Genomic DNA, 72,089 nt, shown 5'->3' with positions numbered 1-72,089 from the left:
GTGTGCAGGCCTGTCCAGTTGTCTAAGGTGTGCCGGCCTGTCCAATTGTCTAAGGTGTGCAGGCCTGTCCAGTTGTCTATCGTGTGCAGGCCTGTCCAGTTGTCTATGGTGTGCCGGGCTGTCCAGTTGTCTACGGTGTGCAGGCCTGTCCAATTGTCTAAGGTGTGCAGGCCTGTCCAATTGTCTAAGGTGTGCAGGCCTGTCCAATTGTCTAAGGTGTGCAGGCCTGTCCAATTGTCTAAGGTGTGCCGGCCTGTCCAGTTGTCTATGGTGTGCCGGCCTGTCCAGTTGTCGATGGTGTGCAGGCCTGTCCAGTTGTCTATGGTGTGCATGTCTATCCAGTTGTCTATGTTGTGCAGGCCTGTCCAGTTGTCTATGGTGTGCCGGGCTGTCCAGTTGTCTATGGTGTGCCGGCCTGTCCAGTTGTCTATGGTGTGCAGGCCTGTCCAGTTGTCTATGGTGTGCATGTCTATCCAGTTGTCTATGTTGTGCAGGTTAATTAATGTTTGCGAGTTCACGGCTGTTTTTTTTAGCAACGTATCAAGAGGCGATTGTTACGTTGGAGAAAATCCGGTCGTTTTCCAAATAAAACACCTTTTAGACGCTAATAATCGATACAACGGAAATTGTATAAATTGTTTGTTCTTTCTGTGCAGCCCGGTAACCAATGCTTCACAGCCCGGTGGTTGGGGACCACTGGTCTAAGGTGTGCAGGTCTGTCCAGTTGTCTATGTTGTGCAGGTCTGTCCAGGCTCTCAAACTAAACAGAGCTGCAAGCAAACCGCTCATTCTGAACAGCGCTCCGGTGGTATTCTGATTGATGCACTGATGTCTTTCATAGATGCCGAGGGAAGTACAAGGATAGGACGAGCACGTTGTTGCAACACTGGTGACTGTCAACAGGATGTCCAACCACCTGGCAATTTCTTTGTGAATGGATTAGAGGTTAGTATCGTCCTGTCCTTGATTCGCAGCAACGCACGTTGAAGTTCAGTGTCCTCAAGTAGGGATTAAGTTACAAGATTGTTTATTTCATGAAATAAATGTATGGTATATATGCATTTAAATGACATTCATGCATACTGCAATTTCTTCTGTGTGCGGATATGTGCCTTACTTCATTACTTGGATATAGAAAACCTAAACATCTGCCTAAACTTAAATGAGTAAAATTAGCCCAGTCTTGCTTGTATGAGGACATGATTGGGCATAAATGTAATTCTAAGCTCAGGTCCTTCGTCTTGTCCACTGAGTTATCTGTGATAGTTTAAGTAAAGCGCTTTACGATAACTGGGTTCATGAGGTTGATTAACACATTAAAATAAATATGATTATGTGTCGGCATAAAGAGAAACGGCAGTGCCGACGTAAACTCATCCAGCTCTGAGAGTATCTCTAACAGCACGCCACTTCAGATCACAAGTTGTATAGTGGTAACGTCACATGGCCAATATGATCTACACATGTAATTGAGAAACATGAACTGGTCATTTAAGATATAATGACGTGTTTGTCATGACGACTTTTAAAGGTCATTTTTCTGTTTTACTTCTGGGATTTTGTTACGACCCGGCCCAGGGGAACCGAGGCGTACACAAAGGAGAGTAGGTTGGGTGGTATACAAGCAGTCTTATTTCGGAGCACAACAGAAAAACCGCTGACGAAAACACGAACGCAAAACACACACTCCAAAAGGGAGGTGGAAAACACAAAACAATGGGGAAGCGTGGCTTCAGGGCGGGCCCAGGCCAAAACAACAAACAAAAAGCCATTCACTCTACCAATTTCACGAAACCCTGGGAGGAAACAAAAGGAAACAAAAAAATACAATATTTAATCCTACCTAACACTAACAAAAACAGGAGAAAATGGTTCAACTGAAATGGCGGCCACACCCCTACTGCTTTGACCCATGCACCGTAACATACACAGACAAAAACGAGGCACACCCCAGGCGTCACACATTCACTAATTACACACAGTCCCACTCACCAACAACATCGCTCACAGTCACAGATCAGGATACTCTCAGCACAACGACACTCACAGCACTTTCAGAGGCACAAGGCCAAGATTGACTGGGGAGTGCAGGTTTTGAGGCTGGCTGCCCGTCAGCGGCTCATCAGCTGATCCACTGCAGCTGGAGGAGGGACCAGATGAGCATCAGGAGGCGGAGTCGATCACCTGGTCGAAGCTGAGATGTTCTACAGAGCTCTCACACCTAGTGAGAAAACACAGCACCTTCCCCACACAGCACAGCCCCCCCCCTCCACGGGAAAGGCGGGGGCCGTAACATATGTTTATAAATCGGATGCAAAATCTACAAAACCCGAAATCATTCATTGACATCACTGTTAAACTGTTGGTTTACATGGGTCAGATCCTCAATTGGCACTAGTAGCCCATGTGCTCTCATTCCTGCAGTGCCCTTTTTGTTTCCATGGTGTTGTTTGCATATTTGTCACTCTGGTGTATTTGAGTTTATTAAATCCCTCTGCTCTCAGTCACATGGGAATGCTTGCTTCATGCATTTTACTACTCCGCTTCCTTTCAGCCAAGTTTCATCTGTTGGCAGTGAAGCTCGTTTACGTGTTGCTGCAGGTTTTCCTGCCCTATAGCCATACCTTACTTCCAGGCCTGTTGTAACATCAATGATTTAGTCTTAAGTCTGTCTTTTACAGTTTCACGTTGAAATGGTGGATCATATAAAAAAAAAACATTGCAGTATTTCACTTTTTTAACAAATAGCCAAGTAGTCTAATGACCGAGAAAATCACTGAACCAAATCATGTAAAATATGTTCTGGTGAGTTATTTGCTGTTACTGCAGCTCGGGTGCAGCAGATTTTGTGGCTTACAGCTACTTAATTTTATTTTAAGTTTGAGCCTACTAACAATCTTTTGGGTAGACACAGGGATCATTTCTAGTGCTGCGCCATGAATCTTCAGGCCTCTTTGCTCACTGTGTCTGCAGCTCTGGGTTTTCAGAGAGAGAGAGAGAGAGATGGGTTTGTTACCTGAAATGGATAAGGGCAGGCTCTGCACCTCTGGTTATTCAGCGTACTCAACAATCAAGATTTTCTGACAATCTGTAATAGTTTTTTTTGCATTTTTGTGATCCATATTAGATCATTTAGGTTTTTAATTTAATTTTACCCATTTTCATTTACAAATAAATAATTACATCAAATAAGCAATCAAGTAATTCAAAGGAACTGTACATGCAACCCTGAATCCTACCCCACTCACCCGTGAAGGAGAGCGAGTTTGGTTGGGAATTGAACAACACCTGCACCCGCACACTTACCGCTCTATTGCTTTAATAGATCCCCGAAGGCATCTCATGAGCACTCAACTTTTATTGCTGTAATGACTGTAATTCTTGCACTAGAAGGCAAAACTAACTCGCATCCATCCCTAAGCTCACTGATGCAACAGTAAACAACAACTATGTAAAAGTTCTTCCTGCGCTGAGCAGAAGGACAGAGATTAGCTGCTACTTTGACAGGAAGTGCATATAACAAGCTCACAGTGTTGGTTTTCATTGTTAAGGATACATTTTCAAACCCGTTCTTAGAACACTGTCAGTTTACATTTGACATTTTCCTGAAAATGCTAATGGTTATTTAAAACGTTCAATTAATTGCATATGTTAAAATTGCATAACCCTTCTGAACCGTACTGAAAAATGATATTCTTGTAGCCATCCCTCTTATATTAATAGTACAAAGCATTAGATATTTTACAAACATCTTCAGGAGACTGAATGCTTTCACTATTCCTGTGGATTTCAGTACTGTGTTTATTGCCAGATGATTCGTACAGCCTCCCAGCGGTACTGATTTTAGGTTTTAGATGGACTCCTTTTGGACCTGTTGCCAGCTTGCATTGAAAATGGTGTCCAGTTGTAGGAGTTACTATGTTGGTGTCATGAGTGATTTATTCCAGAATGAAACTGAATATTTCTAAGAAGCCCTGCAAAATATAGCATCCATACAAAAGTGCCTTTTCAGAAGTGTTCATTCGTAATCTTTCCATGTGCAATGTTGAGGATGAAGGTTGCTCTGATTACAGGTGGTCTCTGATGACAGAGCTGGTCGAATGTAATGCCAGATATTTGTCACTGACTTAAGGTGATGTGAGCATTTAATTCACGTATCTTCTATGATGGTCATTGCAGCAGTTCACATACATTAAACGTGTTCTGCCGACTCCTTTATCAATACAGTGAAGAAACTTCTATCAGGTTGCGATTGAGAAATCTCTTAGAGGTGCATGGGTTAAATACAAAGTTTATTGCATTAAATGACACCTTAGAATCAATAGAAGAGAGCCATTCAGATTGGTCCTTCACAGCTCTCTCGTAGTCTGCTTGAATGTACCTTAGTAAGCCCAGAGAAACACGGAGCTCGTCCTTTTTCTACCTCCGTTCAGCCTTTCTGCAGAATCAACTGGAAGCATGGCTGGTGTCATTTTACCAGCAATCTGTTTTAGATTTGGTACTTGAATGCTGAGAAGGGTCAACAGGGCCCAGGATCACTGTGCAAGTGCAGTGGATGGATGATGAGAGAATGCTGCCTGGGCAAAAGGGAGAAACCACATCATTGTCAGCAGAAAACTGAGTCCCTGCAGACCGCAGCAAACAGGAGGAGGTGAAGATGCAGCATCGACAAGCTGAAGTAATGGGTCTACTAACAGGTTGAGGAGTAGTGAAGTCAAAAAAAAAGAATGTGGAGGAGTTCTGAGGTAAGGGTGTCTGATAGTTTTCTGAAGGAGCCAGAGAGTGCCTGAGATTAAGACATGTTGGCCTGTTAACTGACTGAATCAGCATAAGAGCCCAAAAGGTCTTGAGAAGCAATAGCAAACTGTTTGCATGGACAACAAACATGACTATTAATGTCCTTACACACCAAAGGTTTGTCAAACTTTGGAATACAATTAATTAAAAAAAAATTGCATTGCTAACCTGACCTTTTACTGACCTTTAGTTGTCTAGGTTTGCTAGATATGTATAAGATATGGCGGCAAGGCGGATAAACCAGACCTCAATTGTCTCATCTACAAGAAGATGATGGATGGATGGCTGGCTAAGAAATTGAAAAGAACTTTGAGTAATGATTGTGCTCTTTTCTATCTTCTGTTGTTTGTAAACCCAACACTGTTGTACGGTAATCGTACATCCTATGAGCAGTGAGCTGTAATTAGTGTGGGGGGGAGGAGAGACTTCATGCATGTGTATTGATTTCATGTTGTCTCAGTGAGAATGCCTGGTTGGCTCAACTGTTTGTTTGCCTCTGTGAATATGATTAGAAACATCAATCAACAAAGCTCAACATAAGACGGTGTAATTTCAGTTGAGTACGCGGCATAGAGTTAAGCGAATCAACAAACTAAAACATTGATTCAAGTGCTAACAGAGAAGTTCAAGGACATTCAGATAATTACCATGAAAATTGATGCATTTATGAAGTGGGAATTGAAGCCTAAACAGAAATCGGCATGTGTTAACAGTAACCTTGATGTGAACTTCACCGCTGTGCATTTGCAAACACTAAATTTGGTTTTGGGGTGGAGCGTATCGTCGAAATAGCGTCAAACTCCATTTTCTTTTCTTATGTGGGTCTGAGTCGGAAGCGAATAATAAATGGTGTGTTTAATACAAATTACGCTTTCATTTCTTGATATTCTTTTGGGTGTATTTACCGGTAGGTTATTTTTTGTTAATGCTGCTCACCTCATTTTATTAATCTGGTACACAAATAACCAATATGGGTTTAAATCAACAGACATCCCACAGATCTAGAAAAGGGTTTTTTGCTCCTTTAAATGCACATTAAAATAAATTACCGTAATTGCTGAACTATTATGCGCACCTGTGAAAAAGCCGCACCCACTGAATTAAAAAAAATATATATTTTGTACTAAAATAAGCCGCACATATTCGTAAGCCACAAGTGCAATCAGATCCGTAACTTCGGGATAAGGATTGGCTCTAAGGGCTGGGTCGGTCGGGCTGGGGTGCGAAGCGGGGCTGGGCTCGAGCCGCGGCTGGGGGAGCAGTCGCCCCGTCGCCCTCCCCTCTCCGCCCGTCGGAGGCTGCGCGGCGCGCGCGCCTGGCGGGGTGTCCCCGTCCCCCTTGCCCCCGTGCCCCTCATCCTCCGTCCGCGGGAGCGTGGTGCGGCAGGGGTGGGGACGCCCGGGAGGTCGAGGGGGTGGGTTCCTTCCCCGCTACGCGGCGCGTCCGACGCCGCGTAGCGGATGGCGGACAGGCGGCGGGGACCGGGTACGGCGGTCCGGCGGCGGCGACTCTGGACGCGTGCCGGGCGCTTCTCGCGGATCTCCCCAGCTCCGCGCAAGCGGGGCTTTCCCTCCGGGCGGGCGGGCGTTAATTTTGTAACGAAAATAAATAGGCTTTAACGAAACACGGCTCGTAACGAAAGTGGGAAAATATACGTAAATTTGCCGCGTCGTTGCATAAACCGCAAGGTTCAAAATATTGGAAAAAAGTAGCGGCTTGTACACCGGGAATTACGGTACATAAATTCACCAGTCTATTTTTATTTTTACATCTTGTAAATCAGAAAACAAGGGTAAGCAACTAAAGATTTCCCCAGACCTTGTTTATCTTGGAAGAAGTTGTGATCGTTCTTATTTATTAGGCCTTATTTAGGTTTCCCTTCAGCTTTTTAAACATACTACACATATACATGGAAAAGACTGTCAACATTGCTGGGGGATAAGAGAAACAATAACTACACTTTATTGTGGGTCCTTGTTTTCATTGCAGTTTTAAGTCTAGCTGAGATTCACACAAATTAGCCTTCCTATTTAGCCTCTGCTAGTGTTCTCACTTTACTCTTCATCCAAGTGCTCGGACGAAAAAATAGGTGTCTTGTAAAGCCATGACTCTCAATTCAGAGATCAAGTTAATTAAAATCATTTTACTGAGCTACTTTATACAAAAGCACATTTTTACATTAATCCGATTAGTACAATTCTAATCTGATTCAGTAATATTCAACAAGTACACATTGCTGAAGCTAGTTGGGTGTGAAGATATCTTGCGAATGAAAGACAAATTGCTATTTGCTAGACAGTTATTTATTTATTTATTGTTCATCATGCTTCTAATGCAACTCTTGTTTTTGTGTCTTGCAGTCAAGTTGCAATCATGCGGTGCCTGGCTACTCGGGTCAACTATAAGACTCTCATCGTCATTTGCGCCCTTTTCACTCTCATCATTGTGCTGTTGTGGAACCGTTGCTTGAGTGACACCTCCCGACACCTGGGCTATACTGCCCTGGAGGCTCCAAGCCCCAAGGTGGGGGATGCTAGCATCAGCAGCCAACAACACCCTCCAGAACCCCCACCTGTTGTTGGAGTACTCGGTGGGATCAAGTATGAAGAAATTGACTGCCTGATTAATGATGAAGCTACCATCAAAGGCCGACAAGAGGGAGGAGAGATCTACCTGCCCTTCAGCTGGATGGAGAAATATTTTGACGTGTATGGCAAAGTTGTGCAGTACGATGGGTATGATCGCTTTGAGTTTCAGCACAGCTATTCAAAGGTTTATGCACAGCGTGAGCCCTACCACCCCGATGGAGTCTTCATGTCCTTTGAGGGATACAACGTAGAGGTCCGTGACCGAGTTAAGTGTATAAGTGGAGTAGAAGGTAAGAGTTTTAATGTTTTTGTTTTTTATGTCAATTATAATATATCGAATGTAAGCATTGCTCTTAACTAATGAAGTGAAATAAGATGCATGCATGCAAAAAAACAACAAGAGTCATTTAATAAGAATTTAACTCATTTAGCCAAAACACTGTATTATGTGCAAAAGTCAAAAAATGCAAATAAGCGACAATCTTTCAGTCACAGAGCTTCATTTAAATATTCAAGGTTGTGATATTTTTTTGGCCTTGTTGAGTCTCTACTACAAATGAAGCACTATGTTGGATAAGAGGAATTGGACAGTTATCAAGGCTTTTCTTCTTACATGCATCAACAAATATGCTTCAAATAAAAGTGTGAGACATGAAACAACACCAGCGGAACAACCCACTTTTTTTACAGTGGTAATTACAAATCATGTGTGCTCTCTCACACAGAAATAGACAACACTAAATTATTTAAAACGACTGTCAGAAAGCCTGACAGTCAGGTACATTTTGACCAATTTATTTAGCAGCTACCATTACAAACAAAAATATCCTAGCTCTTTTATATGTTGTTGTTTTTTTGTGTGTGGCAAGTTGATGTACCTGCACACCATTACAGCAAATGGACTGGAGGGAACATGCTTTATATATTTGAATATATTCGGTCAGGCAGAAATTGAGCCAAATCTGTTTAGTGTCTTTGGACGATGCAGCAGGGAGTAAAGTTATTCTCACTCAACATTTCCAGCAGACTGTTTCTTTTAGACCAAAATAGGGGAAACACATCTACACTCCAATAACCACACATTCCTCACACACACACACACACACACGCCTTTTAGGTACATTAATTAAGCCCAAGGCTCCTCAGTATTTGGAACTCCATGTGTGCTAGAATACACACCTCTCTTTATTAATTAGTCTGCCATGACATAAGGTACTGCAGGATCACAGGAGCATTTCAGTCCTCAGGCATCATGCTACTAAGTACAAGGTTAGTACACGTGCATTTTCAGAAGATTTGAATATTAGTAAAAGTTACATATATTTTCAACCCAGAATATGGAAGAGCTGGGGGGCTCTGTCAGAGCAACCAGGTCTTAATTGACCAATTTTAGCAACCAACCAAAACAAAACTGAACCATGTTAAAAAGGTTGCACTTTTGCTGGTGTATTACGCTTGGAAGATTTGCACATTATTCAGACTCAAGAATGTCCACAAAATGTGTGGAGGCTCAAAAGTTGATTCCGCTTGGATTATTCAGTCTCATTCAGTGCGCATCAGAGTTGCAGCTTTAGGATGTTGACATTTTTTTCATTTGACTTAAATTGTCAAAGGAGGTGCCAGTAACGAGACATGCGTGAAGAGAAGCCTAGCAAGGGACTGTAAAGTATTTGGGATTTGAGTGTGCATGCATTTATTTATTTTGCTACTTTATGAAATCACTCATCAGCTGTGTCAGTTCACATCCAGGGATTAGCTGTGATTATTTTATCCTCTGAATATGGAGTGGGCAAGTGGTCCCTGTTTTATTCTACCTCTGCATGGCCCGTCTAGAAGACCACAGATACGTACAATAATATACTTTTATTGCCTTCATATACCAATTATTAATTTTAGCTTTGTGTGGGTCAGACAAATTGACCCACACATTAGCCTTTGATACAATATTACCTGCTATTCTGCAAAATCACACAAATGGCAACTATATTTGTACAGCCAATTACGCAGTGCTGATGAGCTTGAAAGGAGGATGAACAGTACTTTGCATTACATTATTTCCCAGCTCTAATGTGAGGACATCATGTTCTTCTTGGAATGGGGACAGTCCATTTCTGGATCTGCAGGGAAATGGAGTAGCTTAGTATAAATGTCAATATACTGTGGATCATTTTGTTCTTTTAATCACTTTTTGCTGTGTTCCAAAGATTTAAAATGTTTTATCCTCATAAGTTTTTTTTGTGTGTGTGTTCTTATCCAGCTACTTGAAAGTTTTGCAAGTATTTTTCCTAACCATACTTAATTCTAGCTATGAAGTCCAGGAGCCACTGTACAAATGAAATTGATTGTCAAGCCATAAAATAACATTTATTACATCTGCCATCTAGAAGGAGCATTTACTTGTCATAGATTGAAGAGATTAAAGGAAATAGATTTGCATAAACACGGTGGTTATTTAAGCAGAAGACTTAAAAGCATTTCACTATCAAACAAAGAATGACAACCTAATAAAGAAGCATGAATATCAAGATTTGCATAACATTTTCATATTTAGTTAACAACATTGTCCTTACTTGCTGTTCTACCACTTTCTTTTCCACCTAGGTGTGCCGCTCTCCACTCAATGGGGCCCGCAAGGTTACTTTTATGCAATCCAGATTGCTCAATATGGTTTAAGCCATTACAGCAAAAACCTGACTGAGCGCCCCCCCAACATAGAGGTCTACGATACCGCAGAGGACAGAGACAGCCTGGCCAGCATAATGCTCTGGTCTGTACCAAAAGGATGCAGTCTCCTTCATGTCTATGACAAGTCCCGCTCGACGTATGTGCGTCAGTTCAATGCTCCAGGTACGTACGACTGCCATGATGGCGGCAGACTCGGGAGCTTACGTCCGGTACAGTTCTCCTTTCCAGGTCGTTGCAGCCCAAATGGGTTTTAATAAAAGGTAGTTAACAATTGTCTTCTGTTAAAGACCAACAGAGTGAGTCATTGACACAATATTGTTTGATGGGGAGGCTGTCCTTGGTGCATCAAATATACAGGCTCAACTCCAAGGACCAGGCCAGTATGGTGGCGCAGAGTTTAGCGCTGTTGTACTTGAGCTGACTTCACTATTTTGTATCCAAGGCTGAAAAGCTTTAGACTAACAGTTATTATTCCGCACAGTAAGTGTGTGTTGGGAATGTGCAAGCTAAAATCTTTTTTTCCCAACTGGTTAAGATCGCTCTCTCTATGCTGGCATCTGATGAATTGAGATTGAATAATTATGTTGCTGTATAAGAAAGATCACTCTGTCTTTTGACATTTAAAAATAAGTAGGGAGAGAGCCTGGCGTCTTTACTGTTCATTAAAGACCAAGGCTGTTTTCTGTCTCGCCTCAGACGAGCTAACGTGTGTAGCTCAGCATCTGTCCAGACTCCAGAGGAACTATAGATTACATCTGATCAGCAAAGAATCTCCTGGTCAAAGGTTAAAGCGTTTGACTTTGAGGATCTTTAAATATCCTTATCAACGGTCTGTGTTGAAGGAGCTGGTTTTTCTGCAGAACTGAGCCTTGTTTGTTGAACTAAGCTGTACGCATTTTTTTAATATACCGGTATATGAATTGGAAATTTGCCTCGTGATTGTCGATTTTGTTTTCGTGTTGGTAGAGACGTTTGCCTGTTCTACCCAGTGTTGTTTTCCCTTTCATCTCCAGCACATATTTCCAGAACTCTCTGTGCCTTTCATAGAGCAGCTGCCGCTCCACCCATTTTCACTCTCTCATCATCAACCATTTATTTTCATTTCACCACCCCACATTCTCTCTCCCCCTTTGCTCCTCGCTCACCTTGCTAGCGGCTTCAGCACAGAATCGTAGCGCTTTCCTTGACCTCATCATGCTTCCATCTCCAGTCCTCTGCCCTCCTTTGGCAGTTTTCATTCCCCATTAATCTTCCTCCACTATCCCCAGATTTCTGTCGGCCCACTTTACTCATTTTCAGCCACTTATCACTCCTCTTCCCTTGCTTGCTTCCTAACCACTGCAATCGTATGACTGCCACATTTTTAATACCTTATTCTCCTCAAATGTCCAAAGTTCTCTTCCTTCACTGTCACTTTCTCTTTCTGCATTTGCCTCACTCTTCTTGTCTGTCTCTTCTCTTCCTCCTTACGTATTTAGGTCACCCTCATTGAACAACTTTCAAATGCTGCTGATCAGGTCCATCAATTGTGTGGCCCAGATAAAAAACGAAATCTACCATCTGCACTTTCATCCATTAGCGCTGTCCAACACCTGAGCACCTTTATTTTCTCAATCTCCTTGTGGTCGGTTGATAGTTCAGGAATGTCAGAATTAGCCAGTGACTAACTGTGGAGTTGCAGCTGTCTCTAGCTACTCTGCTCTTATGAGATATTTGACAACCTCACAAGATTTCATATTTGATGGTGTTAAAACAATGAGCCAGATGAGACCAGATGTGTCTTTTTTTGATGCTGATAAACATCATCAAAGGATTATTAAAGTGTACATCCATTCATCCATCCATCTATCCCTCTATCTCTCCAAATCTACACTGTTTAACCCATCAATCTCACATTATTTTAATTAAGATTAATCAATTACGATTGCATCCATGACCTCATTCTGCATAAAGTGTTAGTAGTTTTCTTCATTACAGCAGGACACACTGAAAATACTACCGAGCAGGGCTACTTTTAAAATAATTAAATAGAGTACATACTACTACTACTACTACTGTACTTTCAGCTTGTCTCGTGAGGGGTCGCCACAGCAAATCAACCTTCTCCACTTCACCCTGTCCTTTGCATCGTCCTCCTCAACACCAGCCACTCTCATGTCCTCCCTCACGACGTCCATCCATACGTACTCGCGTACAATATTTAAATTCAGCACAGAGGAGATACTAGCAAGCAGAGAAACAACCAAGCATTACCGGTGACAACCATAATGTGTTTCACCTTGAGTCAGCGGTTATGCATGCCAGTGCAGCTCTTTTCTTCAGGCCTTCAGACCTTTAAAGGGCTTCAGAGAAGGCAGCACTTATCAGGAACTGATATTTTGTACACCAACAGCGCATTTTCCCCAATTCTTGAGTGTGCCCAGAGGACAATAAAATATTCTGATACACAGATGCTATAGTTGCTGCCTGGTAGTAATTTATAAAAAGTTTACAAATATGAAGATACAGTAGTCCCTCGATATAATGCGGTTCATTTTCCGCGACTTCGCTGCTTCGCGGAGTTTTTTAGTGCAATTTCAGATTTGTTTTTTGCACTTGAACGCGCCTTGAAACGGCGCAAGACGAAGGGGTGCGGTCGGAGGAACTGTGAAATACGCGCGAGTTGCTATTAATAACTTCTTATGTGTTCAACCTCGTAGGTTGATCATTAAAATTAAATTTGTTATTTCTAAAAGCTATCATGTTTATTTGTTAAGCGTTTGTTTAGTAGCGCTCTTATTCTCTGTGTAAAAATAGGCGTTTATTTTGTAGGAGCATAAACGTCCGTCTTGATGTGTCACCACATCAACGTAGTCACAGTAGGATCTGACAGAATAATCACTCATGCATTGGCGGTCAACATTTAGCCTTTATCTTGTGCATTAATTCGCCCACAGCATTTTTTTTAGTGTTCATTTAACATTCCCACTCATGCAAGCAGGTTTCTATGCCGACGTATTTTCGGCTGCATGTCATCTCTTTCTCCTTCCTCACTCCTAAATAGCAGAGCAGACGAGGTTAAATCTTGTCTATATTCCCGGCCCATCCTTTATTGATGCCAGAGTAATCACAGGGCCAGAGTACAAATCCACTTACTCTTTGCTTTGCCTTAAGTAATGGATTTATGAGTGCATTAAAGCGCTGCAGTCATCCAGAGGCCCCTGCCAGGCTGGCTCTCTCCTTCATTCTCCTCCCGATCGGCTGCCTCGGTGTCTCAGACGGACTTTTCTGCTCTGCTGTCTCAGATCATGTCATATGAGATCTCTCCGTCTCTCACTATCAACCATCTTCTCATTGTTGCCTCATTTTCGCTCTCTCTGATATTAAGGGCTCTTCATGTCTTTTCGCTTCCTATTCTTGACTAAGACACTCTTTCGCTCTCTTTGTTCTTTGCTTTAGTGAGGAAAGGCTTTTTCTTCTCAACAAGGCCATGGGAGCGATGATTCCAGAATCTGTTTGGAGTTAAGGGGGTTGACATATATTCAGAGAGCAGTGGCAGTGTGGAATATGAACAAGAATATGATACGAGTGACATAAAAAAGTCATTGCAGTGCACCCTTCTGTCCTCCTCCTCGTTAAGCTCTCTGTGCACCGATGTGTCTGCATTGATAATCCCATGAGCATACGTTTAGCATATCACACAAGTAGCAATCAAATAAGATTCTTGGAATTTCAGTTAATATAAGCAGTCAAATAAAGCTTGTCATGCTTTTTTTACAAAATGCAATTGAGAAAAAAAAATGTCTCCTGCAATTTTCTTTAATTACACCTATTTATCTGTTGTATCCGCCCTTTGCTTCCTTATACCACAGAGTCATCAGAAGGTGTGTCCCTCCCGCTGGGTAACTCCAAAGACTTCATTTTCAGCTTGGACATCAAATTTGTGTCGAACGGCAGTGTATCTGTGGTCTTGGAATCCACAGACAAGGGCCCGCCCTTCACTATCCACTACGTGACCAGCACACAGCTTATTGCTTTTAAAGGCCGGAGCATCACATATGGTGTTGGTCCACGAACCTCCTGGAGCACTTTGACCCGAGACCTGGTCACTGACCTCAGGAAAGGTGTTGGGCTGTCCAACACCAAGGCTGTGAAGGCCACCAAGGTTGGTTAACCGGTATGTCAAACATGTAGCGCTGAATGTCTTTCATGATGACTGTGTTTGGGAAGATATTTTGCTTCTGATCAAAGAGGCTGCTTCACTTCTTCTCTCGCCTCTTGGATGTGAGGAAAAATGTCTTCAAGCTTTTCTTACAAATCCAGTTAACTTTATTAAACATAAATCTACCAGGGCAATCTCCATACACATTGACTTGTCATGTTCTTAAATGTGAGGGTTTAATGTCTTTATCAGCATGTATTAGGTTCAATTCACGAGTAAAGTTTTGTAAAAAACAAACAAAAAAAAGAGCTCTAAATATGCTGTATTTAATCCAAGACAAATTGGAAACAGTAACATGCAGAGGTGGTTAACAATGTTAGATGAGATTAATGCCTGATTCAGAATCCATTAATTATTTTTCGTGTCTGCTGTCCTCAGATCATGCCCAGGCGGGTGGTGCGACTAGTCCTACTTGGGCATGGCTTTGTTGACAACATCACGATCTCTACTACTGCCCACATAGCCGCCTTCTTTGCAGCCAGTGACTGGCTCCTCCGCAACCAGGATGAAAGGGGCGGCTGGCCCATCATGGTCACTCGTAAACTGGGGGAAGGCTTCCGGCCTCTGGAGCCCGGCTGGTACTCGGCCATGGCTCAGGGCCAGGCCATGTCCACCCTGGTGAGAGCCTACCTCCTCACCAAGGACCAGGCTTATCTCCGTGCTGCCCTTAAGGCAGTTGGACCCTACAAGGTGCTTTCATCACAGCACGGGGTCAAAGCTGTTTTCATGAACAAATACGATTGGTATGAGGAATACCCCACCACCCCCAGCTCCTTTGTTCTCAACGGTTTCATCTACTCCCTTCTGGGACTCTTTGACTTGACTGAGACAGCCGGGGAGAAGCTTGGCAGGGAGGCTGGCCAGCTGTTCAGCAAAGGCATGGAGTCGCTAAAGGCTATGCTGCCACTCTTTGACAGTGGGTCTGGGAGTATTTATGACCTGCGCCACTTCATGCTGGGCACAGCTCCCAACCTGGCCCGCTGGGACTATCACACCACGCACATTAACCAGCTGCAGCTGATGGCATCCATGGACAACTCACCTGTATTCAGGGACGTGGTAAAGCGCTGGAAGAACTATTTAAAAGGGGTTCGTGCGAAGCACAACTAGAGGAAAAGTAACTTACAGTACATGTAGTATACAGCTCTGATGACAACTGGAAGGCTGAACATACTTTGTGTGAGAACTTATTGGATGATTGATTAGAACTTTAAGTTCACACTCTGAAGGATGAGTTTAATCAGCTGCAGCTCTCAACACATGAAACTTATCATGTTCTCTGTTGCAGGTTAGATTTGTTATTTTTTTTCCACCCTGCAACATTGACTGTAGCTTGAGCAAGAGTGTTTGCGTTGAGAAAAGGTGTGTATGCGTAAGTATGTTTTAAAAGTAAAGAAATATACCATCTAACATATAGAATCTAATTGTTTAAATGTGCAGTTAGTGAGATACGGCTGGAATCTTAGGTTAAAATGTTCCAAAAGTCAACGAACATCAGTGGAATGTGTAGAAAGAAACGTGCTATGCACAAGGTGTGTATGCGTTTTATTGCAGACACACACACACATACTGTATATGGAAGTTAACTCCAGGCGGTCATCGTTTTATGCCTCCTGTGAATGGCATCTGATAGTACGTTCAAATTATGGGTGTGTATCAATGGCTGGTTTGATTGATTTGTTCTAGAAGCTCCCGGAGCTTTGGGTAGGTAACAATCGTAACGTTAAAAAAATCCCAAAGTGTTGAGAAAGTACCTATTTTTAGATCAGTTGTCCTTGATATCAAAAATACAATCGTACACCTTCTGAATTCAGGTTCTTCTGTTTTAACAAATAAAAGCAAATTCAATCGCCTTTTTAATAATCATAAATCACACTTGAATCAAAAGAATATAAACATAAGTAAACCTAACCATCTCGGGTTTTCCTTTTCACTTCAAATTCTCGACATATTTTCCAAGTTACTCCTTTAAACAGAATCACAGTCATATATTCTGTAATGCACCATGACAGACAGACATAATTTTTTTATTCACATTTCCATCATATATTGAAACAAATTAACTGTAAAAGAAAAACAATATATTCCAACCTTATTTTGAAAGACGAATTTTGCCAAAAAAAAAACCGATATATCAATAGAGATATCATCATCAATAATCTAAGTGTGCTGTGTTAACACTAGACTGAAATTATTTAGGCTGTTATCCTTTAAAAGAAATGCAAATACTTCCAGTTCCTACCTGAAGAACCTTTTTCTGAAGCAGTTAAATTACCACAAATAAATGTAAGGGGGGGGAATAATTTATGATAAGTTGCTTTAATTCCTTTAAATATATTTAACATTGATATCGACATGGAATAGGTGCCACTCTAGCTGGTTTAAAGAAGCTCTATGGAACGGTCTTTGTTGTGATTTCAGACGTTTGGCCGGCCTGACGGCAGACTGCCCCTTCCTTCACTGTGCTGAGCTGAATGTTCGTATTAACGCATCCTCTGAGTGATTCAGCCGTCATCTGGCACCAGGCTCTTTAACTTTAAATATGGAAGCCTGCGAGCAGCGGGTCATCACATTCCTTGAGATAAACCAAACAGGCCTTCAGCAAGCAGTTAAAATATAAATAAAATCATTTAACTCTTTGAGTGCCGTTGACGTCTAAAGACATTTTTTGAAACCCAAACATTCACTGCCAACCCTGACATTGAAATCTGCAAATAACTCCAGAATGAAAAATGGTAGGAACACGCTTTTTTTTTCTAATGAAAGAAGGGACTTTAATCTTTCATTCGGTAGGTTTGGTGTTTACATAGTCATAGTAAAGAATATTCTGTGGGTCTTGGGAAATTTTGGAAAAATACACAAAAGCTAGGGCACTCATATAGCTGAGCTGAACATGGCTGGCACTGTTTGTGCTGTGGCTGTAATAATGGTACCTTCATTTTGTGTTTTTAGGATAACAAACATGTGCTTCCATTCTTAGCTGTAACCAAAAACTACTTGCGTCCAATGGCTCATCCCCTTCGAAATGTAGTTTCCCCAGTTACACCGTTGAACTTCGACATCGAGCCAGTCAGACATTAATGTTGAACTTTAACGTACCGGTAGGTGTATTTTACCAGAATGCAGACTCCTTCTAATCTAATGCTTGGAATGCTTCATGTAGATCACTCTAAATAGTTCCTGCAGTATCGTTTGTTTAAGCTCCGATCATGTTAACAGTGAGTAAACTAAAGCCCAGACGGATCCATAGCGTTGATACCGGTATCCTCCCAGCTGTTCTGTTCACTTCAGTCCTGTCCTGCTGTCCACTGTACAAGGAGAAACCGGCATGCAAAGATATTTGTCACATCTCCATTATAACTCAACTCATTCACAACTAAATACATTTTTGCCAGATGTATTGGCGAACTGTTAATAAAGCAGAGTGGAATTTTGAGGGGCGAAAAGTACAAAATATTATGTTGATCTAGCGTTAAAGCCCAACTCTCACAAGGTGAAAATTGTCTTCTTCAGACTTCTGGTAGTCCATGTTGCTTAGACATCCTCTCTTACACTTCCTGATCTGCTCATTGACAATCAGGGCTAACCAGATAGTTTCCAAAAAACATTTGCCTGTTTCTTTTTAAAAATCTATGTGTTTACATCGGTATTTTCATTCATCTCATCGACCAATGACAGAGCAACCGACGTGAGAGGCGTTCCAGTGCAGCGGATTATGTTGTCTTGAAATGATAAGAATTCTGCCTTTGAAGCTAACATTATCTAGCATGCTACTGTTGACAGTTTTAAAATGTCTTAAAACTTGTTTTTTTAAATTTTTAAATGTAACAAGTTTTACCGCGTCTCTGTTTTTGAGTACCTAATTGAAAATGGCAAGTCAATGCTGTTGTAGGAATTAGCTAACAGCTTTCATGTGGTCACCCACTACCTCAATCTCAAGGGCTTAACCCCCTAAAGAGGTCCAGAAGGACATGGTGCCCCTTCTCACTGCAATTTTATGTAACATTTAAAAAAAAAATATATATATGACTATCATTTGTAAAGTTGGCAAAAACAAATCTGAATATTTTCTGACCCTGTACCTCTATTCTAGAGGCGTAACCTTTTAATTAAAAGATCACAGAGGAGAGGCGTTAATGCACATTTTTTTTCTGGAAATTTAATTCTCAAACATTCTTGTGTGGGGAAAAACAAAAATATATACTTAAAGGAACATTCAGGAATAGAAGTTTGTGTGTGAATAACTGTCCATTTTGTTTGTACCAAAAACTGATTCAAATGTATTTGTATATTTTTGTGCAAAAAAGAATTTCCATTTAGCATTTTAATGACGTTCAGTCGAAGAGAGACGAAATGCTAGTTTTTCAAATGTGGGTTATGGAGAGAGTAGCAAAAATAAGAAGTGTAAAACCTGCTTATAATAAAGGGATGTGTGCAACTAGAGATTAGCGTTTAGTCAGTTTTAAGGCGGGAGAGCCAACTAGCTGCAAATTCTCCTTGAACATTTTCCGTGTTCACATTGTTCAGCATTTGTTGGAATAATTCGCAAAGAATATATTTTGCTAGATAGACTAAAGCACAATTGTTTACTGTCATATTTCTTTTTGATTGCGTTTCTCCTCAGCGCAATGTGCAACACCTTCATTAAGGATGTCGATATGTTTGTTCAGTCTTGCAGGTATTTAGTGTTGTTTTTTTTCTATGTCTGATCCTTCGATACTTCATGCATACGACCACTAAGTTTAAATGTCATTTATGCAATAAATTGTTTACTGGGGGTGGTGATCAGAGTGGGTTGTACAGACTTTGCAATTAAAGCACAATGTGCAAATGCTACCATTTTGTCGTCAAACGGAGAGATGTGTTTCTATACAGAGTAAATCTTTGTGCTTTAAAATGTGCTTTTTAAAGGTGGGGGAACAAAATAAATGGAAGCTTTTTCTTAACCATTTGGTCAAATGGTTCCCTCATGTTTAATGTAGATGTCAGCAGGTTCTTTTCTCCATTGTCCAATAGAATATTAGCCTCCAACTAGCTCCGATCACGCATTGACCCTGTTGTGTGATCATAAGCTGGAGTGTCTTTGTGTTTTTAAAATCATCACCTTGGGTAAGTGAGTTTTTCACAATTTATTCCTTTGTTGTCTAATCTCAAATGAGTTTTGGTAAAATGAAAAGCTTATTGGTTAGATTATACACATAATCAATTGCAATTATGCAATCATCTCTTTTTTTAAACCGTGGTAGGATTATGTCCAATCAGACAAATCACTTGATTGTGATTAGTTAGCTAATGAAATTCCCGTTATGCAACCATACCCCGCCCCCCCACCCATCATCAGGCCATTGCTAACCTTCGGGTGTCATGACTAACATAGTAAATGTAAATTTGCGTTTTAATGTTCATGTTAATTCTGACTCAGGAAAAGGAAAAGTGGTCGTACTGAATTTTGTCTTTGTGAAACTTCTGACAATCCTGATTAATAATTCATCTTAATTAAGCTCTCCTGGTCCAGTGAGACGTGGGGACACCTGAGAAGGACAGCACCTCCAGCCGTTTGCTTGCATTTTTCATTACCTTCTGACAGTAATTACAGAACATCCATAATTTCTCCCTCACGGACACACACTTCACCTCAAGCACCTCAGTCCTTCCCGTTCTTCAGCGTTAACGATATTACCATCCCTCCAGATAGCGAGTCTGTCTCCCAGTCCTGTAATTAGTCCTACATAAACCTAATAAGCTCCGTCTCTTTGTGCCCTCTGCTTGGGACTCCTCTGCCCCCTGCTGTCATTCAGCAGCCTTCGAGTTTGGCATCCGGAGGCTGCCGTCTTAACGGTGGCCATAAATTTACCCACTTGCTGAAATGAACAGTTGAACCTTTCTAAGTTGTGACTGCTTGAAGCGTTCACAACCGACAAAACATTCTCTGACATGATTCTTCAGTACATATTTGGATCTATCTGTAATTGTGTGCTATTAACTTTATGATTCAGGTCTTAAATGCATTCCAAAATATTCAGTATTAAAAATGTGATTAATTAAACACTCAAGTGATTCCTTTATTGTTTGATATTTTAATGCAGATTAGTTATTAGCAACAACCCGTCACCTTTTGGATGCTAATGACTCCTGAGGATTCATTAGTTAGGTTTCATGACTCACGGGGAGCATTAGCATTCATCAAGAGAATGATAATACTCCTGGGGAGTCTGATTGCCATTGTGGTTTCGGTCCTTTCTTTGTTTTCTGCTAAACTCTCTGCCAGTCTCTCAGAACTGAGAAAGCCTCTTGTTTGAGAGGTGAAACATCTTCAGGCAAACTTGACCAGGTCCAGTTGATTCTTTTTTTTGCTCTTCGTGATTTATATCTCCAGACTTAAACCCTACTGAGCATTCGCTTTACCTGGTAAACAAAAAGATGCTGCAATGGAAGCCTGGAATAGCATCACTGAAGAAGAATGTAAAAGTGTAGACCTGTGATGTCAGTCAGTTTCAGGCTTGATGCATTTATTATTATCCTGTCAGGTGAAAGGCAACAATCACCCTGAACAAGTCACTAGTTCATCACAATCCACATAAAAGACATCCACGCATGGTGGTCTACAAATGCTGAGCAAGAAGCATGAACAAAAATCGTTCAGTGTTCTGGCCCATCTTGCATGTTCTCAGGAAACTGCAGTACCTGTCTACAGTCCACGCCCATCTCTGCTCTTCTGTTTGAAAGACCTGACACCTTGTGGTGGGATGAGGTAGGGCATGGAATAATAATAATAAAAAGGGAAACACTTCAGTTGCTCTCTGTAACTGAGTCTTATGTTCTTGAGATATACTGTATTATTCTGTAGAAATTGACAATAAATTAAATGGAACTCATGTACAGAGTTATCCTAAGGTGCCAATCCAGTCTTTGGAGAAGTTCCACATCAATAGCGTTTTGGGGCATTTTTATTTGCTTGTTTCCATTTTCTGCTTGTTCGGACATCTACTCCATTTTTATTCAGAGGAAAGTATTTTACTTTTGACTGATATCCATAGATATTACAGCTTTAATTTGTTATATTATGTTATTGAATTCAGATATTTAGAAATGTTTGCATATTAGTTTTGCCTCACCTTAAATGCAAATCATGCATTATTGTAAATTTAATGTGGACCAAAAATAGTGAAGTGAAGAAATAAAATACCAAATCATCACCGAAGAGTAAGGCCCTCACACTCCTCTTCCCATCAGTTGTGTTCCCAGACTCACAACAAAGCTTACTTTCTGTTTCCATCAGATGGCGCCAATACTCTGCTCAGAGTTGATAAACATTTAGTACGAGTGCCACCAATGTGGTTTCAATCTGCGCTTTCTTTCCACACACCTGGACCTCACCAAAAATAATCCTATCCAGTTATATTGCTGGATGGGGTGGGCAGTAACATTTCTGAACGTTTCAACCAGAGAGTGGAGCAAGACAACATTTTCCATCCTGTAAATAGTCATGTAAGCACGGTGATGTGCACAAAGGCTCCTCCCAGATTTTATTCAATGTATAAAAGTTAAACATTAACATACATATAAACCTAAGAAGCCCTGTTATTTTCTCCCTCTGCACTCAGCAGAGACGGCTGTGACTTCCTTCAGTGTCTTTCCTTTCTCATCATCTAACCTTCTACCTCTGCGTCAGCCTCAGAACTTTGTTTATACTATTACCGCTAAAGTCTTAATAACTCACATATTAACTCGCATAATAACTGCCGCAGATCGACTTCATTCCAAACCAAACTGACTTCCTGTCAGAAGTCGTGTTTGTCCAGTTTTGACTCTGAAACCTCCAGTTGGGGTTCTGAAACCGTCTGCAGCGCCGCTTCTCTTGGGGGAAGTGGGCTGGGGGCCCAGAGGGCTCTGCTGTGGAAGACGGATGTAGGCGACACACTGAGCTATTGAATGTAGATTAATAGAGGCTAAAGGCTGGTAAGTTGTAGTGTTTTTACCTTTAAAGCTGACTGGTGTAACAAATTCCAACAGATTAAATGTTGTGAATGACCAGAATAGCTTCCATCCAGCCTTGATGAAGCATTAACCTGTGGATGAGTTAAAAATCAAGCCACCTTGACTCTGTGTTCTAGTCTGCTGAGCAAAAATAAAGGCAAAACAATCACGTCACAAAAACGCAAAGGGTCTGTCCTTTAAGCTGTGACGTGAGCAAACTGTAAAAGAAACCAGAAATAGCCCCTCGCATTTACGTTTCCTAATTCTGCGGCATCAGTGAGACATATGTGCTTTCATTGCTTCAGAGTTTGAACGCGATAACAGAGCAGGGAGCCTCTTTTTCTTTTCTTTTAAGATCTACTCTGTCAAATGGCTCACTTTCCTTTATTCAGAGGGACGATGGTGGCAAATTGTGCTAAACCAGGGGACCGACCTTGTTGACTTTTCAGCCAGACCCATTCACACCCTTTATTCGTTCTGTCAGCCATATCTGGATTGCCTGGAATTCAGCTCACGCATGTCAAATTCAGCAGCGAGCCGCTTGTCTCGTGCGGGAAAATGACTAATGATTTTAGTTGCAGAGTATACATCAAAGTTTAATTGTCATTAGTACGCGTGTTCTTTTTTAATTAAAAACCCGTCCTACTGGCTCAACTGTAACGCTCTGAAAACTAAAATACTGTGACAGTTATGGCCATAATCCTGAAAAACTTGTTTGCCATTCAGACACATCCCCTTTGACAAAACTGTGATAGCATGTGACTCTCTGGGTGTGTGTGTGTGTGTGTGTGTTGGTGAGAGAGAGCGAAAGAGAGAGAGAGATCACACCTGTATGTGCAAACCTTCTACCTCCACAGAGAAAACAGCAGGAATGGGGGGGGTGGCCCAGGTAATGGGAACTCTCTCGGGGTTTGAAGAGGGAGGAGATGAAGTGGACAAACCTTCATTAAGGCATTAGCCCGCTTGCCGTCTCACTTCGGTTGGGCTCCTCTCAAACAGCAGTCGTCATGCTCAGCCTCATCAAATTCCCACAAGTCTTCACCATCAACCAAGTGCCTCAAGTAAGTTCGTTTTTTCTGGAAATTGAGGACATTTCAATGTCCACGCAGTCAATTATTGTGTCAGGTCATTTCATCCTAGTTCACCTGTCAGTGCAGATTATAAAGAAGAACAACAAAAAATCTTTATTCATCCCATATTGGGTAAATTCTTTTTTCATTTAACAAAAGTGTACATTTAAAAAATAAATACATGTTTTTTGCACACTTATAGGCCTGATTAGTAAAAAACCTTTTTCCAAAGACAGAAAAACCATCTACTGACTAACCGTGTAGTGTTAAATCAATGATTCATGCTGTAACATTGTAGGCTTCACACAAATAAAAGTTTATTTGGGACTCCTTATCTCATTTTATGAGATGTGAGTAGGCAAGTAGTCCGACCACAGTGAGACGACAGTTTGAATGGATGAAATGGTCTTGTATTTGTTTTGAGGAAACCTGAAGGCTAACCGACAGCCTTCTTTCTCAAGGCCTTTCATGAGGACAGCATCATCTCGGGCTACCGGCACCCCCACAGCTCAGCCACTGACTGCATCCTGAGCCTCTTCCACATGACTAATGAGACATTAAACATATGGACCCACTTTCTGCCCTCCTGGTAAACCTTACTTTCCCTCTAGTAGTGCATCAACAGTGTTAGGTTCATAAATGTGTTTGGTCAACTCCAACCGAGGGAATTTCTACATCTGTGGAGGCAAATAGTTTGATCTGTGCAAGAAATGGCGTAAGAGCAACCGAGTCTTCTTTCACTCGGGGAGGAATAGCATCCGAGTCATTGCAGCTCACCCTCTTTAAGTTAATTATTTTTGGACTCCTACATATACTAATTGCAGGAAATTAAAGATAAAGATTTTCACAATACCTCCCCCCCAAAGCCAAGCCTCTTTATGTTGAGGCGAGGTGGCATTCCTTGATGATCTTGTGTGTTGATAGTAACCAAGAAGGTATTTGTTTGCTTTCACAGGCGGACATTTTCTGAAGCCAGTGCTGTTCACCTATTATCAGCTTCCTTTTTTGACTTTAATTAAAATTCTAATACTGGTACTTCAAGAAATCTAAAGATCAGGCAATAACAAAACTGATGGAGTCTTCTTGCATTTTTTTTTTTTTTGTGTTCATACGAATATATTCCTGGATTTAGGTTAGGTTCAACTTTATTGTCATTACACATGTACAAGTAGAAGCTAATGAAGTGCAGTTTAGCATCTAATCAATGTTCAATTACCAGACAGAATTCAACTGGCTAATATGTTTTACAGTTGATTTAAAGTTACACCTGAGGTGGCTGCTCCCCTCCAGCAGTGCTGCACTTCCTTTCTGCTGCGATGCCAGTTGCTCTGGCTGCACGTTCCACTGAGGAAGTGTGCCTTTGTGTTTGCCTGTTGAAGATATGCTCAGGGAACGTGGGTGTTTGTGTCACGGGGGGGGCTCGCAATAGGCCTACAGATCAGCTGCTAATGAGCAGATCTGTTCTTAAGGGGGTTCCTGCGAGTGGCACAATTAGCTCGACTGTTCAGTGACAAGGAAACGCACAAACACTGTCGATTTGTTAATGAGGTGCGCTGAGACGTGGAAACGGTGGCTGCTGTTCAGACACACGAGGCTCATTCTGACCTGATGAGATCAAGATTTGTGCAGTTATTATTGTAAGACTTTTATGCATTTCATATATATTTTTTTAGTTTTACTAATTAATCCTTATTAAAATGTCCTAATTTCCCAGTTTTGAATAAATATCTTCAAACCTGTGTGGATGAGCAACATTGAAACGTCTTAAAGGTGTTCTTGCTGGTTGGCATATGATGGCTGCGATGGCCACCGCACAATGTTCAGATCAGTTTGATGTAATTTATGGATATGGAGTGAATCCGTCGCTGCCTCCCTCCGGGATAATCGACCTAATGCGCCTTGTTTTCCACCTGACAGGTACTTCCTATGGAAACTGGTGTCGGTGGTGCTGATTCTGACAGCGTGGCAGGAATCCTTCACCTGGCCTTTGGTGGTCTACCTGGTCTCCTGCTGCATTTATCCGCTGTTATCCAGCTGTGCTCACACCTTCAACAGCATGTCAGCTCAGGCGCGTCACATCTGTTTCTTTTTTGACTATGGCGCCCTCAGTTTCTACAGCCTGGGTAAGTGTGTGCGGTTTCTGCGTCACTCAGTGGGACCCTTCAAAATAAGTCATGCTTATGGACCCGTGTTTTGTCTCCAAATGCACAATGCTTTTACTTAAATGTGTCAGTACCGTAGCTTAAATGTTTCCGTTAACTTAATTTGGCATGTAAAAACAATTCTGAAAATGAAGTAACATCATCTTGAATCAAAATCTAATGTATTTATGTGTGGATGTTTTTAGAGGTGAGAGGTCATTGGATGATTTGCTATTAACACTCTCTTCTATTAATGCAGGGTCAGCGATGAGCTACTCGGCTTACGTTTTCCCAGACAAGTGGGTGAACAACTTCTTTCACCGCTATTACATCCCTATCGCTGTGTTCAACACTATTGCCTGCACCAGCATGGCCTGCTACTCCAGGTATGGTGCGAATGATCAATGTATTACTAAAACACTTACTGCTGAGCTTAGCTTTCATGCTCACCAACTAGCTCCATGAGGAATAGCATGTTGGCATGACAATGTACTAAAATGGGCTTCCTCCAGTTTGAAATCTCACAATTTGCCGTTTGATCAATGTTGATCAAGAGTCGTGGGTCATAATCTGGAATATAATATTTCCATATTATAGCATGGAGTTTGTTGTTGCAATACTAAACAGCAGCAGAGTAACATTTCAGGACGGAAATTGTTCATCGAACATTCTACTGTTATTCATTTGCAGTAAAAATGTTTCTAGAAAATGTACTTCTCAGTTTACTGTGCACTAATTTGCAGTTTGACTTTCTAATCTCAAATGTCACTGTCTATGAAATCATCTCAAAAGTCTTCTCCCGGGCAAAAACAACAATGGAGATCAAATATTTATTATTTAATTTATGCAGGTGTGTTATGAAAGTATAAATGTTGTGTAGTGAAGCACATCTCCGCTGTCATCGACCCCCTACCATACCATCTCCAACGATATAACATCCTTTACAACAGCCAGCACATTGTTGACATCCCTGGTTCTTCATGCACGGGGTTAATAATTGTTCTGTCATTTCTCTCTCTCTCTTTCTAATCCCAAGGCTTGGCTCACCGTTTTGGCAGCATAGTCATGACGTCGCAAACAGGTAAGACGTTTGCTAATAATCTGCGTCTGACCTGCTTCACCGTTTCAGTCTGTCAAAGGTTAATGATTGAAATAGTGGCAGGAATTAAACAATGCGGCGTAATCCTAGAAAACGTGATTATTCTGTCACAATCCTCAGGCTTACTTCATCCCACATGTATGACAAACTTAGATTTCATATAGGTAGAATGGAGCAGCTCGCTGTTGGGCGTTACCACTAGCTGCGACTATGGCAACCGTCTCTTATCAGGGCTCTAATTTGATTGCAGTTTCTGCTGAGCGGTCTGTAGACATGAACAAAAGAGTTGCAAGACATGCCCTGTAAAAAGCTGTTTCTTCATTTACATTTGGCAAAAATCAAATATTGAATTAACTTTTCATTTCTCTATTTAAATATTTTTTAAAGTAGCCGCAATGATTACTACACGCAGATGGGTCTGTATTTCAGATGTGTTCCTTTAGTATTTTAATATTTTAATGTTTTGTTATCAAATGAAAAACACATCTTTGCAATTCATCTGATGGTGCTCTGAAGAAGTTTCCAACCAGCTTGCTCCTTTAGCTGCATCATGGTGTCTCCATGGAGAACATAGTTAACAGTCTTTGTTGTTATTTTTGAAAAGAAAGACTTTTCTTTTCTTTTCAGATTCTCTAAATTCCAGAGTCCGAAGTTCAACAAAAGCCTCCGTGTCGTTGCTTTTGCCTTCCCGTACCTGTTTGACAACATTCCTTTGTTCTACAGGGTAGGGCTTTCAGACTCACCTGCCTTCACACCTAAGAGATCTTAGAAATGCAGTTTACGTGAACAGCAGAGGTTTGCTTGCATAAGTCAGTCAAAAGGGTTAAAATAGTCTTAGCAGGGAAGGCGTGTCGCTTTGCATTTCACTACGCTGGATCTGTTCTCAGGGCAGATCATCATCTCTGGTCCTCCAAGGTATCATGAATTATAAAACGACTTTTGATCAAAGATTTTTGTCTGAATGGTACAAATTCCTTATTTTATGCAGAAAGGTTCTTTTCTCATTTAATAAGAATTCTGCATAAAATATTGAAAATATATATATAAAGATAATAAAAAAGAAAATGTCTATCAACAGCCCGATCCTACTTTAAGGGTGACTTAGCAGATCCAACAATAGTTGGTACAGATTTCTAATCCTCAATGAGAAATGAGGTGATAAAAGAAGCAGCAATACTAATGATAATGATAATGATAATAATAGGGCTCTGAGAGATTCAAGCTCCCTCTCTGTTGCTTGCTGGTGTGTTTGCAGGTGTTTCTGTGTGTGGGGGAAGGCTGTACAGACAATGATACGAACACCCTTCACTGCTACCACATCGCCTTGGCTTTCCTGACAGGCTTTCTGTTCGCCACACATTTACCTGAGCGCCTGGCCCCTGGAAGCTTCGACTTCATTGGTAGGTCCGATCTGAGGAGCAGCTATTATTAACTGCTGTTCTACAGCTTAACACAAGCATGTCACGAATGACAGTGACATCAAATGTCCATTGCCAAATAAAGTGATGTGCCGAAATGCCTTATAAAATTCAGTAGGTAATTCAGTATATTTTATAAGGTTAAAAAGTTGGCTGGGGAAAAAAATGCTTGCCAGTGGATAAACAAGAATGAGATTCCTGCTCTAATAGTTAGATGTATTATTATTATTATTATTAATATTAGGTCTTCCACCGTCAATCATTGCACGTCACACCTGTTCACTCACAAGGTCTGGTCTCTGCTGGTTTAACCTCGGCTCCACTGCTCCATCTGCAGGTCACAGCCATCAACTCTTCCACGTGAGCGGCATCTTCGCCACCCACTTCCAGATGAGGGCCATTGAACAGGACATGTTGACACGCCGCACGTGGCTCCTCCAGCATTCCATACCCATCACCTTTGCCAACTCGGTGGGAGCGGCCCTGTTCTGTGTGGTGGTGAATCTGCTGATAATCATCCTCTTCAGCCTTCCTCTCCTCTTTCCGTCAGACTGCCAAAAGAAGAAACATAAAATATAAGGCTGCCTTATCCAAGGTTTGTTAAATCGGTGGCTTCATATGCATCACGTGGGAGCACCCAGCTGGACATGAGGCAGATATGTGGAAACCATGCGGGTGATAGAGAATCGTTTTAAGGACACTTCTGCCCGACCATGAGCTGGAACATTGTTGAAGTGAATCATGGCTTGCAGTCTGCACTAAACTTAAGATGGTATTTATACTCTCAGAAATCACTGTGCTGACAGTTGTTAGGTGTGTGGTGTGGGTATACTGAAAATGAACGCACAAACATGCAATGAAAATGAACAAAACAATCGTCTCCATAATATGCAATGAATGATAACGTTTCTGTGGAAAATCATTCTTGCAGAAAGATGCTGCTGTAATGGGTCTGCTAGTTTATAAAGATGTGTTTTCTGTGTATTTATATATATATATATATCAAAAATATTTATGTTAAATTATCTGATTTCCACACATGTGGGATATGAAGAGATGGTCAGCTCCATGGAAAACTAGAAAAGCACTGGAAAACGGCAGACCCCTGCCAAGCAGCTCATTCCCCTCCTAATTGGATTTACACCGTCCACATGGTGATCTGGATCATCATTATCTAAATTGTTCTTTATACACCAACCATGAAAGGTAAAAGAGAATCAGAGTTGATGTGTATTTTTAACTCATTTTTGAATCCATAAATGGGGTTTTCAATGTTAAAATGTAATATTTTTTCCTGTCCTCATTCTGGATCAGCTCCAGAATAGATTTTTCATGATTGTGCATATCTGACCCCTTTATGACTGTGGTTTTTAATGAATGAATTGAACGCATATTTTACAAATATGATTTCTTGAAAAAGCCTCCATTATAAGTAAAGGGGAAAATCTGCATTTTTTTTTTGTATCCTGATGGGTATCCGGATTGCTCTCAAAATTTAATGGGATCTAAGATGGATCAAGACCCATCTTCAGATTTTCTCCGACAGACAGAAAGATAAACGCTGGCAAAAGCATAATCTGCTTGGCGGATGTAAAACGACTGTTAAGAACTTCAAACATCTGATACTAACTGTTAAGTGATGTTGATATGATTTCTCACTCAGACATTGGTACAGACAACACAAGTTTACATGAGGCTAAATTTCCTGTTGAGTAGCAAATTTACAGAGATGTGTGATCCAGAGAAAATGTCTTCAGAGGTTTACTCCTCTTGGAATATTGTTGTTTCCAACCCTTGTACCAATCCTTTATCACAATTGCAAATACATGCATGATAAAACTTACCTGGGTGTCATTCTATGTCTAACTATGAAAGCCGTTATGTGTGTGTGTGTGTGTGTGTGTGTGTGTGTATATATAAGGACACCTATAGAATATATAGTATACAATATATACTTTCACTTATAGTATTGCATTCTCCTATTTTTTAATTTCTATATTTTGTATTTTTTTTTTTTTGTTTGTTTTATTGTGAAAAGTGCACTCTACTTTGACATTCTCCTAATTCTCCTAATCGACAACGTACGTACGTCGTGACGTCGAAACAGGTTTCAGCGTGTTCGAGTTGACGCAGGGCGGGACTTCCGCTTGTAAACAACGTTTCTGCACTGTGATTGGTTGGAATAGTAGACACTCGGAAGTACTCCTCAAACCACAGATTTCAAATCAAGAAGAGGCGCTTTTGTATGCTGTGGAGAAGTTTCACATCACATCTACGATGCAAAGAACAGTGTAAGTATTGGGCTTTTAAAACGGTTATCTTGATAAGAAGTGATTAAATAATATCGCGGTATGTGTTTAAAAGGAGCTTTTCAAGTAACTGACGTAAAACGCTAACGGCTTCAGAAAACATTAAACTCAAGCGCGATAATATCGTTAGCATAGCTAACGTTAGCTGCCTAGCCCGGAGACTCTAATGGTCTGGCAACCGCGTAACAAATGAGCTTAGATTATTCACATTTCATCTATCGATATTATCGACTCGTGTTTTACCTCTGTTAATGTCTGAAATATAATCAAGCTTTTGCTAACTTAACATCTTCAGTTAGCATTTGCACCGTTTCCTGTATATTGTCATTTGCGGTGTGACAGTTAAGCTAACTCGGTTATAACTTTAAGCGGCAAGTTAGGCACATACATATTGTGGATTAGTACACAGGATGAGGTATGTTTAGCATTTGCCTCCCAGCTAAGTGAGGAGATAAAACACGGTGATGAGTTTGACCTCTGTATGAACCTTATAATGTTATATTGTTACTTTGCTGAATTATTACTTGGGATGATCGAAAAACATGCCTCCACATGCATGTATTTTATTCTTGACTTTGATTCTGTATCACTTTATCATTTACAGCAAATGGAAGACTCCTCGGAGACCTGGCCCCAAAAAGGCATCGGACATAGAGAAAGATCCTGTTGGAGTCAGTGAAAATTTACTCCTTCCTTATCGTACTTCTGTCTCTGCTTTTCTTTCCTTTTTTAACTACATAGATATCAGAGCCGAGAGCCATCGTAGCTCAATAGAAGCAGCCTCGTAGGGGCCTTAGATGTTCTGTGTTTCATGTTGTGTGTAGGTGTACTGCCGTATACGTCCACTTGGAGCAGAGAATGAGGAATGCTGTGTTGAGATGATCAGCAGCACCACCATTCAGCTGCATGCCCCCGATGGCCTTAAAACAAACCGGAATGGTGAATACAAAGAGGTAAACATGTTGCAGTTCTGTCTTCTTCATCATTTATTGTTAACTTTCTTCCCTGCAATCTAAACATGAAAAGATAGACTTGTTCTGGATGAACTGCACCGTGTAAGAGAGCAGGCAACAATAATCTAAATCTGTGGTTGAGTCAATTTCCTGCAGCCTTCTTTACAACGAGTCAGCATAGGTAGTCACAGGTATTTTTCTATTTATTTGTTATAAATCAACGTCTTCATCTTTTTGGACTGTTGGCAGCGTCGGCCATCATACCAGTAAGTCTAGAGCAGATGTGGCAATAAAACTTGAGCCAAATAAATTAGTACGGTTACTATTGCAGGCCTGGCTCATCTCAAGCTTTGGAATTTGTGGTTTGAGGAGTTTTTCCCGAGTGTCTGCTTTTTCAACCAGTCACAGTGCAGAAACGTTGTTTACAAGCGGAAGATACCATCAGCAAAAACATTTAGGGTACCGGTCGTTAGTTAATCGAGTGAAATGTTGCTGTTTGTACGCACACTATGATTTGACTTTATTTACTCTTCAGATGCAGTACTCCTTTAAAAAGGTTTTTGGCATAAACACCACTCAGATGGAGCTGTTTGAGGATGTTGCCAAACCGTTGGTTGAAGACCTCATTCTTTGTAAGAATGGTGAGTAACTATAACGTACTGAACTCTGAGTAAGCAGTGTTGCACGGATGGCAATGAGTTTTCGGCCTGTTGATTTTTATAGTCATTTGTTGGGGATTAATGAGTATAGAAATTTAATAGACACACATTTAAAGTATACAAAACATTTCCTTGTCTTCTTGTGGAGATTACGCATCTTTCGACCTCCACCCAAGCCACGTTCACCTCGTGGCAATGATTCCAAAAACATAAAAGCGAAAATGGATCAACCGTTAGATTAACAATTTTAATTGAAAACAATAAATGATGTATTCATATTGTTTGGCCTGTTGTTCTGATAAGACATCATATCACCTACATTTTTATCTTGCCAATATAAATGACTGACTTTGACACTAGTTTGTGGTTTTTCATGTTTGTAGGTTTGCTGTTTACATACGGTGTTACCGGCAGTGGAAAGACCTACACCATGACGGGGTCGCCCGGGGAAGGTGGGCTCCTCCCACGTTGTCTGGACATGCTATTTAACAGCATTGGGCCCTTTCAGGCAAAAAGATTTGTAAGGAGTTTTTGTGCTTTCCTTTCCTAAAATGAAAAGAATTGTACTTGTGGAGAGAGACAGGACTACAGGTACTTATTTCAAATGTTTAAAATCTCTATCAGGTATTTAAACCAGATGACAAGAATGGAATGGAGATCCAGTGTCAAGTTGATGCTCTCTTGGAGAGACAGAAACGAGAGTATCAACATTCAGTACCCAAAACACCATCCTCCAGGTAGCTACAAGTATTTATTTTCCATCCTTCACTTTCTTTTCTTATAATTGCATTAATAGTATTACATTATATAGTGCAATTTAACTACTACTCTTAATTCTGCTTTTCTTTTTGTTTGTTTTCTTAGGCAGAAGGTTGACCCAGAGTTCACCGATATGATCAGCTCCGAGCAGGAGTGTAAATCTGAGAATGTGGTTGAGGACTGCTGCTATACTGTTTTCGTGTCGTACATCGAGGTCTACAATAATTATATCTATGATCTCCTTGAAGATGCGTCATTTGACACCATGAGATCAAAGTAAGAGGCGGAGTTAAAACATCACTGCTTGTTTTTTGAATCATAATGCCATGTTGAAAGGTTGTGGTGCAGCTCACGTATGAGAACGCTCCACATATTGAATAATCAACCGCAGCCACAGTCTTCCATGTACGAACAGAATGCAGTTATGGAGGCACGGAATTGTATTTGTTTCTATGTTGACAAGATGCACTGTTTTTAGGTGGGTCGGTGGAGTCACACCTGTACAGAACAATGCGTTCACGTATGTGGCCAGTGAAAGTACATTACTGCGTACAGTACTTTGCTCATTCTTTGTTGTTTTACTTGGCTGTAGCTGATGTTTCATACGTCTTCAGTGCATTTCCACCCCATTAATCCAAAGCCCTGTGAATAGCTGAGGTGCATCTTACCCTTCATCTCGGTGGCTGTTGTCCTCAGGATCGATTTCTTGCTCTTACTGTTGTGCAGAGACAAGTAATGTCCCTGAAGCTTGTGTGCATGTATCTGCCCCTGGATGCGTTTGTCTCCCTGGCCTATGTTGAAGTTATTTTAACATTTACCGTGCACTAATATCAAATATTTGTAATGTTAGCTTTTGCTTCTTGTCTTACTAAAGTGTCAAACCGAATTACATCCTTGATGTGTACAGATTCTTTTCACAAACTTGTTTCAGACCTCCTCAATCCAGGATTCTCCGGGAAGATCAAAATCACATCATGTATGTGGCCGGATGCACAGAAGTGGAGGTGAAATCAACGGATGAGGCATTTGAAGTATTTTGGAAGGGTGAGTTTTAATGATAATTATATTTGTTTTAATTAATGCAAGGGTTGTATATATGCTTAAATGTGTGTTCTGTTTGAAGATTGAATTTGATTTAGAGATGTAATACATTTAAACTGCTTTAATACTCTTTTAAAATGTAATTTTCTTCATATAATCATCATGACAACATTTAAGTGTTACAGAATAGTAAAAAATAAAAACATTTTTATTAGCATATCAGCAAGTCCACAATGAGATGATTTGCAACAGCACAGTTTTAGGTTATCAAATATCCCAACAGGGATAATTTGACAGACCAATAAATCTGTATATTGTTGCTGCTGTTCTGTGTCCAGGTCAAAAGAAAAGGAGAATAGCAAACACTCAACTCAACCGTGAATCCAGTCGCTCCCACAGCGTTTTCACCATAAAACTGGCCCAGGCGCCCCTTGATGCTGACGGGGATCACATTCTTCAGGTGATCTTCGGCTCTGAAATGGCTGGACGTCATTTTATTGATGGGAAAGTCTGTAACGCTATTCTGGTACTCTGTACGATATAATTAAGCTGTGACATAAAGCAGGTACACAAGTCATGGCTGCGATTTGATTCTTGACTTACACTGTTTACTTACACTCCAAATCTGTTATTTTATTTTGCCAGGACAAAAACCAGGTGAGCGTGAGCCAGCTGTGCCTGGTGGACCTAGCGGGCAGCGAGCGCACCAGCAGAACCAGAGCAGAGGGAAGCCGCCTCCGTGAAGCCGGTCAGTTCACGAATGTCTGAAGTTTACGTCAGTCAGAAGGACTGACGTAATACTGTGTTCAGTATTTGTCTTGCCGCTGAATGTGTTTAGAAATGTCCCCATTTCAGGTAATATTAACCAGTCACTGATGACGCTGCGCACCTGTATCGAAGTCCTCCGTGAAAACCAGATGTGTGGAACTAATAAGGTTGGTGTTTTACATTGCGTACATCGTATGCCATTACTACTCTGTTTTATTTATTTTAAAGTAATATTATAAAGGTAATTTATTCACCAGTAGCAATGTCACAGAGCATTTATTTTCTTCCAGATGGTTCCATACAGAGACTCTAAAGTCACACATCTGTTTAAAAACTACTTTGATGGCGAAGGGAAAGTCAGAATGATTGTGTGTGTCAACCCAAAGGCTGATGAATATGATGAATCTCTGGTAAGATGTGTCTTTGTTTTGGATTTAGGAAAACTGTTGTTGTTTGTTTGCATTCTGAGGACTAATAAAACTTGGCATTCATTGTAGATTGACTGGTTTTATCCAATGGATGGATTACCTCCCAAATGACATTTTGAAACATCTAAACATCAACACTTGACTTGGATCCCTGTTATGTGCTTTAATTAGTTAAAGGGTGTATTTTTTAATAGTACTGTGCTTAATCTGTTGCAGCTGGTTATGCGCTTTGCAGAAATGACACAAGAGGTAGAGGTGGCACGGCCAATAGACCGTCCAATTTATGGCCTTGCTCCCGGACGTCGATATAAAAACCAGGCGTTCAGGGATGAGCTGACAAATCGCCAGGAGGAACGAGGCGGTCCCATCAAAGATTACTTTGAAATCGGTATGAGCTATCACTGGGTACCATAACCGGCTGTACCATACTTGTACCAGATTGTTGAATATGGAACAAGTAGGCAGTGGTATCATTTTCCAATACTTGTCTTTCTGTAAGCAGAAAAAGTTTCTGTTGTAACTCCAGCTTGATTTAGAGAGCACAATATCGTGTTATTAAAGACGAGCGTAATACAGCTGGGGATCATTGAAGAGTACACAAAAAGTATTACCGGTATTTACATGATAAAGAAGTCAACTGGCTAACTGCATTAAACACGATGTGCAGCTTTGAAATATGATTGTTTTGAACAGTTTGTTCAGTATTGAAAGTACTTGAAGTAGATAAGTACTTTTCAGCGAACACTGATATTAGCACCACATGGTCATACCGTTCAGGCATGGCATGTCATCTTGCAGGAATTGTGTTTCTACATTTTAATTTTATTTACTCTATTTTCCTAGTTTAGAAGTTTGGTAGTTTTTTTTATGTACCAGTAGGAGAAAATTCATATTTTGTGTGACTGAAACAAATAAAACTGAAGTGCAATCATTTATTCTAATTTGTGCAGGGGATGAGCTCATCGAAAGCCTTCCAGCGCTGCCTTCCTGTGAGTTGGTGGATCCATCTGATGATCAGACGTTGCCCCGCTTGATCGAGGTGCTGGAGAAGAGGCACCGCATCCGTCAGATGAGGACAGATCAATACAACAAAACTGGTACAAGATCATTTTCTACACCGCAAGTAACTGTCTGGTGTGCATAAGACAATGCCTGATGTAATTTATTCAGCACAACAATGATCAGTAGTTTTGTTTTTTGAAAAGGCTTTTAGACATTATCGGTAATTTGACCTTTAGTTTGTCGTCTGCTTGTGGGGGACAGTTATTTAGAGAGGTAGAATACTTCTTACTCATCGAAGTAGGATTTTATTGCTGATTGCGTAGTTTGCTCATTTGTATTTTGTTCTGCTGCAAACGGGACAGCTTTTTAAGCCAAACGGTTTACGACTTACATTAATGAGGGTTTTTTTTCTCCTGCAGCCAACACACTGAGGTCTATGCTTCAGCAGCTTGACGGTCAAGTCGCTGCAAAAGAGACGTTCCTCTACGAACAGCGAAGCAAGCTGAACGAGAAGGAGAAAGTGATCCTGAACCAGAAGACTGCGCTGGAACAACTGGAGAAAAAGTCCAAAACATTGCAATATAAGGTGCGCTCTCTCTCTACGGCTGTTGTGCTATTTCCTACATTTGCTTCACTGCGTGTTTTCATTCTGCTTTTAACAGTAGGACTATGTGAACTTCTCTCTCCCCCACCCTTTTCAGGTGGATGTCCTGCAGAAGACGACAGAAATGTTTGAGCAAGACAAACACTCACTTCAGCAGGAGCTGGAGACATGTGAGCAAAGGCTGCACAAGGAGCTCACTGACAAGAGACGCATGGAGCAGCGCATGCAGGGTGTGGTGACGGACGCCAAGCGCAAATGGGAGAAGGAATGCGTAAGTGGAACTACTGAAAGTATCCCTGATAACTACTACTCTGGTTTATTATATTGATGGCTTGCACACGCGTACAAATAACTTGGCTCAAGTAAAAGAGCAGCAAAACGTTATTGGATGAATAAATTCACTGTCCCTGTGTATAGAAAACAGATTGAAGAATAGATCTGGTGCAAAAACAGAGTTGTAAGCAGTCATTTAGGATAATTTCTAAAAGCAAATTACCTGTTCACATTATGCACCTCAACAAAACAACTGCAAAGTATTTGTTTTTGTCAGAAAGGCACAAATATTTTTGTATTTAATTGTAATTTTCTTTCCATAAGAACAACTGTGCTCTGGCATCTTGAATAGCACCATTTAGAGTGAATGTATTTAAGGTGTAGAATATTTTAATGTCCTCTTCCCTGATGTATGGCCCTTAGATTTTTGGCTTGTTTAGTTGAAATAGGAACACGCACAGGGGAAAAAACCCAGTGCACAGACAGAGCTGAAGGCAAGTAGAAGAGTCAAAGGACATTTGTGTAAATGCATGCGTCGCTCATTGAGTATGGGTTTGTTAAATTTCTCACGCTGTCTCTTAATTGGTGTTTATTTCACACATGAATAACAAGCGTCTTCTTCATTATAGTCGACCTGAATAAAATGTCACCCGAAGTCTGAATAACCTTCAGTCCACTCTGTTCATGCCAGCAGAAGAGATTTGAGCTTGGCTAACATTAGCTCTAAGAAGTTGTGTCTTATTATTTTTAGTTTTACATCGGGAAAATAATATTTGAAAGAATCTTCATCCTCAGATAACTCTTGTATTTCTTCTTAACTGTTTTACTCCTCAAACCACCAGCAAATAAATCCTTGCCTCGAGTCCAAACATTTTGTGGATTTGAAAAATTCCACTTGGCGTTGATTTGGTAATGAGAGTGCGCACCACGGCACCCCAGGGGATTGAGTTTAGCCTGCTGGGACTATTCTTTCCTGCTGGTGTTTTCTAATTAGGAGCGGCAAGTGCACGCCAAGCAACTGGAGATGCAGAACAAGTTGTGGGTGAAGGACGAGAAGTTGAAGCAGCTCAAGGCCATAGTTACAGAGAGCGGCGGCGGCAGCGGCAGCGGCAGCGACGGTTCTGCAGAGCCTCCGAGGAAACCTGAGAGGCCATCAAGGGAGAGAGAGCGGGCCGCCGCTCAGAAGAGGTCTGCCTCACCATCGCCTCATCCTGTGAGTTCTAGACGCTTCCATGAGTCATCACTTTACCAAGCCTATTTGCATGCCAATAAAGAATAATTACTGTTGTTATGATCTTAAAATAATTTCTAACATGTCAACGTTCACTGTGTACAGCAGCTTTTCTTTATCACCCGATTGTCTCTGAGTTTATCTGGAGCCTCTAACAATCACAATGCTTGGCCCCGTCTCCTCATCACCTTTCAGGACTTGTGCAAAACTCCTTCCCGCCAAAATCAACCCAGTGTAGGGACAGTTGAGGAACCTGACTCCGCGTCCTCCTCCTCTTCTTCACGCTATCCGTCAGTCGCCTCCTGCGTTTCTGAATGGGAGCAGAAGCTCCTTGTAGACTCAGTCAGCCAGGCTAGCCATCATGGGACTCCCCAGAGCAGGAACCGGACTCCCACCCATTGCCAAAGCGGCAGCAACGTGGGGCGCAGGAGAGGCCAGCGCCGGGCCCCAGACGCGAAGGCCCCTGCTACCACTCTCTATGCGCCAGACCTAGAGGCAGGCAGAAGGGTTAGTGTGTGTCAGACTCTAGATGCTCTTCAGATTGTGCTTCCTTTTTCTGCAAGCTCGTTGCTTACGCTTTGCGTCAGTGTAGAACTTCTCCTGTTCTCTGTAGCTCTGCATCAGTGGACGCTGGTGTTTCAGACCAAGGGCAGTGTTGTCCGTCGCCTTTTTGAACTTTGACATGCCGCTTTAGTCTTTCATGTTGGAAGTGCCTTCTGTTTCTTTTTTACCAAACAGTTTTTAGAATAGTTTTTTTTTCCCCATGTAGTGCATTGTCACGCATTTCATTAGGACCATCTTTAGAACGATCAAAACGGACAGTTGCTCGTAACACAAACGCTTCTCCCTGTAAAAAGCTTTCATGCTGTAGCTGAGCTAAAAGACTGATGCAGAATGTAGGGCGTTCATTCATTCGGTATTTCTAAAAGATAAATTGTAAGGGGTACGGAGAAATAATGGACTTGGTGAGCCGAGGCAGTCAATTCATTCGATTGGATTATCAGGGTTTCATGTACTCAATACTACGCAGCAATGAAATCTTCATCCAGGGTGGGCCATGTAAACGTTTGATTATTTTTAATAGAGCTGTTTCTGCATCAGTCCCCTGAGCTTTTATATTCATGTTAAGCTGCTATGCAAACCACTCCTCGATTCTACTTGCATGCAGTTTTAATTTCTCTCCTTTTCTGCACTGCCTTTGCTCTGGTTTGCATGTTTACGCCCACTCATTACTGGGCTGTTTCCTCTTTCAGTCACTTCACGGAATAACATGTATTACTGGAAGCTCAGAATATTGGATGTGAACTTGAGGTCTGCAGTACTAGAAATACTTTGACACTGAAGGGGGAAAAAAGTCAAATGTTAATATATGTAATGTCCCTCATTGACTTCCAGTAGTACATTTATTCTCAACAGAAGTTACCATCCTGTAACCTTTGACCTGCAGCGCTAATCCCTAAAGATTTGAAACCATCCCTGCTGGTGTCGCGTGAATAACTTCCCGGTTTGTCTTTCTCACTATGGGGATCACCAGATGGCACTCCCAGTTCATCCAATCCACAGACGGTCACACTCAGCAGACGGAGAGAAATGGGTAGACCATAATCCACCAAATAATCTGGAGCTAGAAACAGTCATGCAGCCAATCCTACCGAATGCAATCAAGGTGTCGACCCCCAACGAGAAGGCTCTGTCTAAATGCCACAAGTATGTGCTTAGACACCAAGAGCTTGCCTCCGACGGGGAGATCGAGACCAAATTGATCAAGGTAAAATCAAACCTAATTAAGTACTTAATTTTGCACTTCCATTTATTATTGATTTTCACTCTGACTCAATCAAATGGTGTTTTATTTTCACGTTTGGTGTGAAAGGGACACTTTCAGCGCTGTTGATTTGTGAAGACGAGTTTCTTCTTCAATTCCACTGGTGTGTGAGGCTTTTTATTTTCCTCAGGGTGATGTTTTTAAGACTCGAGCTGGAGGTCAAGCTGTGCAGTTTACTGACGTCGAGGTCCTAAAACAAGAATGTCCAACAGCACCAAGGTAAAGTTCCCCCACCTCTCGCTCGTAGCCAGCTGGGATTGGCTCCAGCAACACCTGTGACCTGCAAGGGCGGATAAAGCGGCTGCAGACGTGACGACTGAGGCCGGATGGATGCATATTCATTTTGGAAGCTGGAGCATTAACAGCAAAAGTTGCTAGTTTGGGGAGTTTAGATATTTTTGTTTGGAGAATTTATAAAAACTTTCTTTTCAGTCGCAAGAGGCGATCGGGGTCTGCAGGACGAGCAGCTCATGTGGAGGACATAGAAAACAGGGTGAGATCAGAATTAAACTAAGTATCTGGAATTACTGTTAAAGCAGATTTATTTTCTGCCTCATCGTTTTGGTTCGATCATCAAACGTTACCGTGAGTGCAAACCTTTTCCCACTTTCTCCTTCCATTAGGCTCCGGTGGCAAGCAATGTGTATCAGAAGTAAGTAGAACGAAGTCTGTTCCAGAATGACAACCTTCCTGCTGCAATGTTTTTAAACGAGGATGTTTCAGGTTTTCACTTGTTTTTGTTCTCCCTTTCAGGCGCAGGAAGCCGTAAGATTCCGTGATGCACTTGAGCATTTTTCTTCAGCTCAGTGAAACTATGCATCCGTCTGAGACTGAGCTTCTTCTTTACTCTTTTCTTGTCGCCAATTATTCAGGTGCAATTATAACTTAATTGAGACTTTAGAATATTTATTTGTATTTGCTGTATTTTTCTAGTGTTGGGCTTGATAGTTCTGAAAAATGAACTTAAAAAAGCCTCATGAATATTCTTTTACTTCCTTCCATGACACCAAAATAGAATATTTGATCTTTAGAATGCTTTTTTGTTTTTGGTATATAGATTGGATGTCACCTTATGGAAGGTCACAAAACAAGTTTGTGTGCGTTTTTTTTTTTTACTGCAATTTTCTGTACTTCAACTGTTGAGCTTCAAGTAGATTTAGCTTAAACTGTTCTGTTTTTTTAACCTTTGATTATTAAATTAAAAGGTAGTATGTTACAATGTGTTTGTGGTTATTGAACTTAGACCAAGTTTTTGTGATTTCTTGATGAAGACGGAGGCCGTGGAGACTTTTGTGTGTCGAACAGACGGCGTTCATTTATCAGTCTGGAAGGTTCGCTGTATATTTAATCCCAGTAGAAATCAGCAAACAAATACTATGCATTTAGTCATAAAGTCTCTCAGCATATACCAGTGTAACGTTTATGCAGCAAGCTCATTTATACATGAAATGCTCTGGAGAGATGCCACCAATGGCTGTGATCGGTATCGGTGCAGAAGAATTGTAGTTTTTGCGGTGAACAGCAGGTGGAACTAAATACCGGTAACTAAAAGGTTCACTTTCTAAAGCGATCGTTGGTGAAGAGAAGTCCTATCCCCTTCAAATGCATCTGACCTTTGGTCTTGGACGTGAACTTGACACCTTTTTTTGCCCTGTAATTTACTTTCTAGATTTGAAATGGAGAATGGTTTCAGTTTGACATTCATCAGAGGTGTTATGTGGACTACTCAATCATTCCCAAAGACATTTTCAAACCCAGGCAACCTCGCAGCATTTCACAATGAGGCCACTGGTCTCCAGGACTACTCGTGTCCCCGTCATTAATGAAATTCCAACCGCTCCATTTAACTTGACAGCCAGGGCAGGTTCATTGATGCACATGGTAACGTCAATGTGCACTGGCCCAACTGATTATAGAGAGGCTTTTACATTTCTGGAAATTATTCACCAAATATGCTGCTTTCTTTTCCACCCTAGTTATTGACAACTGAATATTCATTCAAAGTTGTGCACATGTGCACTAATAGGCAGCTAATGCTATGACACTGGCATTATACTTTAAAGGTCACAGCTTGGTTGCGGCACCTTTAAAACAAACATTTGTCGTGTGTATGTAGCGAGACTATAAACGGGTCCCAGTCAGGTACAACATGAGTGATCTCAAGGTGGCGACGCAATACTTTAATGTTTATATTGAATAACCCAGATTAACAATTCTGAATCATTGCCCATCCTATAACTTGCACATATTTGAAGGCACCAGTAATAATGAAGGGGACATGCAGATTATGGCAGTGACAGACGGTTCGGGTTATTCCAGCGAGACGATACTGAGTTACGCTCTCAGCAGTTCTACTTGCAACACTTGCTGTGCTATTAAAAAAGAAAATGTTCTGTAACACGTTTAACATGACCCTATTTCACAATAATGTATCCAATAGATACAAACCACATAAAGGTTGTCCATTACTTAACGTTGCTGTATTCTTTTGAACTAGTGGAGCTCGATCTGGTGTGATTGATCTTTTCTGTGAGACCGGTGTATTCGTGCGTCGTCCCAGACACACATAAAGCTCAATGAATGAATGAAATGTAAGTCATTGCATTCAAAGTGTCACAATTATTTTGGAATCAGGGTATGTAAGGCGTGTTACTGTCCTCACTAGAGTGTTCTCTGTACCCAATAAAGCTTTGACAAAGTGCTTAATAAATAAGACAATTGATCCATCTTCACAATATATTTACAAGACTTTTGACGTACCATTATAAAAACAATGCCAAATGCACTGTTTCCTGCCAAAACCCGTGTCTCTTGTCCACAAGATGTCCATCCTGGCTCTGGGCCGAACCAGGTTGAGCGCTGCTTGGGGGTGGAGTAAGCGTGGGAAACGACTGTCAGCTCATTTCCGCCCTGCGTCTCCGGGCCTGCCTGTGAAAATATTGACTCTTTCTCCTGTGGCTGTTTAACTACCAGCCTTTAACCAGTGTCGCAGCAAATACATGCCAGCACTGCTTTACTCAATGGCTGCTTAAACATGACTCCTCTTATCGACTGTGGACCATGTGCATTGGGGCATTGTTTTACATCGGGCACCTTTTTTTTGTCTGCTGCTGATAGGTGCAGATTGCAAAACTGTGTTTGATGATTAGGATGGTTTACTTTCATGGAAATGTTCTTTCCAGTGTGATGCAAATATGAAGTGTAGTCGTCTCCCTATGAACTCCGGGATGTCTTTTGTTTTTTAAAAATGTATTAATAGAGTGGAAAACATTTGTTTTGATGCCCAAGCCCTGACCTCGTCACTCCCTGCAGATCCAGTTATATATAGATGCATTAGGACGTGACGTGACGAGCAGCCTGCAGGCGGATGCTGAGTTGGTGCACGGTGAAAGTGCAGCTTCAGCACGCAGAGCGTAGCGGCATTGAGAGAAACAGAAGGGAATCGTTGCATCTTAGGTTGATCTCTTTATTGGGAGGGTGTGCTGATGTTAGAGGACGAGGCATGCCATGGGAGTACGTTTGTTTGCAGCAGCCTGTAGGGTTTTCTTTTCCATTATTATATTGAGTAGATTATGTATCTGGATTTGATTCATTGGCTCTGGAAGTAGCTGCCCCTGTCTTAATCTTACCTTTAGTCTGTCTGGACGTAAAATTAAATACAATTATTTTTTTTATGTTACTGGCAACTTGTTGGAACCTGTTTAACGCTTGCATGTAGATTCTACCTCCGCTGTTACTTAGAGGCAGATACTTGTTTCACGAGCCATTGCATTGCTGTTGGACAAAATGCCTAAAAAAACAACAACAAGCTCGTCCCAAATCTTGTCATCGGATATTCTTTTACATTTACGTAGAAGGTATCAAATGGTTGAGAGGCTGGGAAATGTCCGATGGCGCCATGCTGTGTGTGTTTAGTGAAACGATACTCGTTCACCTATATAGAACCTGCGAGTTAATTTGACTCCTTACATCACTATGGCTCAGCGTGGATGCACACGCAGACACTCTGTTAAAACCTGCTGACTGTGGCTAAACTCCCACTGAAATATAAACCAGCGACATCTGACAATGAAGGTCAGCAAGGTCACGACAAGGTCATTTTCCTGAGAAGTGTCTCAATCACAACAACAAGCCACAAGACAATTGTTGCCATGGTAATTTTCCATTTGTAAATTGCGTCTTTCGTGGTGTGTTTCTGGGATACATTTCATCTTCACGCTGGTACCTGTAGGAGCATGCCCCCATCAATGCACCAAATCCTCAAAATATCCTTAGTGTAGGGAAAGGGCGTTCGTTTTTAATTGATAGTAGTATGCACTCTCCCTCGTTTCATTATCAATGGTTGTTTGATACTGCGTTGTCGTACTTGATACAGAAAGTATTCTTGTATAATTAGATTTGATCTATATATTTATATTTCACACAGTGTGAGGCTTCACTCAGGCATTTTATTTATGTTTATTTGCATTGAATGTTCTTGTGAAACTAAAATGCAACTGAATTAATGAATTGATAGATTAATGGATTACTTTAAATAATCGATAGCTGCAGCCCGAGGCGGAAAGCGTCGCCTGATGTAGGTAAATGAAGCGTTGAATCCAGCTGAGCATCGGGGACGGGGTCATTTTCAGCTTCATGGATTCTCTAGCTGATGGTGGTTAGAAATCCGAAGCAGGAGACTGTGAGAAGTAAAATTATACACACTCACCATTAACCCCGTGTGCAATGCATGTAGCCTACTGTATAGTATTTATCAGCTGTTAGCCAAAATAACTGTTTAAATCTGTTTAAATAACGGAATACATCAGATACTACAATAGTACAAACACTTACTGCTACTTTTAGTGATTCCTGCTTTCTGTTGGGAAGTTAAAGGCAGGGTTTGTGTGCTGGACGAAGCTCTGACATCCTCCGCAGGTCACGGCCACTGTTGACCTGCGCTGCCTGTTGATCTTGCTAAAAGCCTCTCACACCCCTTTAATACACACACACACACACACACACACCAAACATGAGTGTGTGTACTCAGTTTAAACACACACATTAATAACAACTGTAAGGCCATTCTTCTTCGAGTGGTTTTACAGGTTCAACATTGACCTTAGTGTTTAATCTTCCTACACAAATGACCGTCGCTCGACGTGCAAACAAATCCTTTGTCAGTGTCAGCCAACTCCCATGTGTTTCTGAGAAGGTGAACCCAAGGGCAAAGCTGAGACTGTTCTGTGTCCTGAGATAATTATTATGTTCTTACCTCACGCTGTTTGTCGTAACGTTTTTTGATTTAAATGACTTTAAAGTTTAGCCTGAACGATGTAGAGAGTCATCCCTCACTTTCTACCTGTAGAGAACGAGTGACCATGCACTAAAGCCGCAGCACGTGATCAAATAAGAGACACAAATGTGAAGCTGCAGGGCAGAACAGGAGCAAAGTTTCTCTGTGTTTTGCCGCTGTTGGTGACTTTCCTATCCTTCATGTCTGTTTCCTGATGAAACAGAGAAGTTTAACATCATCCTTTTCAAATACCAGTGTGCAGCCTCTTAAATACACCCACAATGTAATGATGGTACATTTAATTATTATAAACTTTTAGCACAGAAACTCAGTACAAATAAAATATTTACTGTTTCTCTTGCACCAATTGTGTTATCAATGAACTATTTTCATATCAACTAAAGTCTGTATACTGTTTGCACACATGCACCCCTCCCCTGTGTTCTCTCTTGTCGCCATAAGGTGTCACTGTGGTCCGTTTATTTTTGCACCTTCCTTTTTCACCCCCCCACCAAACTGTTGACTCCAATTTCAATAAGAAACAGATGGGAGACCTTTTGCTGCAGGCAACTGCCAAATGGAGCAAATTCTCATTACATCGTCTGCGAGCTCTGTTTATTCTCTCCGAGCTTCACCTCCACCCCTTGCACCGTTTTGCTATCTGATGTGTTCAACACTCGTCTCCGATGCAGACGCGTCACTTTGATCGGCCATGTTTTGCTGATTACAGGATATTCATAGATCATCTTTAGCACTCAATTGGAAACAGATGCCGCGTCCCTGTCGGATTGCTTTCAGTGATTGGTTACCGTGTCGTGTAAATGACCTTGTTGCTGTCCTGTGAATGTAATTATACAACTTCACTTTTACGTGACCCAAGGAAAGAAGCCTTGTTTACGGCTTCAGGACAGTGGGCAGCTTCCTTAATCTTCTGTGCTATTTAATGTGTTTTTGTACACGCTGTGGTTCTCAGTATGGAGTCTGGGGTCACTACGAAGGCCAATCAGATCAATGTGATTCATTTCCATGTATAGCTAATTAGCTAAGTCTGAAATTTGATGAACAACATTTTATTTCTTTGTTGCAAAATATATATGTATATACTGTATATATGCAAGTTGGGAACCACATAATTTTTTCATTTACAGCTTTCATCCAATAATTTGGATCTATTGCTTTCATTGATTCTGCAGAAGAACAGTTTGGGAACGATTAAGGAAGAACTTGTCCTCCAGTCAGATGTCTTTGAGATACGCTGCTATTTGCTGAGGGCAGTGTAGTGGTGCAGTGGGTAGCGCTGTTGCATCACAACAAGGAGGTCCACCTGGGGCTTTTCTCTGTGGAGTTGTCCTCCCCATGTCTGCGCAGGTTCTCTCCAGGTTATCCACCACCAAAAGTAACTAAACTACATTGCCCATTGGCGTAACTGTAATTGTAATTGGTTGCTTGTCTTTCATGTGGTCCAGCGATAAACTGGCAACTTGTCCGGGGTGTGCCCCACCTCCCACCCAATGCTAGCTGGCATAGGCTCCAGCCCGCCTGTGACCTTAAACAGTATGACGTTACTGCAGCGTCCAGCTGGTCACTATGAGACATTCAGAAACAGAAAATCTTTGCGCAGAGAGGCTCTACGTTTTTACTCGTGACGTCTGCACCCACAAGCTTTTCTCTCGTCTCTCAGACAAATCCCCCTCCCTGCTTGACTCCCCAGTCCAGGAAGCCTGCACTTCGACTGGAATATAAATGAATGATTATGTAATATTCAATCTGTTGCTGCAGCAATATCCTATTCCTCAGATACCCCTTCACCACCCACCCCATATGCTCCGTACTGGCTGGTCTCTTTCCTTTTTCATGGAGAATATTAAAGAGTTATTAAATTAATCTGTGCTCGCTGGCGCATGTTATTGCAGTGCAGAGATGTGTGGGTTAGAATGAAGCCGTTCTGCTGCACCCTAAGCTGATTTATTAAGGGTGCCAGGGATTCACCAAATAGGACCTGATAACCTCTTTTATTTTTTGCATAAGTGAACACTTTACCTCAAATCCGCTTATCGCTCGCTCCTTTTCATTTTTATACAGGTTTAGCTCTGTCTTGCGTTTTCCGTGACCCGAGGTCGAGCAGCGTTGTCGTCACAGCCTCTTTGTTCATACTGTTATGAGAAGCTAATAATTTACACAGGAATGAATGGCAAGTCACGGTCGTGCAGAGTTTCAGCTAGTAATACAGAGCACAAGTGTACTTCATCTAATCTGTGCTGCAGCTCAGGTGTCCTTATGAAAATATTTGACGTCTGATTTTTGGTGGAACTTTGGCAGGCAATGATTGCAGAAACGGAGATAGTCATCACGACTCTCTCCGGATCAATCACCTCCCCCCCCCCCCCCCCCCCCCTTTTTTTTGTCCACCTACGTTGTACATTTAATGTGTTTTTGTAATTTATTGTTATTTTGCATCTGTGGTGTATTTTTTTTAATTTTATTGTTATTTTGCATCAATTGAGTAATTTAATATTGGTTTTATTTTTATTTTTATTGGTATTGTTAAATGTCGATGATTTATGTACTAAGGACTTTCAATGGAAACAAGACCGCAAGGGCTTTTTGAAATGCTCCTCTTAGACAGGATGTTTGACTGTATTTGTACTATAATACATGCTACTGTGTGACTGTACTTGTACTCCAACATTGTATCTAATAAATATATTCATCATCGTCACCCTCTTTGATTGACTGTACCAGACCCAGACCCTCTTCTTCATCGATCACAGGATGTCTTTATCTTTATGTTTGAATTGTATTATCGACACATACACATAAAGAACATTTTGAATTTTATACAGGTGGTTTACATTTTCCTACTCTTCCTTTTCATTCTCACTAATTGAAGGAGTATCCAAACCGTGTTAGGAGCGCGGCTGACAGGTTGAAGATGAGGATGAAGGTACGGTTCACGTGTCGTAAGTGCGAGCCGTGCGTTCCCTCACCCTGATGGATCCGATTTAACACCCATGGATTCCACCCCAGACTCCTAACCTCATTTATTAGAGTGTATGCCAGCAGCAACATTTAATCCAGCGTGAGATTTTTGGGCTCCTTTGGGTCAACAGTTTCCCCCCCCCCCCCAAAAGCCGCGAGAAAATCTCTGCTTTCTATTATTTCTGCTAAATTGCTTTACAGGGTCTATGCATGACTAAATATTCATTATGTGAAACTAAGTACTTTCTTTGTATATAAATCCATATCAGATTTGGTTAGCGACTACTTTTAGCCACATGAGAAGGATTTCTGGTGAGAAAAAAAAAAATCCTAGACCTCCTGAGCAGCTCCTTTCTCCTTCGTTGCTTTTTTTTCTCCTGATGTAAATGAAAACTTGTTGATATTTTTCTCCCTTTTAGTGTTTTTGGCGAGGTGCACACAGGCCCTTTCAGCTGGGATGTGTGTGTGTTTGTTGGAATTTTAAGTAGGCATGGGAAAAATAAACAAGTGTGTCGGTCAGACTGGTGGCACGGGAACCGCACGCTCATTCCCCAAAAAACCCAGACCGCGTTTAAAGAAAAGCTGTTTGTGTGTGTGTGTGTGTGTGTGTGTGTGTGTGTGTGTATCTCCAGCATAACGTTGTGTATGTTCATAACGAAGGTGCGTGTGTTTGCACGTGAACACTGCGAGTGTGGAAAACGAGGGGCACGAGGTGAGGGAAGCCATGCCATTTCAAATAGGACCTGTTTCCATGAAAATATTTACCTAATATTTGCTCTTTCCAAGCCAAAATTGACCTCTTTGATTACAAAGATTGCACAAAAGAGCTCATGGAAAATAAATCCAAGAGCATTTGAAAATTCCTTGATGGATTTGCCAGGGCTGCCTAGCGTGAGCCCGTGTTTATTTGTTTTCCGACTGCAGGGAGGGATCGGGGTTGTGTTGACTCAGAAGGTATTTGGTTTGTCTTCTCTTGCAGGAATCTTGAAGGGGCTCTTGCTGCAGATGGTCAGAAATGGGACAAACGCAAAGCAGCTGTGGACCCTTGCTTCCTCAGGAAAAAAAAAAAAAAAAGTCTTCTCTGCCAAGTAATATGTTTTATCATTTGCTGCTGTTAGTATTGTGTCTTATATGGCTTTCTTTTATCATTATTTGCACTAAAACCAGAGCCCAATACGTTTCGCTGGCCGTCATTCCTTTGGCAGTGCGACCCGTCCCACTTGGCCTCGGCCTCTCGGAGCTTGCTGTAAGCGTCTGAGGAATTCAAATCATTCTTGAATGAATTGGACTTGCACTGACCGCAGGAAAGAGAGCCTGGTGTTCCGTAGAATAACATCTGAGGAAAAGGAAAATTGAATAGCACAAACTCCGACCTGAACATCCATGGGAGAGATGCCTGCCAAGCCTCAAGAGGCCGAGCATCCAGGGGCGCGGCGGTGCGGGATGGCCATCAAGATATTCTGGGTGGCCTGACCCACGGAGACCGATGCAGGGTGGGCGTGGGTGTCGCGTGTAACTTAATGCTTCCACTCATACTGAATGAAAGGGAAGGCATAGGAATTTAGTTTCGAGACAGATTTAGTTCTCCTCCCAGTGAAATGCACAAAAACACACAAATTGCTCGTATTGCTTGGGTAATTAAAGACTCAACGCTCCGCATTGTGTTGTCTTGCATTGTGAAAGGCAGAGCTCAAAATATGTTGCAACCATTTAAGGCTCTTTTATGTTTTTTTTGTGTAAAACCTTTGCTGGTGACTCGTTCTTTGAACTCAAGCAGAAGCAGCTCCAGAAGGACTTCATACTTTACAAAGTTAAATATTCCATGTACTTATATTGCACTTCTTACACCTACAGTGCTTGTTGAATCGATACCGGTGTACTTGCAGTGAGAACATTACAATGGCTTTAGGTCAACATTTGTCAGATAAGCAGTCTGTATAGTCTATATAAGCTGGAACTGGTGATGCTTGGGAGTCGTTTTTATTTTTTTCTACTGAACAAGCTACATACACACAATTAATTTAGCGCGATCCAGCATCCGTATTATAATTATTTTATTAGGCTTATAGCAAATTGAGCCACTGAGCCAGAACAGAATTTAAATCAGCATTGATCAGGCATGTCAAAAGTGAGGCACTAAACATTTATCCATTTCTTTCTGCTTCAACGTTTTGGCAGGGGCTTCTTAAACTACATGTAACTTTATTTAAATGAGTTTAATGACCAACTCTACCAGGATGTCCTTTTCTGTGTGACAGCAGGAAAGAAGCGTTCTCTCTCTTTTTTTTGGGGGGGGGGGGGGGGGTATCCATTGTGTATGTGAATTGTAAGTTTTATTATCTAGTGGCTAATTTTGCACATTTATCCATAGAAATGATGTTTTTGTCTTTGTTGATCAGTTGTGCTGGAGAAATCTAAAGCAAAAAGAAAAGCATCCCGAGTGTCAGGCCTGATTTCCAAAGCCTATGTCTGCGTGAGTTCTCTTCGGGTTCACACCCCCCCCAATCCTCCCACCAACGAAAACCATGCAACATGGGTCAATTGTAGGCGGTCACACCAAATCGTCTGTAGGTGTGTGTGCACTGCATGCTATAGTTTAACGTTAACATATAAACAGCACTCTATTGGCTATACACTACAATGTTAACTGTAGATAAGGGAATTGTAATTTTTGTCTAAACTGGGGCCAGTCTATCTGGGCTACAGGATAAGAGAGGCGATAAGCCACTCTGGAATGTAACCTTGGACCTGGACACCCTCACAGCGACTCGGTGTGACCTCAGGTGCGCAGCGGGACGTTACATGCTGTGTCTCTTTGTTAACTTTACATCGGATCTGCTGTCCTTTGGTCTCAAAGCAAACATGAACAAACAGCCCAGGAAGAAAACAAATTTGCATGATTTGACTGGCCCTACTGAGGGGGGGGGGGGGCAAATGGAGAACAATGGAGGAACAAAGGGTATCCCATTATGAGAATGAATCTAATCGCAGCTCTAAGCTGGGGGCAGGCTTCGTTGACAGAGCCTGCACAGTCAGTCATCTTAATTGTTCCAGTTACGGAACCCGCTACATGCGTCAGGGACGGGGGCCGCCACCCCAGGGATGAGCGCCATCACTCTCTATAATTGTAACCATCAATAGATTTGCTTCTGAATGTCAATGCAGCTGATCTGGGTAATCCTGGATCATTGGTTTCGAGAGGTCGCTGTGATGATGATGATGATGATGATGAATGAATCATGACTCAATTATAATGGTTTTGAATATATTATGCGATGACAAGTTTGATATTTTGCAAGTTTAAATAGTCTTCTGTTTAGATTTTATTCACCTCATCAAACGTCATTCAAAAATCTCCGGCACCTGATTACTTTTATTTGTCCAACCCTCCTCCTAAGTCTTCCTCAGATTGCTCAGATGCAGCTCAAATAAGAGGACTCGTATCCATGGGAGATTTTTATTTTTTATTTTTTTACCAGTTGGTTTCTTGAAGTCACTTTGTCATTGCGAACATCAAACCCTACTCTCCAAGGACAGTCTGGTTGGTTTACTACAGTTAAAGGGGTCCTAAGTCATCCCCTGTCAACCTGTCACCCTGTTGGGGCATCCATTCACATCCCAGTCAGCTAAACCTCGAGTAGAATGAAGATTCTGACAGGGTGAATGAAGTTTGTCAGATTGTTTCCTCTCTCCCAGTATGCTTCTTCCTTTCTGCAAATATTTGGCATTTTATTCTTTATTTTTTTAGTTCTGCTTCAATTTGGAATTGCTGCAGAGGGGTGGGGGGTGGGGGCATTAAACGCATCTGTCTGAGGACATCAAGTACTCTGCCTTTTGACCGTGCGCATTTCATGAACTATGCCATAATGTAATCACTTGTATTACAACATGGCTTCCTCTCTGGGCAGTGGTCACAATGTCGAGATTTCAAACAATGCTGATGAAAAGGATTGGGGAGGATGAGTGGGATCATCTCTAATGTTAGACCGGCTCTCACACAAAAGAGTGAAAGCTCTGAGCTCTTTTAATTTACATTTAATCATTTAGTCCAGGATTCTTAGCTAATTGAGGCTTTCTGGATATTATCAAATTTTATTCATGATATCTATATATCTATATATATATAGATGGAAGTTGCGGCTACGGTGTATAGAGTACCATCGATCAATCACAGACACACTCAAACTGCGGCTGTACCCGAGGCTGCAGATGCTCTGGCCTTTGCTACCTTGGTTGGAAGTTGCTGTTGGCCAGAGGATGGATAGATGTATTTTTTAATTTTTAACAAACCTATTTATTTTTTGTACGTGGTGAAGCATAAATGAGCCTTACATTTGGGCCACCATCCGGCCCCGCCTAGTTACCGTTGCTAAGCCATCTTGTTCTGGTAATTCTGCAGTTTACTGTAGAAGCTCTGAGGCCCGGATTCCAGACAACGTCACAGCAGACGTCTCGTTTCCCGCCAGCTAAAGCGACGCCTGTTGCTGAGGTTTGATCGCTTTCATTTTCCTTCCAAGTTCGTTTCCAGTGACCTCCCAAACTCCTCAGAGAGCATCAGCACACGTCCCCCCCCCCGGTACTCTCTCCAATCTAATAATCACATTACCTTTGAGTGGGACAGAAGACTGTAATTCAGTGCCTTATAATTAACCTTTGGAGGGAACCTCATTTAAGTCCATTAAATCATCAAATTGCCTTATGCAAAGCTAAACTTGATTAGGCTCTAAAAAAGTATTCCGAAAATCGCATCATTTACGGAAGCCAAATCAGCTCTCGACTGTATTTGAGCCGTTAAATTGTGGCTCACACATAAAGGCAATTAAACTCGTCAGAGGAATACTAACTTTCTGCTTGAATTCACAATGTTAATTAGCCAGTTGGGATTTTTTTAGTTTTTTTTTTTAAATAAGCTATTGCTCTGCCTTATCTTGTGCTCTGGGTGAGTGATTCTCACAAAGACTAGAACCTTTCTCTGAGCCTTCCTATCAGAGACGACGGGTGAGGGGAACTTGCAAAAAAGAATAATTGCTAGGAAGTGTGAAACAAATGATTTCCGCAAAGCTGCAGCGCATAATATCTAGGTGTTTAAAATGCAAATGTCTCTTTGTTGATTCAGGGGGCATATTTAAATCCCAAAGTACAAACCGCGTGCTATTTCTCAGCAGATTCAGTGCACCAATTTACCTGTTTCCTCTACCGGGGATCACAGGTGTTTTTAACATTTAGATAAGTTAATGACTTATCATCATTTCTCATGCCCTTAAAACAGACAGCAGCTCAGAGCAGAGACAGAAATACAGTTATGTAGTACAGATATATCTTCAGGGAAACTATGATGATGTTCATTATCTATATTTGCAAATGCAATTATAAACTGTGAAACTTATTCATATAATTAGCTATTAATTCCCCGCCCCCCCACCCATCCAGCCTTAACGTGTGCATTATCTCATTTAAAGACTTCCCATTCCTGCCAGCTTTATCTGTGAAGCAGCTGACGGTTTTGCTGACAGCGATGAACACACACACACAGTGCTCAGGTGTGGATGAAGCCGACAGGGTTCCTCTAAACGGCTCGGGGTCGTGGTGGTTGTCCTGGCATTGCCCGTGACCTTTGAGCCTGCAACTGGGTGGCCAGCTGTAATTCTTCAATACCTGAACTTTCCCCTGTGCTCAGTCAAACACAGCAGCCACTGACATTAAAAGTCAATTAGCAAGGCCACTTTCTAAATAATACATTAGCAAAGCGAATCAGCTGCATGTCGTCTGGTTCCCAAAGCGCGGTCCTTGCACTGCGTGTCTAGGAGCAAATGTTGTAGACTGGGCGAGGGCTGGAATGCAGATGAGCCCCAGCAGCGAGAACAGTGGAGTTGAATGTAAGGTTCCAGTTGAATATCTGATCTATTAATGCATAAATGGTCTCTGTTCATTTGGCTCTTAAAGCATGTGTCTCTATGAATGACAATGTCAGACGATGCTTTCTATCCCTGGATTAACGTAGCCGTAATCCCAGCGTTACTCAACACGGTGTGGTTTATAAATAACGGGCACCATTATTTAGGTAGAAGCAGCTCTAACATAATAGAAAATGGATTAAAGAACAGGAATGATACTACGCTACCAAGCAAATAGATTCCAGGAGGTATTACCTTCACCTACAGGTGATGCTCCTCACTCTGCAGAAAGAATCCGGCTTTGGACCTGACTCGTTTCATCCCATTGCTCCGTCTTTGGCATGAATCCCCTTTTCCCGCCCCAAACCGTTAACGTAGCTCATTGTCAAGCTTTCGGTCACCTGGGGTGTTGAACCTTTCCAAAACGTGTTAAAGCATGAACGGATACGTTGGACGTGAAACTAATTGTCCTTCAGAAATCCCAGATAGAGGCATTGACTCACACTCCTTGGCTTCAGCCTTGGTGGGGGGGACAAAAAACAGTTGCAATCGTGAGCTATTAAAGATAAATACATTTGTAAGTGATTACCGCTAAGCCGGTTCCTTGTCAACGCCAACCGGGACACGGAGGACCCTGCCAAGAGCAATGAAAGCTTTGGGTTTTTCTCGTACAAAAACATTGGAAAGCATTGTTGAGGGATAAACACTCTCAGCCAAAGTGGGCTGGATGTTTTCCTCGTGTTCCTGGCTCAACCTTGGGTTTCTGCAGCTGTCAGTGGTGTGGGTTTCTGCCTTAGACGCTTTGAATCCCGGGCTACTGGCTGTGGTTGGCTTCGCCATGACAACGTTGAGGCCGATCTCCCTTCAGAGATAAATAGATGAAACGACAGAAGCATCTGTGCTAATATCACCGACACGAAACATCAAGATGCTTCACTGTTGCTCACAAATATTGGTGGAAAGGACAACAGAAATCAGGTGAAATGCCGATTTAATAGGGTGTAAGTGAAGCTGACTTTTAATTTGAGGGTCTGAACAATCTTTGGGTTTATACCTTTTCCTTAATGTGCTCTCATGGGTTTGTGGGGTTTCTAGATTCCTGCAGTCAGAACCTCTACGGCATATTATTTGACCATAATTGGGTGGCTTAAGAAAAAGTCCATTCAGTTCTGATTAAAATGTCGTCTTTGCATGTATGAATAAGCTCAAATGGAAGCAGAATTTCAAGGTCTAGTGTCGCACCCTAATTCATTTACTTTTAAATGACCTTTTCTTTTTCCCGCTTCTGTTCTGCGCGGAGCAAAAGCTCTATGAGGTGGAGGTTTCCGCTGAACAGGCGGCGCTCTTACTCTTACACGCTGGAATAATTTTTGGTTCTATTAAAACGCACTCGACGATTTTCAAGATGCTGGATGCTAAAACATGCCGTTATTAGACCCCAAGTTGACCTCAGATGGCGAGGATAAGTGTGTGGATGTATAATTGCACTGAAAGCTGCCAGGAGAAGGAGAGTGTGCTGCATTTTCAGTCCCAAATGAGTAGAAAATGACTCACATATGAGGGGGGGGGAGAGGGGGCTACTCACAGGCTGTCACAAGAGCTGTCCAAGTGGCTTTCAAAACAGACATAATTGCTTTCCTTTTAAAGCTGAGCTCACATGACTAAGAGAGAATGGCACGCTGAGTCGTTTTGCATGTGTGTTTTAAAGAAGCTCTTTTTGCAAAGCTTTGCACATTGAATTTAGCAGAGATCATAAAATGACGTCTAGTGCTAGTTATTGATAATTCTTTGCATTTGCAATGCTACCTTTTTTCTAACGCATCATTAGAATTAAATTACAACTTCATTTATGAATGCATGTCGGACGACAGCCGAGCCATAGTCCCAGGAATGTCCTGCATTGAATTCCAGATGCTAACGACTCCCACATACATTTTCAAGTAGAGAAGACGCAGACGTAAGAACTCTTTTATGAGAGTCCATCCCCAGTCCTTGAGCAGCGAGGCTCGTCAGATGCTTTGTTTCAAAAGCTCTTGTCACGCACGCATCTGTTAGATGTGAAATGAAAGGAGCCATTTCCACCCGTGTCATGTCAGGTTTTGAAGCAGCATTAGCCACAGCATCACGGCGTTACATGAATGCATGCGTGTGCATGTTCTCCTACGTGAGCAAAGCCATATCGACAGCTGAAAGTGGAAGCATCAATGTTCACCATAGCCGCCTGCTATCATGACATGGAATTGTGTGTGTGTGTGTGTGTGGGGGGGGGGGGGGGGTCTGAATTCAACAATACTTAGTTCAGAATTCCAAATAAACCATTAATCATTTCATCCCATCTTCACCAAAGTACAGACGCTTCCTTAGCCTTTTGTTGCTCCTGTTGCATCGAGTTTTAAAAAATGTTTCTGGTATCAAATTCAAAATTAGAATATATTTACAAAATGTCAATGAACCTGTCAGGCAAAGGATCAGTCCGGTTTTTCACTGTCCGCACCTTCCAAGACAATTTTGGACACAGCCTGTCACATTACTCTGTGCTTTATTTAAACAGTAAATAACAAAAGGGATTAACAAATGATGAAATACTTTTCTGTTTTACGGTGTCCCAGCTCGTTTCGAACCAGGGTTGTAAACGATAAGCAGGTCATGCCGGTACTGTACCTTTGGCCGATGCGGAGTTTGCCTGTATAACTCCCGTATCCCTTCATTGCCTTTATTCGCCTAACAACAATGACCTGTGGTAGACCTCCCCTTTCCCCTTTCCCCTTTGTCTGCTTTTACTAGTTGTTGAAATTGTAAAACGTTTAATATGGTGAATGACTTTCAGTGTTCTGACGTTATGTCAGCCAAAGCTAATATTGGTTGAACTTTTTATTGCCAGTTGAGAGCAATAACCAGAAAGATCATGTAGTGGCATTTAACAATAAACTGTTAACTGTTGTGCTGGATGCCACCCGGCGGGTTATGACAGCGAGAAGATATATTTTGGTTAATGGCCATAGGCTGGATTTACAAACTATTATTATTAATGTGTTAATATATAACATAGCTACATACAGTATTTCAAGACAGGAAGATCCTGCTGATAAATGTGTATATTGTTGAACTTATGTAATATTTGAGTGGCATCTAATATTTTATTCCCTCACACACATGCTTACACTCATTGAGCTATTTTTAAATACAGAAAACAGCTAATAATCTGCTCTATACTACAAACCCAGAAGCGTGGAATACAGAATATGTGGAGGAAAAGATGAGACGTATAGTATGATCACTCGAGGGCAGTTTCAAGGCCGGTTTTCTCATGAATTTATTTCAGTTGTTTTCAGTGAGGAAGACGTGAACATGGCAACGTGGCCTCGGAGAGAACGAGTGCTGCCCCGGCATCTTTTTACGAAACATCTCGCGTTGAAAACATTTGAACTTTTCAACAAAAGGGTTTCAGTGCTGCCAATAGATTTCAGGGAACCGATCATATTGAGCACAGCTCTCAACTTCCGGGAAACCAGGAAAATGGAGGAGGAGCTTGAACTGTTTGTATCTATGTGCTTGCAAATCTACGCTTTCTGGAGCCCCACTCGCACTTTGCTACAAAACAAACAAATCATTTGAATGATTTCAGTTCTTCAGAATCATTAAGCTGCAACTTTTCTGTCACTGCTCTGACGGCTTTTGAACCTGCAGGTTTTAAAAGGAAAACCTTTTCTCATTATCTAAGTGACACATGACACTATTATGTCATATTATTACTAGTGTACCATGAGGGATATTATTAACGTCTGATGTAGTATAATACCAGCAGACGTTAAATAGATGGGAATAGATTGTGCATGTGTTCAACGTCTTTACTAATGAGAATTCATTGAGACATTTGAGTGAATTTCTAAAATCAGTGAATCTGAATGAACTAACAGCTGAGCTCACTAAACTGCAGTACAAAGTGAGTACCTGTCACCAGGAGATGGCAGTACCAGCCGTGAAAAGTACTCACTCTGTCCGTTGATGCTGTGCACCTGTCACGCCCCGCCCCCCGCCCCACCGCCCCCCGCCCCACCGCGGCTGCTCCCACGTCTATATTATAAAAACGATGCTGTATTCCAGATCCGCCAGTATATCGGCTGCATCTTTCATTATCCATCTCAGCTTTGAGATACACTGGGTGCAAAGGATATAAAACAAAACGAGTCAGTGTTCAAATGCTGCAGCTCTGGGCGTTCCACTTCCTGCACTAGACACTGACGAACCCGCCTGGATGCCTTTATGACCGGCTCCAGTGATGCTGATGGCAGAACGATGGACACTGAGCTCCATCTGCTGCCTTTCAAAACGCTGCGGACGCTTAACCCGAGCCAACACAATCCCAGACGAACGTTTCACACGGTCACAAAACCTCAATTCTTCAAAGCCATCAATGATTTTAAAGATTTTGTTTGCACTGGTGATGACGAACAAGACATTTCCTCACGCACAGAAAAACCAACAACGCAAAACTCACTGAATGTTTAACCAGAGTGAAAGACCACGGTTCTGGGCAACAACCTGAGGGGCGCCGGCCTTATTGCCCAGACAGTGGCCCCTAACTGTTGTCCTAATGCTAGTCAAACAATATTTTGAATGGCCAAACTCAATAGTGTCAGTGTTCGGGCTGGCAGTGCAAATATTGGCAGAGCACACAGAGCCCGGGGGGGGTTGCTATGTGTGTGTCTGTGTGCTAAGTGTCGTCGCTCAGTCAGCTATCTCAAACGGTACACAGCAGCGACAATGGAGCTGCTGGAGACACAACCAAAGAAGAAGAGAAAACAAAGGGGGAGGAATTCAGCCTGATGTGCTTCCATGTTTGACAAAGAAATACACGCTATTTTTCTAATTATTATTATTATTTTTTCTGCTTGTGCCTCATATTCTCACCGTTATCTGTGCTTTGTCTGTTCTGTAACGACTCAGCACAGCTGCTGAAGGTTTTAATCTATCCCAGTGCAAACCTATGCTAACAAGCTTAATAAAAAAAAAAATACAACTCGTCTTTGTTGAGAAAAGTCAATGTTTTCTGACAGTCGTGTTTTCCTAGAAATCACATGTTAGCCTGCGCAAACAGGACCAGGACCTTCCGCTCGGTACACAAGAGTTCTCACTGCAGTTTCTGCAAAACGGGTTCGCTGACTGCCGGCTCGCCTGCCGAGTCAAGGCCCCCTCCTGGCAAACAGTTCTACCGGCAGCGTGTTTGTCTGCAGCGTCCCACGATCAACCTAAAGATGTCTTTCGTGTCCACATCGCTGGGGAGAAGTTTGTTTAGTGGCAAGTCAAACATTAAACCGTCAAGTAAACGCTCTCCTCTGAGTCATAACTGTCACAATCCTGTTTCACTGCCTTTGTCTTCTTAACTTGAGGATAGGTAAATATTATTTAATGACGCCGCATGTTCATACAGCATAGTAGTAGTACTCAGTGTATACTTTGTGCTGCTGTTTAACTGTTGTGTTTGAGAGTAACAATTTTGGAGTTGTCTTAACAGATACACCGAGGCTTTGTGATATCTTCCTTTGAGTACTATAAATTAAATTAACATTAGTCCAGCTAAATGCAGGTTTCTTATGATTGAGATCAGCTAGCTATGTGTAAGTAAATAGGCCAGGATGTTATTGTATATATATATTTCTATTTTCTATTTATTTATTTAAAGGGACAATGCATATTAATGAACATATACATGTAAATATGCCGGAATTAGCTAAAGGCTACTTTCCATCTGTCCCTGGCAGGTCAGAGGAAATTACAGTAATACAGTAACATTGAAGTTTACCGTGTGCCATAATTTTTTTCACATGTTTTTTAGGTGTATTTGAGTCAAGGGCGACACCAAGATACACGTTGGAACTCCTCACCTTCGAGAAATATATTTGCGTTTGACCACACAATACCAAATTCTTTTCTGACCTTGCTATTCCAAAGCGCAGCTGTGGAAATGTTTGCAGTTTTATCTCGGGGTGGAATGTACAAGCGTCTTCAGCTGGCTGAGAAGCGTTCTCGTGAAATGGTGTGTTTGTTCGGAGCGCAGTCCTAAAGCGCTGACGTGAGTGCTGGGCTGCGCGAGCAGATCAACAAACAGTGCAGTATTGACATCAGTTTTATGTTTTTTTTTTATTTGTGCACGCATGTGCCTGCTGTTCATGGCAAACAAGTCAAGCAAGCTTCAGCTCATTTATGCTGTTATTTCCGCCCCCCTTCCAATCTAAAGAATAATTTTCTTTAAATATGGCAATGTCATTGTTAATAATTTCACAGACACACAAACGTTCTCCGTAATAAAATGTTCATGAAATATTTTACATCAAATGGGAGATGATGCATTTTCTGGGGACTCAACATTAGCTTATTAGGCAAAGGCTGAGTGATTGGTGCCTTTAATTAACCTTCAGGTTGCTGGAGTGATGCCTGCACGCTCTCGGCCACAGGGCTTCCCCTGCAGCTGCACAGTTTCTAGCATGTTTGGAGGATAGTACCAATAGTGTAACCACCTCCTTATTGTTTTGTACGTGCATCTGCCACTCATGTGCATCGCATGTGCACGTGCACGTGCATGTGGTCTGCATCTCCAAAGAGAGCGTGCCACACACTGAGGCACTGCCCTGGGCTCATTCTCATGCAGTGCCCATGGTGTGGGGCTGAAGCTCGGAGATAATTGCTTCTCTGAGGAGCGGATGGCCTCAGAGCTTTCTTCATCTACCAGAGCCAGCGCCAAGCTGTCCGTCATATGGGCCTGATGACTGACATTCTCTGAGGAGAAACAAAAGGCTATTAGCAGTCTAGATGCACAGCTGCTGCACAAGCATTCAGAATTAACTTAAACAGGACTTGCTTGCATACAAAGTGAGACACTGGTACATGGACCGCCAACACTATCACTGTGTTTTTTTGTTCCTGCACTTCCTTCCCTTCCCTCTCACCCTCCCCTCCTGTATTTTATAATCTCACTTCACACCTGCTGTCTCCGACATACATGTCTCCCCTGAGAGAAAAGAGCGAAGCTTGAGCGAAGCTAAGGCCTGGTGTGGGCGGCGGGGAAACAGATTGGGCCTTTCTTTTTTTTTTATTCCAGACCTCCCAGTGGCTCGAGTTGGGGGGGATTCAAAGATGAGGTGTATCCACCCACGGGGCAACAGTGGCACAGGATAAAGCCAAAGCAGGGTATGGTAATCAAAATGGACATAACAGAGCTGTGAGTTTGTCATAACCCTAAAATGCTTGGAACTATAGACGAGAAGGAAGGTGTTCATTTTGGGATGGATCATCTTCATAACATTGTTCTTTGGATTTCGCCCTTCAGTGGTAGCCGCTCACCTGATATCATTAAATCTCCGGCTGTTCAAAGGTTTTGTGTTCAGAGGCGTAATCAGCTAAGAGCAGACATGTGAAAGGCGTCAAAGCTTTTAGTTGGGCCCTCCTACTCCTTGTTGATTGGCGTGAATTCAGCGCCGGTGTGTATTTCAGGTCCCTCCACAGGGTGTGGAGCTCTAATGAGGGAGACGTTTCTGCTTGCTAAGCATGTCCAGATTTATGAGCCAGCAAGTCTCTCCAGCTCTGCACTGACAACGGGTATAAATATAAGGACTCTTCAGGGAGACTGCATCGGACGGGGAATTGGGATTCCACCCGAGATATGCGGGTGTGTGTGTGTGTGTGTGTGTGTGTGTGTGTGGCAGCAGTTTCACAGGGAGTGAATGCAAATGATTCATTTTGCAAATCATGGCTGGTTCATTTTTGGTATCTTATTATAGTTTGTATGGTCTACCTTTTGATATGACAGCTGCTATTGTCCCTTGTCAGGTTGACCCCCCCCCCCCCCCCTTCTAAAACTGGTCTAAAATCATGGTGTTAAAACATTATAGAAACAGTAACAGACTGTCATCTAGCCATTCATTCAGGCTGTTGCTAATGCAGGAGTGGGCAAACTTTTTGACTCGCAGGCCAAAATGGGATCTAAAATTTGACACAGGGGCTGGACCAGGGACAGATGGATGGAGTGTTTGTATGAAATGATATAAATCACATATAAAAGCCATTAGATGAAAGGATTTGGCCTTTTACATGTAGCATTACAGGGAAAAGGTCAAATGAATTTAGTCAGGTTTAATTATAATAACATTTTATTTAATGATAGAATTTGGACAAATTCGGCAGGCCGGATTAAAAAGCCCAACTTTTAATCATGAATTTGCTGTGGAGCCCCCTGACGGGACAAGCCTAAAGAGGATGATGATGATGAAGAAGAAGAGATAAATGCAGGTCACCATGTGTTAACGGGCCTCTCAGGAATGATCAGCTCTGATGCTGCATGCATGATACACACAGCCATCCCCTGGATGTGTCTTGATTTGGATTCTACAGAGTAGTGTGTCTCTCCCCTAATACAATTTTACAATTTGTGCCAAATCCAAAGTAATGTACGTTCTTGCTGTTTGTGACAAGTTGAAAGATCTGACAGAAATAAAGTCCTTTGTGTTTCCCTCTTCCCTTTTGGAGGGTTGGGTGGATTTCATCCTGCAGGAGAGCGAGATCTTCGCTCTTAGATGTTGTGATTGGTTTATTTTTTCCACGTCTCCACTGCTTCTTTCTTCTAAAGCCATTTTGTGTTGTTGGTTTCCCTGGGATGCCACTCTTCGTTTTCTTTGGATGGTTAATCTGGAATGGTACAGGACTATAATGTCCTTTACAAATTCTGTAACTATTAAAATATCAGTGGTTTTAGTTAAGTATGTGGTTTTCCTTTTCAGTCGCTCTCTTTGCTCTTGTTTTATAGACATTAACCCTGAATGTAAAATCATTTTGTTTTCCACCTGCTCCACCTTTCTGTTTGACCGTCACGCTGCCTCCTGACTCATGAGTCTTCGTGTGACTTTGTGAGGGAGTCAACGATGTCCTTGAAGGAAAGACCTTAACTTAAAGCATTTATTACATTAGAGTTTAGGTTCTAATATAATAACTATTCAAACCAAAGTATTTAATTAGCCAATCCTATGGCGCTGCCTTTCAGCTGTCAATCTATCAGAGATCCTTTCTATTCCACAGAGAACCAACGGCCTGAGATTGACTGCAATCTGGGAAGGACGCTCAAACAATAGAGCGGCCCTTGTGTTTTATTCTGCACGACTCAACCTGGACATTAAGAAGCACTCTGGCTGTCAAGGGGATGGAGGCTTCTCTCCCGAGTCTCTCTGACAGGTGAAGATTTGTTCTCTTCCTAAGACAATTGGATGGAGTCTTATAGTTCTATTGTCCCCCAGATGACTGCTCTAAAGAAGTGCCTTAGCCCACACCTTGACCACACACACACACACACACACACACACACTGTCTTCACAAGCACGACAGCACAGGCAAAGTGCAGCATAATTCAGTGTTGAAATGACTCTACACATTATCGTGATGTTTAAATGTTACTGAATGCTTGTTTCTCATTATGAAAATGCTTCATCTTCATCTTTTCTGAATTGGTTATTTCTAGCTTGTTCCAGAGGCGAACTCTTTCTTGCACACTAATCTGTGTTTGTTGGACATTACACTTCCTGTTTGCCAGATTGTCTCCGTTTCCCTCGCAGACCGTCCTACAAACAGTTACTGATTGAGTTTGGTGATCATCGCTATCAAGTTTATTTTTGGATTTTGGCCATCTCACGTGGAAAATTAACATCCGCTGGTGTTTGACTTCTTTTCCCTTTACTTGCAGAGATTTATCGAGATCTTATGAATTATCTGATGATGTGATGGACTGGAGATGGTGAAATCCTACTAAGAAATGTTCTTATATGGTGAGAGCATGAATTGATTTGTCACAGTAAGATGATCCCTTCCCTGGGTGAAGAAGCGCATATTCCCGTTAGTGGGGGTGGGACAGGTAAGTGTGGGGATCCACGCGCCTCTAAGCATCGATTTGAGTGTGAAAACATCAATGGAGGAATCCGGAATTAACATTCAGATGGAAAGCATTTAAGCCTATTGCATGGATTAAACAGTTTGAAGGTTGAGTGCGTGCTTATGTGTTTGTGTGTGTGTGTGTGTGAGAGAGAGAGATATAGTGTATCCTCTATGTACAGTTTAGGTTACTTTTCATCATTCATTCATCTTCCTGACCGCTTTGTCTGTTACCGGGTCGTCCTGGAGCCTGTCCCAGCAGTCAACGGGCGAAAGGCGGGGTACACCACAGATAAGCCGCCAGTTCCTCGCAGGGCCACACACAGACAGACAATCATTCCCACACACATTCACAGCTACGGGCAATTTAGTGTAACCAATTCTCCTAATTTGCATGTTCTTGGTGGTGGGAGGAAGCCGGAGAACCCGGTGAGAACCCACGCAGACACGGGGAGAACATGCAAACTCCTCGCAGAAAGGTGAGTTGTTTGCATGGTGTCTCCTGGTATTTCCTCCATGGTGTGGAGGTGGAGAAAAATGTCAATTTTCTAGAAAGTCCAACAAAAAGTCACGGGGGGTTAATTTAGGGTTAAATGTAAAAATCCCATCTTTTAGCATGAAAAACATTATTTAATTAAATAGAGCCATTTGTAAATATCTCTATTTGCATTTATTATTCTCACAATCTTTGAGGTGAGTCATGTGGAGTTACACTAAATCATTTTGGACACTTCGTTCAGGATTTTAACCCCTTCCAGGCCATTTTGTACATATCTGGGTACTGAAGAGTCATGGGTAAACTAAAAAGCATTACAGGGTTAAATTATGGTTTTTCAAATTTAACCCAAAATTGGCTCCCTTGCCAAAAATCACCCCTTCGCGAGCTTTTGTTGGACATATTGTAGAATTTATTTATTTTTTTACATTATTATCTAACGGGTCATGGACAGGTTAAACATGGATAAACTTGGACGGTCAAATAATGGATTTGTGTGCTGAAAGTTTACCAAACATCCACTTCCATGAGGACGGTGGGGGAGTTTAGAATTTTCTAAAATGGACAAAAATATCCAGGGGTAACACAACATTAGTTCCTTTTGTTTTTAACAGTAGTCAAGGTGATAACCTTGATGAGGGACATTTTAGAATTATTTCTCACGCTGGTCAGCTCCCCCTTTCTCTTGCTTGTCTTGTCTAGACTTGTTACAAGGGTTGGGTTGGAAAAGATCCTGAAATTACAAGGGATTAGTTTAAAAACATACAGACAACACTGGTTACCGATGAATAAACCCAGTGCACACACTTGGAAGTTTAAACAAACATATGGAAAATAACTCAATGCTGTATCACTCATGATAAACAGCTGCCGTTATGTTGTAGTCTTTGTCATAAATGCAGTAATACTGCCCAAATCCATGACAACAGAATCCTCAGAATTACTGACAATGATTTGTCTCCTCAGAGTTATTACTAATGACAAAATGGTATTTAACTCGCTATCAGCAGAAAGTTAAGCGACAGCAGATAAATTGTGCTGCTAATCTGAAGCCATGTTGATTTAACAAACATTGTAACACGCCTGAAAACAAGCCGGCAGGATCCCAACGAGCCACACCTGAAGGCCCTCAGCAGTCATCAGTTGCCCCTGACGACCTGACTCCACCCTCTGCTCCCTGCCAGACGAGGATTGTTCCAGCACGCGTGCAGACCGGGTCCTTTCCCTGCTCCAGGTTTCCTGCTGGTTTGTCGTCAGAGTGCGTTACGGTAATTCTTTGCTTCCTGATAGTTGTGTGGTCTAGGCTGCGTATCTTTGTTGTTGTGAAGCTTGGACTCCAGAAGCCGCTCGTTTATTTATAGTGTGTTTCAGTTCTCTAGGCAGTGTTCTTTAGTTCAGCATTTTGGACGCCTGCCCGTCCTGTTTTCTTAGGTCTGTATTTTGTCTGAAATATCTGTTAGTAAAATACCTTTTTAAACATCCCCTCTGGTTTATGTCTCTGTATTTTGGGGTCCATACTCTAGTTCATATGTGTCAAACTCAAGGCCCGGGGGCCAATGTGGCCCGCCATGTCATTTTTTGTGGCCCGCAAGAGCTTTGTGCAGACATTTGTTTTTGTAAAATGCTGAAAAGTAAAAGTGAATCAGAGTTGATGTGTATTTGTAACTGATTTTTAATCTGTAAATGGGGTTTTAATGTTAAAATTAAATATTTGTTGCTGACTCCATTCTGGATCCGACCCAGATGATATTCAGTGGTGAGATAGAGACCCCCGCCCTGCATGACTGTGTTAAATTCCCTAAATATCGGTCAATAATCAATGGAGATATTGAAGAACAAATTACAGACAGATGCCGGCGATTACATAACCTCGGCGGATATTTTTACAGCAGTAAGGTATCGATATATTTTTAGAACTATGCAATTGCATATGTAATATTTATAATTTAATTAAGTATGTAGTAGTAAATACAGTTATTTAGCAGCATGTTAAGGAGTAGTTACATTTTATTTACATTACATTACATTTAGTTACATTTACACGATGTTACATTTACAACTGGCCCTTTGAGGGCAACCATAATGCTGATGTGGCCCTCGGAGAGAATGAGTTTGACACCCCTGCTCTAGTTTAACCGTTACATGGGGGCCTCTATCTTACTACCGAATTTCATCCGGATTGGATCCAGGACCGAGTCAGTAAAAAAACTATTAAATTTTAATATGGAAAACCCCATTTACAGATTCTTAAATCAGTTAAAAAGACACATCAAGTCCGATTCACTTTTACTTTTCATGGTTAGTGTGTAAAGATACCAAGAGCAATTTAGAACCTTTTGATAATAATCCAGATCATGCGGATGGTGTGAACCCGATTAGGAGAGGGAAATGAGCTGCTTGGCGGAGGTCTGCGCTCTCTGAGCGCTTTATTAGTTGTCAATCAATTTGTTCTGCTGTTGTGTTGCTATGGTGATGTTATAAGGGCCACCAGCATGCTGGCTATTGCAGCTTACAGTGTAATGTAATCAGTCACAGAATGTTCTTGTGTTCAAATTTAAATGTTGAGTTTTCTTTTGAACAGTTATGAATGTGTGCGTTGTGGATCGTTTTAAATATTTACAAGATCAATATGCCTGTTTGGTCCATCAGCCAGTGGAGGGATTTTATTTTATTTAGGTTTTTTAACGTTTGGGATCAACCCTCCCTCAAAATACACTGCGTTAAGTGAATATCAAAAGTGACCATGTCAGAATGCGATGGATTTATCAACAGCTCAGAAATTTAGCTTTCTTAATTATTGCTTATCAGCTGATTGTTTCAGCCTGACAATAATGAATTCTTCAGCTCTGCTTTTACCACATATTTTTGAGATGTGGGGGAGGGCGGATGCAGAAGTCGCTGAGTCATGGTAACATTGTCGTATGTTTGAAATTGAATGTGCTTCTATGTTGAGCTTATGACTGCAAAGCAGCGCAGTCTTCTGATTGGCCGGCAGTCCTGTCATAATCACATATTTTCAGCAAAAATATCCGTGCCCAGAATACAGGGTGACAGAAAATGAATGCATGATTATGTATTTTATTGTCTTTACAAATTAGAAATGTATCGCCAAATGTAGCATCTTTCAAAATGGGGTGAAATGGTTTCAGAATGACACAATTTCACCCCTCGATGACGCCGCCGCCCATTGTTTGCCTGATAGTCGCACTAGAACGCATACCGGTACACGTCATGCATGCAGATGTTGCCAACACCCTGAGCCAGTACAAAGTACAAAAATATCTCCTCGTGTTGTCAGATGCTGGCCTTAGTTGATCGGTTGCCCCTTCAGTATGTGGCTCCTTTGCAGTCATTCCCGTCCCATCATGCTTTGCTACTCTGTGACTAAACACGGGCTGTTTTTCCGTTTGGGGATGATGCATAAATAGTGGCTGCTTTTATCTGATGGCTGATTTCTTGACCCTGAAAGAAGCAGAGATTACACTCGAGATTGTCGCCGCAGCTAAGCGTGAATACAGTGTGAGGAATGATTGATAACTTTGTCCTTCCATTTGAATGATTAAATCTGGTATGCAGTAAAAAAAAAAGTTTCACAGGAAGCCATCGACGTTAAAGGCATTCAGCAGGTGCTCTGTTCCAGTGGCTCACGGTTGACTGATCCTGTTCTTCTGTTCAAGGGCGTTTTATGTTTTAGTTCTGTCTAAAAGTCAAATTACACCAGTGTTTTAATGTAATTAACATCTTTAAAAACAAGGGCATAATGGCTTTGATAACAGCGTCATTTATGGGGTATTTTTGACATTTTCTTTGGTTTTTTTTGCGTTTATCAGACATTGAGTTTGTTTCTAAAGTTTCCTCCGTATGCACGACTGTACTCTTGACAGAAGGAAATTAACGCCATTCATGTTTTCTATGACATACAATTAAATCTCATGACTCCTCCATTGATTCTGACCTGAGCAAAAATACAGTAACATAATTTAGTATACTAAATGTAATGCATGTCACCAGGAACAATGATATGTGCCTGATAAGGATGCTGACGGGACACGATTGTAAATCTGCCATGGAGCGCAAGCCCTCATCCCCCGGCTGATTCCATCTTCACACTATTTGTCTGTTCAAAGGGCTTGGCGTCTCGTCTATTGTTTTCTGGTTGAGCAGTACCTGCAACGGCATTTTGTCTTCACTGTTCATAGATTACATAACCCTTATTGATGTTTCAAGGACATGCACTGATACGGGCACATTCAGACAATCTAGCAAAATGTTAACTTTAAGAGACTACAGGGGAATATTTCAGAGGAAATGGTAAAGTAAAGGAGGCAACATGGTTCTCTAAAGAAGACAAAAATCCTATATATTGGACTACTGTCGCTAACATAATATTTATTACAACTGTAGACGTGTTTTTAAATGTATTTATACAACCTATCTGAGGTTGTGACAGCCCTGCAAGCGTTGAACATACTGGTAGGCAAAGGCAGGGAGGCACGAAAAAAATCTGTCTGCAAAAATTAGAATTTACATTATTCTCGTGTCCCGCGATGAGCTGGCGACACGTATGGGGTGTACCCCGCCTGTCGTTCGTCATCAGCTGGGATAAGCTCCAGCAACACCTGTGACCCATAAGGCAGATACGCGACTATAGACGGGGTGATTGCTTCGTCTACAAGAAGATGTATTTTTCTGTTATTACACAGTGCTGTAATTTGCACTGCAATCAGGGAAAGAAAATCACAAATCTGTGAAACAACACGCTATAGCCTACTTGGGCTTGTGACACAGATGTTCCGAGCAGTGTTAAGGCAACCTCAGATGAGTAGCACCGGTCACCGGGAGCGTGCCGAGTTCCTCTGGTACATCGATACCTGCATGTCTGTCTGTCGGCCACATTTCAACTCCTTAACAACCAGTGGTCAAAAACCAATGAACTGTCACACATGCTTTGTAGGTGTGTATCTCATAATTAGCTGTTTGAGATGCATTACTCTGCTACGTTTTAATCTACCCTGTACATAACAGCCTGTTCCAGTACCAAGGGAGGCGGTAGGCAAAGAGTCATCTGTCTTCAACTTCGTAATTACTGTTGTAATTACGAAGTTGTCTAAATGTTAGGAGAACTACTAACTGTTAGTAATTTTGAATTACATGGTGGACGGCTTAGAGACAGTGGCTCTGAGGAAATGACAGGAGGCGGCGCTAGAAGTGGAGGAGATATAGATGCTGAGGTTCTCCTTGGGGAGTGACCAGGTTGGATAGGATTAGAAATGAGACAATAAGAGGGACAGTGAAGGTTAGAAGTTTTGGAGATAAGGTCAGAGAGACCAGAGATCGATGGTTTGGACATGTCCAGAGGAGAGGGACAGGGACAGGGACTCTATCGGTAGAAGGATGCTGAGGATGGAACTGCCAGGGAACAGGGCTAGAGGTTGACCCCTCACAGGACAAGCCTAGAGAGAGTGTCTGCGTGTTCCATCGTTGAACAGGATACGCTTTACTGTGAGAATAAATTTGTGAATCAGTTATAATACTGTTTTTCTGTAATGCATTAAAAAAAAACTCTGAATGAACTAAAAGTGCTGTGAAGAGCATCATGCTGTGAAAATCAGCCTTGCATCAACATTTCAAGCCTCCCCTCTTTCTGCTGGCTTTAGCTGCTCAGACCTCCAGGGAAGACTTATTGGACTATTAGTGGCCAGTCGGTCGTCGTTAATTACAGGGCGATCCGAGTTGACGCTTCCTGAATGGACTGAGGAGCCCCTTTAAAGGAGACGGCTACAAATTTCCCTGCTAGCTCCGATATCCACTACTGAGCTGGAATACACTGTGAAGAATGTGGCGCGGGCTTAGAACAGTGGACAAGCAAGGCACTTTCATTACACCGGGCTACATACCAGACATGCTTTTTTTTTTCTTTGAACGATACAGCCTAGATCCTGGCGTGTAAGCCCTTCCTCTACTCCTTTGGTCTGAAGCTCCTCTCCCCAAGCTCATCACAGCTTGTCACATCATTTGGGGGTCACTAGATTCAGAGGCTGGCAGCAGGAGATCTCCACAGGTTCTAAAAACAGATGTGACAGGCCTATTAAAATGAGTGATCTCCACTGCCCTGCTTGCTTCTGCTGCCGTGGCTGGAAGGGGCACTAAGCTGCCTTCCCCAGGGCACAGACGGGAGCAGCGGGGCGCAAAAGGCCCGGAAGGTAAGGTTACAGTGGCTCATAGCTGGCTTTGTGGCGGCTTCTAGAATTATCTCCTGATGAGCTTTTCATTTTTGGGAACAGCAGTGAAACCTGAGCTCTCGTGCTTTCAGGTTGTTAGGCACGCAACGAGATAAAAAAAAATAGTCTGGACAGAACTGTTGTGCTTTTTTACGTGTATATTTAAGCAAACGCCAGGGTGATGTAGTTTGAGTACAGCAACATCTTTTTAATTTACCCTCACTGTGAAACTGTGACTTTGAATCTCTAATAATTCCCAAGGTTTGTTAAAGGGGCTGTGCTTGTTATTTTATAATTTGGAGATAATTAAACAATTGTGCAGCTTTGCAGATGAAAAGCTGTTTACTTAATATTTTAATGAACAATTAAAATCTAAACACGGACGTGCAAGTGTTGCATAAAGCTCCTTGTATTCAAATCGACGCTGCAGGGGCTTCTTTGTATCCGACCTCTGCCGCATCTCTTGTAAAAACAAGCCAAAGTGTCTAACTTTCCTCTTCGACACCTTGGTCAGTGTTTGAATTGTAAATTTGTTGGCGTGCGCTGGGGTGAGGGCTGCTGTTGCAGAATTATCTATTCTGTTGGAACGGCTGCCAGAATGTGGGAGAGGGTCTTCCTCCGAGGGCCTCAGCGCTGAGCTGCTGTCTCCTGCAATCCTCTCTGATCAACGGCTCGCTCGGGAGCCTTCTTCCTCCCTAACAGAGGGCCAGAGCAGTCGGCGCAAAAAGATGAGCATTTTTCCCTGCATGCACATTAATATGAGATCAAAGAAAATAGGTTTACATGCCACAGTTTCACTTTTGTAAGCTTTGTAAGCTCTTATATATATATACCGTATTTTCCGGATTATAAGTCGCGGTTTTTTTCATAGTTTGGTCGGGGGTGCGACTTATAAATCGGAGCGACTTATATATGCTTTTTTTTACAAAATCTGTGAGCGCAGAGACAGTAGCCTACACATTTCTATAACAGGTGTTACAGGGAACTCTGAACCTCCAGAAACCGCGACAGATTCTGACGGGTCACAGAGTTATCTGCCACACTTGTTATCTAAAAACACAAATTAGAAGGGCTGAATGAAAATGGCGCCGAAAAGAAAGTCATATTCCGCGGCTTACAAGCTTCAGATAGTGAAATATGGAGCCGAAAACGGCAATCGAGCAGCAGAAAGAAAGTTTGGAGTGAGCGAAAAACTTGTAAGGGACTGGCGAAAAGCGGAGGTTACGCTTACTGAAATGAAGAAAACAAAGAAAGCTAATCGCGGGCGACAAGCTAGGTGGCCGCAGTTGGAGGAACGAGTTCACGCATGGGTGCTTGAACAACGTGCTGCTGGGAGAGGTTTGTCAACGGTGCAGTTGCGTCTCCACGCCCAGGTGGTTGCCAAGGAGGTGAATATAAACGGCTTTGCGGGAGGACCTTCTTGGTGTTACCGCTTCATGCAACGCAAACGCCTCTCTATCAGAGCAAGGACGACACTGTCCCAA

The 72,089-nt window shown here is 41.9% G+C and overlaps 3 protein-coding genes across 3 annotated transcripts; all 3 read left to right on the top strand.

Moving 5' to 3' along the window:
* The first annotated feature begins 7,170 nt into the window (after positions 1-7,170).
* On the top strand, positions 7,171-15,434 carry glceb (glucuronic acid epimerase b). Its single transcript, XM_068741871.1, has 4 exons — positions 7,171-7,675; positions 9,987-10,232; positions 13,922-14,214; positions 14,650-15,434. The coding sequence occupies exons 1-4, from the start codon at positions 7,171-7,173 to the stop codon at positions 15,379-15,381; spliced, it is 1,776 nt and encodes a 591-aa protein (XP_068597972.1). The 3' UTR covers positions 15,382-15,434.
* Positions 15,435-23,080: 7,646 nt separating this feature from the next.
* Positions 23,081-28,555, top strand: paqr5b (progestin and adipoQ receptor family member Vb). Its single transcript, XM_068741748.1, has 9 exons — positions 23,081-23,147; positions 23,248-23,309; positions 23,780-23,907; positions 25,236-25,441; positions 25,719-25,845; positions 26,496-26,540; positions 27,186-27,282; positions 27,814-27,958; positions 28,314-28,555. The coding sequence occupies exons 1-9, from the start codon at positions 23,081-23,083 to the stop codon at positions 28,553-28,555; spliced, it is 1,119 nt and encodes a 372-aa protein (XP_068597849.1).
* A 1,698-nt stretch (positions 28,556-30,253) lies between these two features.
* Positions 30,254-40,684, top strand: LOC137918283 (kinesin-like protein KIF23). The gene is made up of 22 exons (XM_068761054.1): positions 30,254-30,267; positions 30,890-30,956; positions 31,110-31,238; positions 31,774-31,879; positions 32,281-32,417; positions 32,522-32,634; positions 32,762-32,932; positions 33,588-33,700; positions 34,036-34,157; positions 34,343-34,445; positions 34,553-34,632; positions 34,756-34,875; positions 35,110-35,298; positions 35,852-35,990; positions 36,315-36,481; positions 36,597-36,770; positions 37,767-37,985; positions 39,538-39,771; positions 39,959-40,047; positions 40,261-40,321; positions 40,452-40,480; positions 40,582-40,684. Exons 1-22 carry the CDS (start codon positions 30,254-30,256, stop codon positions 40,595-40,597), a joined length of 2,592 nt encoding a protein of 863 aa, XP_068617155.1. The 3' UTR covers positions 40,598-40,684.
* The last annotated feature ends 31,405 nt before the right edge of the window (positions 40,685-72,089 follow it).

This window comes from Brachionichthys hirsutus, chromosome 1, assembly GCF_040956055.1.
Source record: "Brachionichthys hirsutus isolate HB-005 chromosome 1, CSIRO-AGI_Bhir_v1, whole genome shotgun sequence".
Classification (NCBI taxonomy): domain Eukaryota; kingdom Metazoa; phylum Chordata; class Actinopteri; order Lophiiformes; family Brachionichthyidae; genus Brachionichthys; species Brachionichthys hirsutus.
This window is presented reverse-complemented; position numbering and strand designations above follow the sequence as displayed.

Bases quoted from the DNA above. Each gene is read 5' to 3' on its own strand.
- LOC137918283 (XM_068761054.1), top strand. The intron at 35,299-35,851 runs GTACCATAACCG...GCAGGGGATGAG, and splicing joins TCGGTATGAGCTATCACTGG to CTCATCGAAAGCCTTCCAGC. The intron at 40,322-40,451 runs GTGAGATCAGAA...TCCTTCCATTAG, and splicing joins TGGAGGACATAGAAAACAGG to GCTCCGGTGGCAAGCAATGT.
- glceb (XM_068741871.1), top strand. From the start codon at position 7,171: ATGCGGTGCCTGGCTACTCGGGTCAACTATAAGACTCTCATCGTCATT. The intron at 7,676-9,986 runs GTAAGAGTTTTA...TTTTCCACCTAG, and splicing joins GTGTATAAGTGGAGTAGAAG to GTGTGCCGCTCTCCACTCAA. The intron at 14,215-14,649 runs GTTGGTTAACCG...TGCTGTCCTCAG, and splicing joins AGGCTGTGAAGGCCACCAAG to ATCATGCCCAGGCGGGTGGT.
- paqr5b (XM_068741748.1), top strand. From the start codon at position 23,081: ATGTGCAAACCTTCTACCTCCACAGAGAAAACAGCAGGAATGGGGGGG. The intron at 23,148-23,247 runs CTCTCTCGGGGT...CCTCTCAAACAG, and splicing joins GGTGGCCCAGGTAATGGGAA to CAGTCGTCATGCTCAGCCTC. The intron at 23,310-23,779 runs GTAAGTTCGTTT...TTCTTTCTCAAG, and splicing joins CCATCAACCAAGTGCCTCAA to GCCTTTCATGAGGACAGCAT.